Source organism: Procambarus clarkii, chromosome 82 (assembly GCF_040958095.1).
Source record: "Procambarus clarkii isolate CNS0578487 chromosome 82, FALCON_Pclarkii_2.0, whole genome shotgun sequence".
Classification (NCBI taxonomy): domain Eukaryota; kingdom Metazoa; phylum Arthropoda; class Malacostraca; order Decapoda; family Cambaridae; genus Procambarus; species Procambarus clarkii.
Genome location: NC_091231.1, coordinates 256205 through 328293, shown reverse-complemented (window position 1 = coordinate 328293; position 72089 = coordinate 256205). Strand labels below are relative to the sequence as shown.

The 72089-nt window shown below is 43.7% G+C and overlaps 6 protein-coding genes across 6 annotated transcripts in view; 4 read left to right on the top strand and 2 right to left on the bottom strand.

Moving 5' to 3' along the window:
• The window catches only part of LOC123764185 (integumentary mucin A.1-like), a 5234-nt gene extending 2828 nt beyond the window's left edge, over nt 1-2406 (top strand). Inside the window, exon 2 of the mRNA XM_045751720.1 lies at nt 2057-2406. Within this exon, the coding sequence (XP_045607676.1) occupies nt 2057-2406 (350 nt within the window). The remainder of the gene's footprint in view (nt 1-2056) is intronic.
• LOC123764270 (ileal sodium/bile acid cotransporter) overlaps nt 1-10087 on the bottom strand; it is a 36585-nt gene extending 26498 nt beyond the window's left edge. Inside the window, exon 1 of the mRNA XM_045751830.2 lies at nt 9717-10087. The gene's annotated coding sequence lies outside the window, so the exon portion shown is untranslated. The remainder of the gene's footprint in view (nt 1-9716) is intronic.
• A 5175-nt stretch (nt 10088-15262) lies between these two features.
• Nucleotides 15263-17006, bottom strand: LOC123764186 (dickkopf-related protein 3-like). The gene is made up of 2 exons (XM_045751721.2): nt 16211-17006; nt 15263-16020 (listed from the first exon to the last, which is right to left on the bottom strand). Exons 1-2 carry the CDS (start codon nt 16373-16375, stop codon nt 15565-15567), a joined length of 621 nt encoding a protein of 206 aa, XP_045607677.1. The 5' UTR covers nt 16376-17006; the 3' UTR covers nt 15263-15564.
• A 13295-nt stretch (nt 17007-30301) lies between these two features.
• On the top strand, nt 30302-40675 carry LOC123764188 (dynein intermediate chain 2, ciliary-like). The gene is made up of 12 exons (XM_069315714.1): nt 30302-30307; nt 30763-30973; nt 32010-32164; nt 32441-32704; nt 32808-32982; nt 33830-34012; nt 34492-34613; nt 37547-37675; nt 38232-38406; nt 38521-38749; nt 39763-39996; nt 40330-40675. Exons 1-12 carry the CDS (start codon nt 30302-30304, stop codon nt 40475-40477), a joined length of 2031 nt encoding a protein of 676 aa, XP_069171815.1. The 3' UTR covers nt 40478-40675.
• A 9503-nt stretch (nt 40676-50178) lies between these two features.
• On the top strand, nt 50179-64413 carry LOC138358209 (uncharacterized). Its single transcript, XM_069315721.1, has 3 exons — nt 50179-50435; nt 50951-51052; nt 64235-64413. Exons 1-3 carry the CDS (start codon nt 50310-50312, stop codon nt 64313-64315), a joined length of 309 nt encoding a protein of 102 aa, XP_069171822.1. The 5' UTR covers nt 50179-50309; the 3' UTR covers nt 64316-64413.
• Nucleotides 64414-64420: 7 nt separating this feature from the next.
• Nucleotides 64421-69633, top strand: LOC123764189 (glutamate receptor ionotropic, delta-2-like; the record flags this gene model as incomplete). Its single annotated transcript, XM_045751724.2, has 8 exons — nt 64421-64689; nt 65434-65561; nt 65683-65804; nt 66343-66568; nt 66906-67054; nt 67299-67388; nt 68057-68223; nt 68737-69633. Coding segments are annotated over 8 exons (1386 nt in total), but the record flags the coding sequence as incomplete, so codon positions are not given.
• Between the last annotated feature and the right edge of the window lie 2456 nt (nt 69634-72089).

The following is a 72089-nucleotide window of genomic DNA, read 5'->3' as shown; positions in this document are numbered from 1 at the left end:
TAACCTGTCCTCAGTGAGGAGGGAGGGGGGGGGGGGGGAAATCAACCTTCGTGGTAATCACCTCAAAATGCACTACACAATTAGTGCTTTTATGTACCTCTTACCCTTGGTTTGTTAGGGTAGGTTAGGGCAACGTGTTGCGTCCCCAAACATGTTAAATATTAAACGTAGTCGTGCTTGAACATCCCCTTGAATTTGAAATTAAAGTGAGCCTTGGCATTGGGGCTTATCAAGGAAAAGGAGTATACTAGAGAATTAGTCTATATTAAAGCCTGGTTAGTTACCAGGCTTAACTGGTAGTTATTTACCAGATATGAAGTTATATCTGTACAAGGATACAGATATAACTTGAGTTATAACCTGTACCTCAAATACAGCTATATTTGTTTAGGATAAAGTTCAATTGCCAGTTTACCAACAGACTATTATTGGAACCTTAATAAGTGTTCAGAGCATCACAACTTTCTAGATAGGTATCCAGGTGGTGTAACGAGGGAGGAAGTCCACGCAGTATAATAACTTAGGCCTGAGGACAGGCCACAATTAACACATGGGCACTAGGCTTAAGCTTACACCGATACACACTCTTAGTTGATTCACGCAGAACTCAGATACATATCAGCTGTGAATGCTCGTGGCTTGTTGTGGACACTTGTGCGCTGGACGGCAGGCGTAGGGTCGTTGAGGGCGGCTGAAGATAGTGTGAGACAAAAGTACGACTTTTGAATCTGAATTGACAGTGACTTCCAGTTATGCGGGTCTCTTCTCAATATGGCGCGGAGCCAGCCGCTGGGGTGATATTCGCGCCCTCCTCGACGTGGGCTGCACTAGGCTTCCTTCGTCTCGTGTCCAAATGCTTTCTCTAGCTACTTAGGATGAGAACCAATCAGAACTTGTATAGGTTATGGATTCTCACTAGTGATAGGCGGGAGCGTTGAGTACTTGACTTACGGTGGTACTCCTGCTTCCACCAGCAGTCCGTGGTGTAGTGGTAAGACACTCGCCTGGCGTTTCGCGAGCGCTTTGTCCTGGGTTCGTATGCTGGCCGGGGAGGATTTACTGGGGGGTCAATCCTTAACTGTAGACTCTGTTTACCCAACAGTAAAATGGGTACCTGGTCGCCTTTCGCCAAGATGCTCGGGAACCTGTGCACCAGCCGATTGGAGATTGAGAGGCGGGACCAAAGAGCTCAAGCTTTTCCTTCAAAAGTACAATAGTTGTTTACTAGATGAGAACACTATCCACCTCAAATGTGACCCATCACCTCCCCCACTCCACACGTCTCCTCAAGTGACAGACAACAATTTTCCAACCAACATCGATATTTCTTCAAGTATAAACGATTTCCTTAACAACTACCACCTCGACTTCTGCATTTGTAAATAACACCCCTCCTACACCCCTCTTCCCTTTCAAATGTAACTCGCCCCTCCACACACTCACCCCTCAGGTGTAAGTCACCCCCCCTCCCCCCCACACCATACGTCAGCACCAATTTACTGAGAGTCACCTGTCCCAACACGTCGCCCTGTTCTCTCTAGTGAAAGTCCCGCCCAGCATGTGTGTAAGTTATCTCCTCCCTTACCCCACCCGACTCCCAGGAAGTCCACCTGGAGGGCTGCTCACTCTACAAAACTCAAACGTCATTATGTACACACCACTGACGACACTGGCCTACACCAGTGCGCACGCCCGCCCCCCTCCCCTTCCCCCCCCCCCCCTCACACACCTTTTTACACAGGTGGCCTCTGAAGCAGGCGACTTCCAACTCCTTTTAGCAGGCTGAGAGTATTTCCTTCTTATAGCATATGTCAAGCCTTACCATACTAGTTTTCCCCCCTAAAACATTTTGTGTTATGGCTGTTCAGGTAATTTATCACACACGCTAAACTCAGCCTGTGAGAGGCGCTGGAAAAGTTTACAGATGAACATAATGGGCTCAGTTACTGTACACCAAAATGTATTTAATTAAGCAAGTTGACGCTTTGATAAACCAGTAACATAGTTTATTAACATACATGTTATCAGTAGTCATAAACTTATACAATTAACACAGCTGTGATCCCTGGTGGTCCTAACACAGTTGTGACTCCAAGTGGTCCTAACACAGCTGTGATCCCAAGTGGTCCTAACACAGCTGTGATCCCAAGTGGTCCTAACACAGCTGTGATCCCAAGTGGTCCTAACACAGCTGTGATCCCAAGTGGTCCTAACACAGCTGTGATCCCAAGTGGTCCTTACACAGCTGTGATCCCAAGTGGTCCTAACACAGCTGTGATCCCAAGTGGTCCTAACACAGCTGTGATCCCAAGTGGTCCTAACACAGCTGTGATCCCAAGTGGTCCTAACACAGCTGTGATCCCAAGTGATCCTAACACAGGGAGTGGGAGTTCTCGTTTATTATGAGTCCCATCGTGTGATACTATCATTATTTCTTTTCATTTAAGGATGTATACTGGGGAGTGTACTCTGTTAGTATACATGGATAGTATATTTGTCCCTGTGACTAATGTACGTGGTGGCTAAGGTAAACCGTTTACATTTACGGTGTTGTAAATTAGGTTTGTAACGTGGTATCTGTGAGTTAATTACAGCAGCCTTGCTTGTGCTGTTATCTCTGTATTTGTAACTTTGTATCATTGTTTAAATTTTATGTAGTCTGAATCTCGTTTGTTGGCCACTGTAGCTGTTGTTCCGCAGATATAACATTAAGAATTACGTGTTGTATACGGGACTGAGAGGGTTGCCTCCTAGTGTGATAACACCAGCCAATAATAATGGGGGCTTGTCTGTGATCTGAAAACAAAGATCACTGTATGTTTGACCATATTTGTTAATGCCCAGTTTGGTGTTATCTTGTTTGGTCAGTGGTCATTGTTATTTTTTACTTGATTTCTTGTCTTGGATTTTGCTTAAAGCTTTGTAACTGTGTCTTTCAGTGTTGCCATATTTGCCGAATGATGCAACATTGAAATATACGATTATTTCACATTTGCCAAGGTGCCCATCTCTAGTTAAGCTATTTGCCTATGAAAAGTCTAATTTAATTTCACTGGGAAAACATTACGGTTTGAACATTCAGAGGAACATGTCTTAGAAGAAACTTAAATCACATTATGTCTCTAAGACATAATTTCTTTGCTCTTTACACAACTTGACCAAATTTGGATAAGGATTTATTGTCACAATTATTCTCTTATTCTTTTGTCATGCCACAAATTGTGTTAACTATCTCGAAGACATTTTGGAGTAATATATGATTTACATTGATTAGTGCAAGTATGCTGTAGTCTTGAAGACTTGAATTTGAAGGCCCATCAATGCCGGGAGTGTTACCAAGGCCGCCACAACCTTACTGATCAACCAGCAAGTATACTTCAACTCTGGACATAGTTCAAGATTGATTGATTGATTGATAAAGATTAAGCCACCCAAGAGGTGGCACGGGCATGAATAGCCCGTAAGTGGCGGTCCTTTTGAGCCATTACCAGTATCAAGAGATGATACTAGAGATCTGTGGAGGTGCGACTGCACCCTGCGTGACGGGAGATGTCTCCCGGACCAAATGGTGACCAAATGGTGATAGTTCAAGACTAAAGCAAGCTTGATATACTGTTTAAACAACAAGAGGTGTGATACCGCCTTTGGTGTATAAATGATTAGTAATATTTTGGTAACTCACTGTGATAATTTTTCTTGGCAACTAGAATACATTCGACTCAGCGTGATGATGTAGGCGGGTCGTCATTTCATTGGTTGTGTTATGTGTGTGTGCTACTGGTGTTTACAGTGCTCATTGGCGTAGATTATTGGCGAGCGACGGAGTGCTCCTCCCAGTGTTCCCCAAGCTCATTGTTGCCTGTGCTAAGGTTCTAATATTCAACCCGTTCTCGCACTTGCTTATAGTCAATATTGGCTTATTTAATAAGTGCATATGTGACATACTAATTGATTGTGAATATTTTAGTTTACCTTGAAAAGCTTCATAGAAAACACCGACCTCACCTAACCTTCTTAGTATGTTAAGATAAGCATCTTATTGCTTCTTACTTACAATTATTACTTAACCTATACCGTTGATAGATTAAGTAATAATTGTAAATAAGAAGCAATAGGATGCTTATCTTAACATACTAAGAAGGTTAGGTGAGGTCGGTGTTTTCTATGAAGCTTTTCAAGGTAAACTAAAATATTCACAATCAATTAGTATGTCACATATGCACTTATTAAATAAGCCAATATTGACTATAAGCAAGTGCGAGAACGGGTTGAATATTACGATGGATCTCCTGTAGCAGCGTTTAGGGCATTATATTACTGAGGAGAGAGTTACCATTTTTTTATATTATATATTAAACACTATTCTGTGGTTTGGTTACTTTGTGTGATAAGGTGGAGTGGATGATGCCATGCACTGTATCTTTGGACTTACTGATGATTACTGACATTACATAATACAGCGGCAATATCCTCTCAACTTCAGAATTGCTGTCCAGTTTTCAGGTACTACAAATAATAACTGGACCAAAGAGCCAGAGCTCAACCCCCGCAAACACAACTAGGTGAGTACAACTAGGTGAGTACACACACACACACATACACACGATATTGCAATCAAAGCGAAAAAACAGCCTAAGTTACTACACAGTCATATAAGAAGAAAAATGTTGGTGAACGACCAAGTGACAAGACTAAGGAAGACAGAGGGGGGCATATACTGAAAGTGACAAGGTAACCTGCGAGGCACTGAATGCCAGTTTCCACGGAGTGTTCACTACCGAGCCTGAGCAGCTCCCATTGTTGGAAGGGGTTACCCTAGATGAAAGACTATCAGATATAGAGGTGACAGCAGAGGAGGTAATGAAACAGTTGACAACTCTAGATGCAACTAAAGCAGTTGGACCAGACAAAGTATCACCGTGGATACTAAAAGAAGCAGCGCAGGCCCTCAGCGTGCCTCTGGCAATGATCTTTAATGAGTCACTTATGTCGGGAGAATTGCCCAGTTGCTGGAAGAAGGCAAATGTCGTGCCGATCTTCAAGAAAGGCGATAGGGAGGAGGCACTTAACTATAGACCTGTATCACTGACAAGCATCCCCTGTAAAATACTGGAAAGAATAATTAGGCTACGACTGGTTGCACACCTGGAGAACATTAGGTTTGTGAACAAACATCAACATGGGTTCTGGACAGGGAAATCGTGCCTAACAAACCTTCTGGAATTCTATGATAAAATAACGAGGATAAGACAGGACAGAGATGGTTGGGCAGACTGCATATTTCTGGACTGCCAAAAAGCCTTTGATACAGTACCGCACATGAGACTGCTGTTCAAACTCGAGAGGCAGGCGGGGGTGGGGGGAAAGGTCCTAGCATGGATAAGCAACTACCTAACAGGAAGGAGCCAAAGAGTTACGGTAAGGGGCGAGAAGTCGGACTGGTGAACAGTAATAAGTGGAGTACCACAAGGATCGGTGCTGGGACCAATTCTATTTCTTGTATATGTTAACGACATGTTTACAGGCGTAGAGTCCTACATGTCGATGTTTGCGGATGACGCAAAGTTGATGAGAAGAGTTGTGACAGATGAGGATTGCAGGATCCTCCAAGAGGACCTAAACAGGTTGCAGAGATGGTCAGAGAAATGGCTACTGGAATTCAACACGAGCAAATGTAAAGTTATGGAAATGGGACTAGGAGATAGGAGACCAAAGGGACAGTACATAATGAAGGGGAACAGCCTACCTGTGACGATGCGCGAAAGAGACCTGAGTGTGGACGTAACACCCAAGCTATCTCCTGAGGCACATATAAATAGGATAACGACAGCAGCGTACTCTACACTGGCAAAAGTTAGAACATCATTCAGAAACCTAAGTAAGGAGGCATTTAGGGCGCTTTACACTGCCTACGTGAGGCCAGTCTTAGAGTATGCCGCCTCATCATGGAGTCCCCATCTGAAGAAGCATATAATGAAACTGAAAAAGGTTCAGAGGTTTGCAACGAGACTCGTCCCAGAGCTACGAGGGATGGGGTATGAGGAGCGCCTGAGGGAACTGTGCCTTACGACACTAGAAAGAAGAAGGAAGAGGCGGGGGGGACATGATAGGAACGTATAAAATACTCAGAGGGATTGACAGAGTGGACATAGACGAAATGTTCACACGGAATAGTAACAGAACGAGGGGACATGGATGGAAGCTGGAAACTCAGATGAGTTACAGAGATGTTAGGAAGTTTTCTTTTAGCGTGAGAGTAGTGGGGAAATGGAATGCACTTCAGGAACAGGTTGTGGAAGCAAATACTATTCATAATTTTAAAAGCAGGTATGATAGGGAAATGGGACAGGAGTCATTGCTGTAAACAACCGATGCTCGAAAGGCGGGATCCAAGAGTCAATGCTCGATCCTGCAGACACAACTAGGTGAGTACACAACTAGTTGAGTACACACACACACACACACTACTGCTTGTAAGTAGTGTATTCCCCTAGTTGTATTTACCTAGTTGTGCTTGCGGGGGTTGAGCTCTGCTCTTTCGGCCCATCTCTCAACTGTTACTAACTACTAGCTAATTTTTTTTTCACACACAAGCCCTAGGAAGCAGCTCGTAACAGCTGTCTAACTCCCAAGCACCTATTTACTGCTAGGCAACAGGGGGCATCAGGATGAAAGAAACTCTGCCCATTTGTTTCCGCTTAGTCCGGGAATCAAACCCGGGCCACATGATTACGAGTCCCGCGCGCTGTCCACTCAGCTTCCAGACTCCTACCCTGTGTGTATGTGTTATTGTTCAACCACAAGTGAGCAGACAAGCGGAGACCAGGACGCCGCAAAGGGAATAAGTTCATCGTTCCGCTGAAGGAAACGGGGAAACGGGTCACTTTGCCGCGGTGGAACAGCAGGTCTAGACAGTAAGTTTTTTTTTTTTTTTTGAGATATATACAAGAGTTGTTACATTCTTGTACAGCCACTAGTACGCGTAGCGTTTCGGGCAAGTCCTTAATCCTATGGTCCCTGGAATACGATCCCCTGCCGCGAAGAATCGTTTTTTCATCCAAGTACACATTTTACTGTTGCGTTAAACAGAGGCTACAGTTAAGGAATTGCGCCCAGTAAATCCTCCCCGGCCAGGATACGAACCCATGACATAGCGCTCGCGGAACGCCAGGCGAGTGTCTTACCACTACACCACGGAGACTGCTAGGAAGTCGAAGGAATCTGCTAGGAAGTGAAGGAATCTTGGCCGAGAGAACCATGTAAAGTACCTTCAGCGGCCTTCAAGAAGTCCCTCAACATATTTACTGTTTGATGGCCATTTGTGAGTACAGGAACAAGTATAGTCGGTGGTGACTTGGAGTGGAGGGTACCGTCACTAGACTGGCTGGCGCCCAGGTGGTACCTCCGGCTCAGCCATTTACAGTGTGTTGACCCACTGACCAGACACGCGTCTTACAATTTCCGGGTTGGGTTCCGGGAATACCGAGGGGAGAGCTCTCCTTGACGGGACTGGCATTGAGTAACGCAAGATCATCATTAATTCCAATTCTTGTCTTATGAAACTTTCAGCGTCTCCTGGAGCCTCCAGAACTCTCAGAAAGCTCTGCATTCTTCGAAGAATGCAGAGCTGGATTCTGACTAAATAATGCACGAAGTCGAAATTGAGACTGATTTCGAAAATGAATGCACAAAGTGGAGCCTGCATCAGGTATGACCGAGCCGCCCGGGCGTGGGGCGGGCTCCCACACCCGCTATACCCTAACTGCTCTTAAAACCAAACTGCCTCAGACATCTCCACTACCACAGTGTGATAAAATCGTGAAAAGGCGGGTCAGGCTTCAGGCTCCTGTAGTCTGCAACTCTACAAATAATATAAATATATAAGCTCTGAGCAACTGCTGGAGTGTTATGACTGACTGGCCTCCTCTTAAAGCTTGGCGTCACGTGAACATTGTAGATTGTTTCAAGTTTTGTCTTCAAAGTAGGAAATTCAAAATGATATAATTTGTAAATAACTGTCATTTGTAGAACACAGCATACAACACGGGGCATTTGTTGACACAGACACAACACTTGTGTTGCATAGTAACAAAGATTAAGACTTGTATTGCATACCTGAGCAGCTGCTGTTCAACTTAACACTCTGGTCTAAATAACATCTACAAGTGAGCTTTGCCATTTGGGAAGTTTTACGATTGTATTTGTGTTCTGTGAGGTAAGAAGACTTAAATGGTTGCTTGCATTGGTTTTAGTGCTCCTGTTCTAACGTTAAAGCGCTTTGGGCTCCAGAGTGTGGCCAGGCTTGACGAAACGACCAAAAGATGTATATATAATTATTATACCCTTTATTTGACGCCTCGCCGGACGTATGGGTCATGGTTAAGGTTCGAAACTTAAAAACAAAACACTGTTAATATACGAGCTGAGCTTAAGTAAAGTTTCAATTTCTGTAGCTCTCTCCCCCTCCCCCCTGTCTGTCTGTCTGTCTGTCTCTCTCTCTCTCTCTCTCTCTCTCTCTCTCTCTCTCTCTCTCTCTCTCTCTCTTTCACCCACACCCACACACGTTAGAAAGACGACGTTAGACAGAATTTTTTCAGTGTCAGAGTAGTAGACAAATGGAATACATTAGGAAGTGATGTGGAGGAGGCTGACTCCATACACAGCTTCAAGTGTAGATAAGATAGAGCCCAGTAGGCTCAGGAACCTGTACACCAGGTGATTGACAGTTGAGAGGCGGGACCAAAGAGCCAGAACTCAACCCCCACAAGCACAACTAGGCGAGTACGCACACAGATGAGGCATCACTGAATTTTTAGGGGAAATTTGTGTGTGGAAGGTGGCCAGGCTAGGCTGCTCGGGGTCAGCCACACTGGCTTTCTTTAAGGAACATCGCCCCCTACAGCCACCACTACTGATTGTCATGAAGTCTGAAATCTGGGCTTTGTGTTCCCAAGAGGTTTTGAATAATTTTCTTATATAAATGCATAACATGTTAATAATAATAATAATAATACTAATACTAATAATAATAATACTAATAGTAATGATAATAATAATTGTTATTTATATAAAGTACATTTTATGAATGATACAGTGAAGTAACCATAGGTACACATGGTGATGTATATAAAGTCACTTATGTGCAGGGAAGAAGAGGGGGTAGATGGGTAGGGAAAGACAGGTAGAAAGACCCATGCACGGCAGCTACCCATACTGCTGTATCTCCCACCATGGAGGAACATTACACAGGTGTACTGTATTCCTCCACCATACCTGGCTGTATCTCCCACCATGGAGGAACATTACACAGGTGTACTGTATTCCTCCACCACACCTGGCTGTATCTCCCACCATGGAGGAACATTACACAGGTGTACTGTATTCCTCCACCACACCTGGCTGTATCTCCCACCATGGAGGAACATTACACAGGTGTACTGTATTCCTCCACCACACCTGGCTGTATCTCCCACCATGGAGGAACATTACACAGGTGTACTGTATTCCTCCACTACACCTGGCTGTATCTCCCACCATGGAGGAACATTACACAGGTGTACTGTATTCCTCCACCACACCTGGCTGTATCTCCCACCCTAGAGGAAGTCTCGTGACTTCTCTAAAAACAATGGGTTTACGAGGCCCAAAGTGGAAATCCTAACAATTCATCAACAACAGTTTTACTACGAATCTCGTATTCAGAAGCAACGACTTACATTAAATTCCAGGGTTAGGTTCCCGAAGCTGAAGGACGAGAAAGCGGTCCCTTCCCCCACAAGTGAAAATCACGTACTGGATGGTCATCCTGCCTGCCGCCTCTTATATGACTTTCCTGCCCTGTCGTGACGTCACGGCCTTCAGCTGGGCACACTGTTCTTGGTACGCCTTCATGTTTGCGGTTACTCAGCAGGTTGTGTCCTGGTCGACCTGGAGAGCCGCCGCTGCTGAACTCACATCTGGAAGCCCTGCTATCTGGTTCCATGGGGCCAAACAACCATTTATAATTTCGAGATTAGTTTGCAGATGAATTAAGAACACAGGCACACACACGCGCGCGCGCACACACACACAACTTTTTTAGTGTCAGAGTGGTTGACAAATGGAATGCATTAGGAAGTGATGTGGTGGAGGCTGACTCCATACACAGTTTCAAGTGTAGATATGATAGAGCCCAATAGGCTCAGGAATCTGTACACCTGTTGATTGACGGTTGAGAGGCGGGACCAAAGAGCCAGAGCTCAACCCCCGCAAACACAACTAGGTGAGTACACACACACACACACCACCTGTTGATTGACGGTTGAGAGGCGGAACCAAAGAGCAAGAGCTCAACCCCCGCAAGCACAAATAGGTGAGTACACACACACACACATTGACTCCATACACAGTTTCAAATGTAGATATGAAAGAGCCCAGTAGGCTCAGGAACCTGTACACCTGTTGATTGACAGTTGAGAGGCGGGACCAAGGATCCAGAGCTCAACCCCCGCAAGCACAACTAGGCAAGTACACACACACACACACACACACACACATTTAAGCATACAACCCAAGTATGGAATCGTCATATAAATTTTAATTTTAAATAACACTAGAGAAATTAGAGACAAATTAGAAAGAGAGCGCAACAGTGCAAGGGGAGGTTTTGAAATAAATTGAAAAGGCACATGAATCACAGACACGCCAGATATAACCTTTTTCACATTAATGTTATGATTTCAATTTCTTTCTTTATTATGCACCCCATACCCATCCCGTGGGCGTTGGTGGCACGTAATAAGTTCAGGGACTGAACCCCATAGTTCCTTTAGCTAAACAAGTGACAATCTTTTTGAAGCTAGTTACACAATTGTTAATATTATATATATATATATATATATATATATATATATATATATATATATATATATATATATATATATATATATATATATATATATATATATATATATATATATATATATATATATATATATGTATGACAGTGTCAGACCACGGAGGAAGAATTGAAACAGGAATTTCCTTAAGTACTTTCGTATATTAATACATCTTCAGAAGGAATGAAGGATTAATACATCTTCAGAATTATATATTCCTTCTGAAGATGTATTAATATACGAAAGTACTTAAGGAAATTCCTGTTTCAATTCTTCCTCCGTGGTCTGACACTGTCACATTCTTCATCACGTGTAAATTTTCGTGATTTACACACATGTATGTATGTATATATATATATATATATATATATATATATATATATATATATATATATATATATATATATATATATATATATATATATATATATATGTATATATATATATATATATATATATATATATATATATATATATATAACTGAAAACTCATACCCCAGAAGTGACTTGAACCCATACTGCCAGGAGCAACGCAACTGGTATGTTCAGGACGCCCTTAATCCGCTTGGCCTAAGCTATTATCTTATAGCTTCGGCTATCACTTCCTTTTGTCCGGTCGTGATAAACAAGCGGATTAAGGCGTCCTGTACATACCAGTTGCGTTGCTCCTGGCAGTATGGGTTCAAGTCACTTCTGGGGTGTGAGTTTTCAGTTATATATATATATATATATATATATATATATATATATATATATATATATATATATATATATATATATATATATATATATATATATATATTGACGATCACAAAACACTGATCATTTTATGCGGAAAATCTACAGAGAAATATGAAATGAGGTGAACGTTTTGGCTTGTTAAAGCCTTCGTCAACACCAGCCTGACTATATATATATATATATCAGGCTTGTTCGCATATATATATATATATATATATATATATATATATATATATATATATATATATATATATATATATATATATATATATATATATATATATATATATACACACATCGATAATCTTTTGTATCACAAGTAATTCAACAAGAGGCTGAGACAACTTAGTCGAAGTAATTACTAACGAAACTCTACACACAGTTTTAGAAATATTTACAATAAGAAACAGACAGGAACTGAGTCATTGCATTGAACAGTCGATAGCTGGAGAGGCAGGACTTTGAAGCTGAAACTCAACCTTATAAATAGTTTTAGGTACATATACATGTTCGTCTTCTTTATCCATCTTTCTTTTATCTCCTCAAATTGATTATCTTCTCTTCCTCCCATTTATCCTGTCTTTATATCCACACAGTTATTCAGTTCTTCACACAATCCTTTACTCACACAATACGTCAACACATACTGAACACCAGGACTTCCCACTCCACACGTCGGTCACACTCAACGCGTAATCCGAAGGTTAGGCTAGGTAAGGCTAGGTTAGGTTAGGCTAAGTTTGTTTGCAAATGAATTACACGGGTGTACTCTCCCACCCGTACACTTGACATGTGGTCGCACCTATACACTTGACATATGGGTCACACCCGTACACTTGACATGTATATACCGACGTACAACGCAATTAGAAAGTAGAAATCGATACAATTTAATTTGGACAAACCGGAAAAGTATTTTCTACCTGTGTTGCAAAGACAAACTAATCTAACCTAAACCTAATACACACTATCTGAGGCCTAATATAGTACATATATGTGCTATACTAAGCCTAGGAATATTCAAGTTTGTTTTTTAGTTTCATTTTTTCGGACTTAATAAAGTGAATAGTACAAAATTCTACTATCTAATGGTTTAGTACGTCAATATTTGTACTATGGTGCAGATAGTTGCAAAAAGTACTATCTAAACAAGAGGATATGCTGCACTCTCACACATTTGGAAGCTGAAGACTGAAGGGCTCCTTGTAGGGTTAAGAACACAATAAATATTTTAAGATTAGAGAGTCGACGCTGATGTTGCGTTTGTTGAAGTCTCGTGCTTCACTTTGTCTTATGAGTTAGTCTACCACAATCTGAAAATGAAAGGTAAGTCATCTCAGTAAATGTCATCAGACCTGTAGCCTCGTGCGGGCCAGTAGGCATGCAGCCTTGCGAGACCCGGACCTGTAGCCTAGCTCGCGTGAGCCAGTAGGCATGCAGCCATGCGCGACCTAGCAGGCCCGTTCCAGTGTTCTTTTGTAAACATATACTCCTGACATTATCAATATTAACACATGTAGAAGGAATGCAGCCAGCAGGAGGTCAAGTACCGTGGCGACACTTGGGGTCGGGCTGACCTCGTCGCTTCCTACCACATGTGAACAATAAACTGCCTTCCGGTGAAAGTACCTGTGATATAATCCCTCATCCTTCGGGATCTCGCTACCGCAAATACTCCCAGCGCTGAGGGAGGCCGCCGTGGCGGGAGAAAAAGTCAAGACAGTCATCTCTCTTGGTTGACTTTCTACAAACTTTGAGAAAAATACAACGGTTCTCAGGAGAAATGAAATAGAATCTGACCTTACTAGAGCTGTCATATAAGCCTTACCGATAATGGTAAACACCTACAAGCTGAAACCAACGCAATTCTTAAAAAATCTGTAGAGAAATTTCTGTCCCATGGGATATCACCATGTGTACTAAACACTTCTTTCAAATATTGTTAAAATAGTAGCAGTGTATATATTGGCGATTACTTGTTAATGTTACACTTTTCTGTAAATCGTGGAAAATTTGAGATCTGAGAGATCTATTGACGAGTAAAGCGTCGAATGGTCCGAGCACTTTATAATTATTTGTTTCCATGATGGGTGGCCACAGCACGTTCCTGACCTCTCCACCAGCGGGTCTGGGGACCATAACAAACATAATTGCAATTAATAGAGTAATCGTGCATTAAACAAAATTCATTGAGGTCACGTGACCTGTGGCAAGTAACTTCAGGTAACACATCTCTCATTCTTAGCTACGAGGCAGCTCATATTTATACCTAACCAAACTCATTCATAAATTAAGATATTATAACTAGCCTTCCAAAAATCCCACCGTGCATTATGTTTCCCGGTAACTAGCTTCCCAACCCATTTGCAGACATGTTTTCTTGACCTAAACTTATCTAATTAGTATACATTGCTTCATATTCTTATTTATATCCCCTTTGTTATATAGCAATTGGATTATACTTTCTAACAATATATTATGTTCAGTTATTAGAGCCACACGCACTCTACCTAAAGTTTGCTAATGCCGGCGAACAGATTTAATTCCTGCTAAACTTTTAATATAGTTTAGGGTTCCAAATAAATGACTAGGTAGGCCATCATAAATGACCAGGTGGATCTACATTAATGACCAGATAGGCCTACATAAATGACCAGGTGGATCTACATTAACGACCGGATAGGTCTATATAAATGACCAGGTAGGCCTACATAAATAATTAGTAGGCCTACATAATTTTAATATGTAAATAAACAATATAATGCAATGACGATTCAAGTTTATTAAACAAAAAATTCTGGAGCAGATGTATCTATGAACGTAAACAAAATATTGTGGAGCTCACTGTCTAGGCCTACTTGGCCTAGTGAGCAAACGTTTGACTAAGGATCTTAAAATAAATAAGTATATTTTGTAAGGTATAATTGTGTGAGAGGTCAGAGTCGAGTGGCGTCCTGGAGAGCTTAACTGGGGATTACTACGCTTGGCCCGCATAGCGATGTACTCCAGCCATGTAGGGAGGTATTCTTCGTAGCCTGCTAATGCCTCATTACCAACTTTACGACAGTGTGAGACTACGGTCCTGCAGACGACAAGGTGTAGCTCCAACCCTCCCGGTACACACACAAGCCTCACGACAGATATATAACGAGAGATATACCGCTGCTGTTACCACCTAGATCCCAACACCGGTTCTCCGCTACATTATGCGCTAAGTACTGAATGTAGCAGAAGCCGCCAAATAATACAAGTAGCGGTAACAGCCATATACTACAAATGCTACAAAATATTTGTAGCATATACTACAAATAACTAGTATACGATGGTCAAAACAACTTGTAAACATCTCTATTTTTAGAAAGTAATCACATTGTCAAGATTTTTGTGGTCTGTAAGAGATAAAAGTTTAAAATTTCATTGATTTTTCAGTTTCCAAACTGCTACTGAGCGTCTCTCTCACTCCAGTCTACGCGATAGGTAATTGTCAGTTCAGACTACACAGACTCAGTGTAGGATAAAAATAATACTCTTAAGGAATTAAACTAAAGCAGTATTGAATTGTTGGACATCTTTATATAATTATTATTTGTACATATACTTATATATAGTGACTAGAAACAGACTAGGATAAAAAAATCACGCGTGATACATATTTACACACATTCAGACACGCACTCAAGCATGGATATATATACACAAACTGTCATACACACACAAACATGTACATACACACACATGCACATACATAAGGAGCCTGTCAGGGCGCTGATCCCGTGTTGCTTGCAGCGCACCACCACACTCATAGCTCTTAGACACGATTTAATCTAATGTTTGATGCTCTGCTTGCAGTGACCTGCTAGGTGTGTCCTTGAGGGGTCGAGGGTCACGGAATGTGCGAGGTGCGTGAGGGATGGTCACGGGCGTTGCCGGGGTGTGTGAGGGCTGGTCACAGGCGCCTCGGGGTGTGTGAGGGAGGGACGCACAGCATATTCTCATAGGCTGCCCAAAACATTACTGAAGGGTCGGATGGGGGTGGATCAGGGCTCGTATACTTGCAGATGAGACCACTCTCGCAGGGGCAACGCTCGTTGATGGCATAGTCAGGGCCGCCCTCCGGCACGAAGCACTTGTGACCCTGAGGCTGAAGACGCTGACATACTTGCTGACCCTTGCGTCGGGCGCAGCACATGCCCAGGTCACATTCGCGGTCCTTGCGGCACCTGCTGCCCTCTTTACCACGTTCCACGCGCTCCGCACACTCCCCGAACATGCAGTCAAGCCCGCGCTGACACATGTCGTCGCGGCGACACGCCTGGCCAACTGCGAGCCGCTGGCGACACACGCCGTAGTGCACGTCGCAGAACTCCCGCCGGCCACACACACGCTCGTTCGTGCACAAACGCTGCAACACACAAATATATTATTACATTTGATTGATTTTTGTTATGTAAATTTTGTAGCACCGGTTTCAGGCATTATATATTAAGTATACTTTAAAATGTTATTTTTAAGAACTTCCAGATACGCAATATTTTCAAATATTTGTAAACCTAAGGAAGTAAATGGTAGAGATTAAAGGTACGATGACTTACCAGGTCCTTGTACGGGTCATACGGGAGGGCGTCCGGGGAGGCGCTGATGAGGTCACGGGTGTTGTGGCGGGCGGAGTCCTTGTTCTTGGGCGAGAAGAGCCAGGTGAGGCTCTGGCCAGCTGTCACCCCCACCATCACCGTCAGTAGGTGCGCGTACACTTTCATCCTCCCAACCGCTGATGACAGATGTGTCTCCAGTAACGACAGTTTGCCTCAGTCACAGGTCTTGTGCTGGTGCTGCCGACGAGGTCACTGACCTTCCTACACCAAAGCCACACCTTTTATAACGCTGGGCATGTCACGTGACCCACACACCTGCGTCGCACCTGGCTGCCTCTACTTCACCTGTGTGGCGGGTGTGACGGGTGTGGTGGGTGTGGCCAAGCCGCGTCACACCTCCACACGCCAATGACAAACATAAGCACTTTACACAATTTAAGATATATGATATTTGTATTTTTTTTTAATTAGTTAATTATGGACCTCACACGTGCCTATGAAAATAAAATCCACCGTGAGGCGGTTTTCAGTGTTTTTTTAAAGACAAGTCGTGATAACACTATTGAGTAGTATATATATAATCAGCAAAAATACATGTGAATTGTAGATTAAAAATAGAGGCAATGCATCCGTCTATATATGAACGAGTTTGGTCGGAGATAAATAGAAGCTACCTCGTATGGGCCTGTAGACCTTCAGTTTGTTAAGTTCTTATTTTTGAGTTCTTTCTGTCAATACAAAAAATGTTATTATGTAGATTATTACCGAGAGATCTGGGGCCAGATTCACGAAAGCACTTACGCCAGCACTTACGAACGTGTACATCTTTCCTCAATCTTTGACTTCTTTGGTTTCATTTATTAAACAGTTTACTAGCATGAAAACTTGCCATTCAACTGTTGTTATTGTTATAAACAGCCTCCTGGTGCTTCGGAGCACATTAAACTGTTTAATAATTGGAAACAAAGCCGCCAAAGATGGAGAAAAGATGGACGGATTCGTAAGTGTTTGCGTAAGTGCTTTCGTGAATCTGACCCCTGTTTACTAGAACAGATCAAGCCTAAGCAGGCGTCTTCTTCCACAGTACACACTCCAGTCGTCTGATGCAACCTCTCCTCTTACAAAGAACGTCGCATTTCGATCGTATGCGTTACATAAAGCCAACAATTGTCGTACTAGAAAATAATAGCGGCTGGCGAAAGTGACGTACTATAAGACCTCTGGGACACCTCGGGTACCTTTATAGGCACAGGCGCCCGCCGCGAATTTCCGAAGTTCTCTCAGTGAAGTAACAATGGTATTGATCTTTTACCGGAAACCTTATACTCTGGACGCTTCAGGTTATTAATGACCATTGCTCCCGGAGCTTCTCTAGGCCTCAGAGCAGGTTATTAATGACCATTGCTCCCGGAGCTTCTCTAGGCCTCAGAGCAGGTTATTAATGACCATTGCTCCCGGAGCTTCTCTAGGCCTCAGAGCAGGTTATTAATGACCATTGCTCCCGGAGCTTCTCTAGGCCTCAGAGCAGGTTATTAATGACCATTGCTCCCGGAGCTTCTCTAGGCCTCAGAGCATATTAATAACATCCTCGACTTCAGCACACCCCCATCCTCCTCCTCTTAGCTCTGGATATCTCTCTATCCTTATATCAGCAGGCACCATCCATATATAACTAACCCTCTTCTGTCTCTCTCTCTCTTGTCTGTCTCTCTTCTAGCTGTCAGTTTTGCATTTGTCAGTGAGAGAGATCGGGTCTCTGGTCACTGCTGGGCCGCGTCCGTCGACAGCTCAAGTGTGCTGGAACTTTGTGCCCACAGATATTATTCTGGGCTTTGCAATTGCGTTGTAAGACAAAGTTAGCTGAATGTCATGTTACATGGAGCGACAGGAACCTTTTCAACTCCGAGCCTGTCTACCTCAATCTTGCCCTTTCAACGGCGAACATCACCGTTGCTTCACTAGGACTACATCACCGTTGCTTCACCAGGACTACATCACCGTTGCTTCACCAGGACTACATCACCGTTGCTTCACCAGGACTACATCACCGTTGCTTCACCAGGACCACATCACCGTTGCTTCACCAGGACCACAACACCGTTGCTTCACTAGGACTACATCACCGTTGCTTCACCAGGACCACATCACCGTTGCTTCACTAGGACTACATCACCGTTGCTTCACCAGGACTACATCACCGTTGCTTCACCAGGACCACATCACCGTTGCTTCACCAGGACTACATCACCGTCGCTTCACCAGGACTACATCACCGTTGCTTCACCAGGACTACATCACCGTTGCTTCACCAGGACTACATCACCGTTGCTTCACCAGGACTACATCACCGTTGCTTCACCAGGACCACATCACCGTTGCTTCACCAGGACTACATCACCGTTGCTTCACCAGGACCAGATCACCGTTGCTTCACCAGGACCACATCACCGTTGCTTCACCAGGACTACATCACCGTTGCTTCACCAGGACCACATCACCGTTGCTTCACCAGGACCACATCACCGTTGCTTCACCAGGACTACATCACCGTTGCTTCACCAGGACTACATCACCGTCGCTTCACCAGGACTACATCACCGTTGCTTCACCAGGACCACATCACCGTTGCTTCACCAGGACCACATCACCGTTGCTTCACCAGGACTGTGAGCTCTGGGCACCAGCTTCACATACACTCAAGTAATGGTGATCTTAGTCCCACCAAAATCATCACACTTGCCTCACTGGTATTCTTTTATAAACATTAAGTCTCTTAATTAAGATGCCCTCTAGACTCACCTGCATGAATGGGAGGGAGGGAGGGACGTAGGGAGGGGGAAGGAGGGGGGGAGGGAGAGACGTAGGGAGGATAGAGGGATTATCCCTCAAGAAGGCGGAGAAGTCATCATTAGTTGCCCGCCCCTAGTACCTGTTAACAGGTGTCACCTGTCACCCCTTTACACCTGCTATCATGCCCCCACACACACACCTTCACTACCCCACCACCACCACTATACCTGTCACCATCCCCCCCCACCCCAACACCCTCCACCATACACAACCCAACACAACTCCAGTTTGTTTCCCTCGAGACATGCACTTATAACTATAACTAGTCTCAGTGCTACACTCTCATCCAACCATCCAAATCAAGACGTATACACTCGACAATAGGATCAACGAGGTGTGAAAATAGGTGTAGGGAAGTAGAGATGAGGCAAAGGCGCGCGTGGAGCGGGCAAGCAAGCTAAGCCCGCGCACCTGCACCTGGTCAATCACTATTCACACCCACAGGTCACTTTTCACACCCATGCCCCATCCAAGGGAGCCAAGGTATTCATGTTTCTCTTTCTCGCTCTTATCTGAGTCCATAATTACTGGATTAACACACCGTTTTCAAGAGTTAGTCTTTAATTCTATTTCTAATTTACAGTTACTATTGTGGCCTGAATCAAATTCTGTTAAGACCCTTTAGAATACCTCAAGCATCGATACTTAATGCTTCACTTGAGCGGGGAGAGCTGCAGCCATATGCAACATTGCAAATATGCCATTAAAACACGAGAAAGGGAGAAAGAGAGGAAGGACTTGACTATAATGTCAAAGACAAGCATACTATGTTAAGTACTTGAAAGAATAACAAGAATAACATAAGATAGGATAGGATAAGATAGGATAGGATAGGATAGGATAGGATAGGATAATATAATAGGATAGCTAGACGGAATCAGCCTTGTAAACAATCGCCAATTCCAGTTAGATGACAAAATAACGAAAATAAGTCACAACAGAGATGGATGAGCACAATTCTTATTTCTAATAAGAAAAAAATCTTTTGAATTAATTCTGCATAAAAGACGGATACTTTGTAATGTGGTGGTTGTTATGACCCAGTTATTGTGTAGAATCATTAGTAGTTTTCCTTCTTCTGTGGTTATCAATTAATTAAGTATTTAATTACTGGTCATGAATAGGTCCTATATACTGAACGGATTCACTTATAATTAGTATAGTAAATGTATGACTGTATGTTGTTTACGTGTATCTTGTATTGTTGTATGTTAGTATTATACTGGTGATGTGTAAACTAAGTTTATTTATCCCCTATTCCTTAGTTATTTTATTGCACGGTCAGGAGAATTGGGAGGTTGGGGAAACTCAGATAAAATCACGAGCCCTAATCAAGGCATCATAACACTGATGGAGACATGAGACCAGCAGGACGGTACACAATGAGGAGGAACAACTCAAGAAAATGACCAACGAATATGTACACTACAAATTTGAACCGCATTAGGCGCACGTAAATAATATAGCATCAGGGGGCACATTGTCAAGTTTATAAACTGACGAACATAAAAACGCCTTCAGGAACGTCAATTCAGAAACGTTCAGAGCACTGAATGCCACCACATACACTTCTTCTTATCTCTGACAAAACGAATAAATTAATTATTAAAAAATGATTAAACATCCGACGGCTGGAAAGGCGGGGTGCAAGAGCTGAAGTTCAATTGTTCAAGTACAAATAGGTAGGTACATAAGAGGCGAGCGCGCGCACGCCTGGAAAAGGCAGCAACAGTGGCTAATGAGGATGATCCCCAAACACCCCACCTCCCACTGCCCCAAATATTTGACTTCTTCATCTGGAGATCAACTGAATACCACGGGCTTAGGTCAGGTCAGGTCAGGTCAAAGCAGCTACTGGACAACAAAAGGCTACATTTCCCCAAGAAATTGAAAAATAACATTAATTATTTTGTGTATGTATTCGTTGAGGTGTATGTGTGTATTAGGGTGTGCATACAGGTTTACTGCGTGGATGTGTATATCAGTGTTCGCTTGTACATTTATATGAATGCATGTATTTGAAGAAAATACTTGGGCTAGGGATTGGTAATGAAACAAAGGTAATGTTTTTAGGCTACGAGGGAAACTAGGCTTCATCGATAAATCTTTCGAACTTCGATCCGAAAAATTCATCCTCACACTGGAGTTCGTTATTTGATGCTGTTCTGCTTACTATATTTGAGAAAATATATCAGTAATCGGAAGGTGTTCAGTATAGAGCAACAAAGATGATATAAATAATTCGGAGTAGAACACAGGGATCCGGTTCAAGATCTGAATTTTCGCCCGGGAATAACTTTGGCATCTTTCTTTATGGGCTTTCTACAGAATTTATTCCTATTCTGTGTTATAGCAACCAAAACTGAACAGCATAATGTAAATAGGACCTAACAATGGCAAGATAAAGCTGAACTATAACACTAACCGTTCGGTTACCTGATGGACTTGACGGCCGTCAACCTATCAAGGGTTATTAAGGCCGCCGCGATAGCTTAATGACCAATCAGCAAATATACTGTACTTTAGATTAAAGTAAACTTTCGGTGTACATACATCAAGATGCTGAACATACATATGGTGTATGTATTACTTTAACTGTCGTATTGTTAATACTTCTTGGCATAAATCCTACTGCCCAGTTTGCCTTATTTTGAACATTTATAATGATGTTTCTTGTCTTAATTAATAAGATCTTTAAGACTCTCGGCTCTTTTTGATATGGTAATGTCAACATCGCTCAGCTTATAGCGGGCAAATTTATCATTCTATTTCTATTAAAGTTTTATGAACACTACAATTGAATCGAATCTACCAATCTTTCATTCATTTTAATAACCAGTCTTTGTCGTCTTTAGCAAATATACAAATTTTTCTCCAGCCCTTTTTTAACGAGAGAGAGAGAGAGAGAGAGAGAGAGAGAGAGAGAGAGAGAGAGAGAGAGAGAGAGAGAGAGAGAGAGAGAGAGAGAGAGAGAGAGAGAGACAGAGAGACAGAGAGAGAGAGAGACAGAGAGAGAGACAGAGAGAGAGAAGAGAGAGAGAGAGAGAGAGACAGAGAGAGACAGAGAGAGAGAGAGACAGAGAGAGAGAAGAGAGAGAGAGACAGAGAGAGAGAAGAGAGAGAGAGACAGAGAGAGAGAGAGAGAGAGAGACAGAGAGAGAGAGAGAGAGAGAGAGAGAGAGAGAGAGAGAGAGAGAGAGAGAGAGAGAGAGAGAGAGAGAGAGAGAGAGAGAGAGAGAGACAGAGAGAGAGAGAGAGACAGAGAGAGAGAGAGAGAGAGAGAGAGAGAGAGAGAGAGAGAGAGAGAGAGAGAGAGACAGAGAGAGAGAGAGAGAGAGAGAGAGAGAGAGAGAGAGAGAGAGAGAGAGAGAGAGAGACAGAGAGAGAAGAGAGAGAGAGAGAGAGAGAGAGAGAGAGAGAGAGAGAGAGAGAGAGAGAGAGAGAGAGAGAGAGAGAGACAGAGAGAGAGAGAGAGAGAGAGACAGAGAGAGAGAGAGAGAGAGACAGAGAGAGAGAAGAGAGAGAGAGAGACAGAGAGAGAGAAGAGAGAGAGAGAGAGAGAGAGAGAGAGAGAGAGAGAGAGAGAGAGAGAGAGAGAGAGAGAGAGAGAGAGAGAGAGAGAGAGAGAGAGAGAGAGACAGAGAGAGAGAGAGAGAGACAGAGAGAGAGAGAGACAGAGAGAGAGAGAGACAGAGAGAGAGAAGAGAGAGAGAGAGACAGAGAGAGAGAAGAGAGAGAGAGAGAGAGAGAGAGAGAGAGAGAGAGAGAGAGAGAGAGAGAGAGAGAGAGAGAGAGAGAGAGAGAGAGAGAGAGAGACAGACAGAGAGAGAGAGAGAGACAGAGAGAGAGAGAGACAGAGAGAGAGAGAGAGAGAGAGACAGAGAGAGAGAGAGAGAGAGAGACAGACAGAGAGAGAGAGAGACAGAGGAGAGAGAGAGACAGAGAGAGAGAGAGAGAGAGAGAGACAGAGAGAGAGAGAGAGACAGAGAGAGAGAGAGAGAGAGAGAGAGAGAGAGAGAGAGAGAGAGAGAGAGAGAGAGAGAGAGAGAGAGAGAGAGAGAGAGAGAGAGAGAGAGAGACAGACAGAGAGAGAGACAGAGAGAGAGACAGAGAGAGAGAGAGACAGAGAGAGAGAGAGACAGAGAGAGAGAAGAGAGAGAGAGAGAGAGAGAGAGAGAGAGAGAGAGAGAGAGAGAGAGAGAGAGAGAGAGAGAGAGAGAGAGAGAGAGAGAGAGAGAGACAGAGAGAGAGAGAGACAGAGAGAGAGAGAGAGAGAGACAGAGAGAGAGAGAGACAGAGAGAGAGAGAGACAGAGAGAGAGAGAGACAGAGAGAGAGAGAGAGAGAGAGACAGAGAGAGAGAGAGAGAGAGAGAGAGAGAGAGAGAGAGAGAGAGAGAGAGAGAGAGAGAGAGAGAGAGAGAGAGAGAGAGAGAGAGAGAGAGAGAGAGAGAGAGAGAGACAGAGAGAGAGAGAGAGAGAGAGAGAGACAGAGAGAGAGAGAGACAGAGAGAGAGAGAGACAGAGAGAGAGAAGAGACAGAGAGAGAGAAGAGAGAGAGAGAGAGAGAGAGAGAGAGAGAGAGAGAGAGAGAGAGAGAGAGAGAGAGAGAGAGAGAGAGAGAGAGACAGAGAGAGAGAGAGAGAGAGAGAGAGAGAGAGAGACAGAGAGAGAGAGAGAGAGAGAGAGAGACAGAGAGAGAGAGAGAGAGAGAGAGAGAGAGACAGAGAGAGAGAGAGAGAGAGAGAGAGAGAGAGAGAGAGAGAGAGACAGAGAGAGAGAGAGAGAGAGAGAGAGAGAGAGAGAGAGAGAGAGAGAGAGAGAGAGAGAGAGAGAGAGACAGAGAGAGAGAGAGACAGAGAGAGAGAGAGACAGAGAGAGAGAGAGAGAGAGAGAGAGAGAGAGAGAGAGAGAGAGAGAGAGAGAGAGAGAGAGAGAGAGAGACAGAGAGACAGAGAGAGAGAGAGACAGAGAGAGAGAGAGACAGAGAGACAGAGAGAGAGAGAGAGACAGAGAGAGAGAGAGACAGAGAGAGAGAAGAGAGAGAGAGAGAGAGAGAGAGAGAGAGAGAGAGAGAGAGAGAGAGAGAGAGAGAGAGAGAGAGAGAGAGAGAGAGAGAGAGAGAGAGAGATTGTGTAACTGCATGATATATATTGCATAATTGTTGCATTACATAATACATCTTTGTTGCAGTATATCATGATGTGTTTCAGTATGTACAAGGGAAAATACTACATTTTATATAGTTTATATAATTCTCAGTAAACCAATTTTTCATATTATCAAATAGCAGGAGTCGTAAACCCCAAATGTTATACTTGATCCTGCCTCGCAAGGTCTTCAATATTTTGTCTACTGAGTAACCCTCCCGCCTGCCTATCCACACACAAAAAAATTAATCAGAAAGTAGCATACTTATTGTATTCTAAATTTTCTTTCATTTTATGTCAATATGAAACATTAAAAACCTCATTAAATCCACTCTTATGCTTGGTCCACATAAAGCTTTAAGAGTGTCTGTAATCCAGTTTACAAAAACAATTTTCTGCTTATAGAAATAAAATATATGCATATTATTCTCAATTTCAGTACACTGGTGACTCCTATTGTTGTTCCTAATTCCCAACCTCAGCAACCTATCATTAGTAGGGCGGGTCTCATGAATATAGCCATACCATAGTTCACGTTGTTTTGGAGCAATTTAACATGAAGGTTTGCCCGTATTACTCGCCAGTTAAAAAGTGCTTCCCTGTGGGTGTGTCACCTGTTCTCTCCAGGCACACCTGTGATTTTAATTAATAAACCACTAATGAATGAAGTTTGTAAATACATTATTTCAGAGAATGTGTGTTGGGTGGAGGTGGATGCACAGTCAGTTATTGAGTTTTGCGCATGTGAACGCGCACACACTCTGTAATGAGTGTTTGGGGTGAAGGCTGCAGACACAGGCGCGCGTGACCTGGGGCAGTCAGTGGCGAGTTAATCCCCACATGATGCTACAGTACCGCACATAGTTATGACTGTTTTGTTGGGTCAAATGCTTGGTTGGTCATTATCACCACCGATACTGCCTACTCCCACCACTACCACGAGTACCACCGCGTCACCCCCCCCCCCCCTCCATCAACACTACCACCCAAGACACCACCACATCACCACCAGCCCCACCACCACCACCACCACACCACCAGCCCCACCACCAGGGGATATAATTCACCAGGTGCCATGTCCCGTAACTTAGAGCATGTGACGTGGGTCCTGTCGGCACAGAGACCAGGAGACCATCCAGGCCAGTCTATGGTCAGCCAGCTCTCTCACCACCTGGATCACCAGCCACCTCCCTCACCATCTGACTCTCCTCCCTCACACACTCCACATACAAGCGTAGGCTTAGCCACGCCCACCTGAGGGACGTCAGGCCCACACGTGCGAATTACATAGCTGTATTCTGTACAGAGCTTGGCAAGGATATCAACTGTGGACTATAGACGGCGGCACCACCATTCAAAATGTTGTTTCGCTCCCGCCTCAGAAAACGGGAAATTCACGAAACTCAGCAGGTAAGTCCTCAGTTACACTGTTGGGTCCTCAACTACACTGTTGGGTCCTCAGCTACACTGTTGGGACCTCAGCTGAACTGTTGGGTCCTCAGCTACACTGTTGGGTCCTCAGTTACACTGTTGGGTCCTCAGCTACACTGCTAGGTCCTCAGCTACACTGTTGAGTCCTCAGCTATACTGTTGGGTCCTCAGCTACACTGTTGGGTCCTCAACTACACTGTTGGGTCCTCAGCTACACTGTTGGGTCCTCAGCTACACTGTTGGGTCCTCAGCTGAACTGTTGGGTCCTCAGCTACACTGTTGGGTCCTCAGTTACACTGTTGGGTCCTCAGCTACACTGCTAGGTCCTCAGCTACACTGTTGAGTCCTCAGCTATACTGTTGGGTCCTCAGCTACACTGTTGGGTCCTCAGCTATACTGTTGGGTCCTCAGCTATACTGTTGGGTCCTCAGCTACACTGTTGGGTCCTCAGCTATACTGTTGGGTCCTCAGCTATACTGTTGGGTCCTCAGCTACACTGTTGGGTCCTCAGCTACACTGTTGGGTCCTCAGCTACAATGTTGGGCACTCAGCTACACTGTTGGGTCCTCAGCTATACTGTTGGGTCCTCAGCTATACTGTTGGGTCCTCAGCTACACTGTTGGGTCCTCAGCTATACTGTTGGGTCCTCAGCTACACTGTTGGGTCCTCAGCTACACTGTTGGGTCCTCATCTATACTGTTGGGTCCTCAACTACACTGTTGGGTCCTCAGCTACACTGTTGGGCCCTCAGCTACACTGTTGGGTCCTCAGCTACACTGTTGGGTCCTCAGCTACACTGTTGGGCCCTCAGCTACACTGTTGGGCCCTCAGCTACACTGTTGGGTCATCAGCTACACTGTTGGGTCCTCAGCTACACTGTTGGGTCCTCAACTACACTGTTGGGTCCTCAGCTACAATGTTGGGTCCTCAACTACACTGTTGGGCCCTCAGCTATACTGTTGGGTCCTCCGCTACACTGTTGGGTCCTCAGCTATACTGTTGGGTCCTCAGCTATACTGTTGGGTCCTCAGCTACACTGTTGGGTCCTCAGCTATACTGTTGGGTCCTCAGCTATACTGTTGGGTCCTCAGCTACACTGTTGGGTCCTCAGCTACACTGTTGGGTCCTCAGCTACAATGTTGGGTCCTCAGCTACACTGTTGGGTCCTCAGCTACACTGTTGGGTCCTCAGCTATACTGTTGGGTCCTCAACTACACTGTTGGGTCCTCAGCTACACTGTTGGGCCCTCAGCTACACTGTTGGATCCTCAGCTACACTGTTGGGTCCTCAGCTACACTGTTGGGTCCTCAGCTACACTGTTGGGTCCTCAGCTACACTGTTGGGTCCTCAGCTACACTGTTGGGCCCTCAGCTATACTGTTGGGTCCTCAGCTATACTGTTGGGTCCTCAGCTACACTGTTGAGTCCTCAGCTATACTGTTGGGTCCTCCGCTACACTGTTGGGTCCTCAGCTATACTGTTGGGTCCTCAGCTACACTGTTGGGTCCTCAGCTATACTGTTGGGTCCTCAGCTATACTGTTGGGTCCTAAGCTACACTGTTGGGTCCTCAGCTATACTGTTGGGTCCTAAGCTACACTGTTGGGTCCTCAGCTACACTGTTGGGTCCTCAGCTACACTGTTGGGTCCTCAGCTACACTGTTGGGTCCTGAGCTATACTGTTGGGTCCTGAGCTATACTGTTGGGTCCTCAGCTACACTGTTGGGTACTCAACTATACTGTTGGTTCCTCAGCTATACTGTTGGGTCCTAAGCTACACTGTTGAGTCCTCAGCTATACTGTTGGGAAGAACAGTGTTCTTCCAAGCCTTGGAAGAACACACACGCAGAAAACAGAGGGACAGTCAGTAATATTAAGAGTTGTGATCATGTTGACCAGAGAAGATGATCAAGTTCCTGTGTATCCCGCCAAACACACACCGAAACTACGACGTTGCTACAACGTTCGAAGAAGTTTTAACACCACCTAACCAGTTATAACAACCAATATAGCAAGTTGTAACAACGTTCTAATACGTCATAAACACGTTAAGCCAAGATGTAACAACTTTATTACAAGTTGTAACAAGCGGAAAATAGGGTCAATTACGGTTTGTGTTTCCAGGGTACTGCCTCTCATGTTGGGATGTGTGGAAGTAACCGAGCACCTGTGCCAGCTGCCTGGGGGACTGAAGGCCACTGTTCAGTACTTCATATCTAAGACCTCTGATTAATCACAGGAATAATTACACAACAGCACCAGGGTCTCTCCTATTCTGTTTGCTGAACATGCTGGAATGGCGGTATGTTTACTCGCGGGATGAACAACCTCCCGAGTGTTCTTCCAGTTGAGGGGTGTTGAACACGCGGGTATGGCGGCATGTTCCCTCATAGGATAATGGTCACTGTTCAATAAATTCTCCCTTCAGTGGAAAAATAACTAAAGGATAAACTTACAAAGGACATAAGTTAAGAAAGTTCTTATGTTAAGAAAGGACATAAAGGACATTTCCTTCTTACAAAGGAAATAAGATCACACTAAAAATACTCAGGGTAACCGAGAGGGTTGACAGGCAGATTACTGGAAATAAAAGAGGCGTGAGCACGTGGAGGCAGGTGTAAACTAGGTACGACCCCACACACACGCGATAACTTCTTCTGTCATAAAAGTGAATCAATAGACCGAAGTAGAGTAAGATAAGGTAACTACATCAGGTGTAAGGTGAAGGTGCCATCGATACATGAATTAATTGTAGATATGACGGAACCATAAAGAGCTCAGGAATCTGTACGCCAGTCGATTGAAAAAGAGGTTCCCGCCTCTCGCCAGTCGAGAGGCGGGACCCAAGAGCTGAAGTTCAGTCCCCCCTTCAGTACTGCTAGACCAATATAGCTAGGGTACAACCCATTCTCGCGCTTTCTATACCTATAATAGGTTAAGTAATAATTGTAATTACGAAGCAATAAGATGCTTATCTTAACATACTAAGAAGGTTAGGTAAGGTCGGTGTTTTCTATGAAGCTTTTCAATGTAAACTAAAATATTCACAATAAATTAGTATGTCACATATGCACGTATTTAATAAGTCAATATTGACTTAAAGAAAGTGCGAGAACGGGTTGTAGGGTAATACCAGATCACCGTCACCGTGCAGTGAGGTACCATCAGAAGAATGGTCCACGCGGTGCGTGTGTCTCAAGCTCTCGCATTCCCCACATTCTTACCTCATAATTAATGGCCTATTATTACACCTTCCAACCACAGCGTGGCCAGCGGTGGTGTACCTCTTTTAGCATCTCTAAATCAAAACATTATGCGAATTCACTGTTAAATCCGAAAATTATATGTGTGGAACCTGGTATGGCGTTTGACCTCCGTCTTGTGTGTACTTTATGGAGCCAGGGAGGTGACATGTTGGAGGCCAGCAGCTGGATGTCACACCCGCTCACTACCGCAACACTGCGTCCTAAGCTGCTCACTACCGCAACACTGCGTCCTAAGCTGCTCACTACCGCAACACTGCGTCCTAAGCTGCCCACTACCGCAACACTGCGTCCTAAGCTGCCCACTACCGCAACACTGCGTCCTAAGCTGCTCACTACCGCAACACTGCGTCCTAAGCTGCTCACTACCGCAACACTGCGTCCTAAGCTGCCCACTACCGCAACACTGCGTCCTAAGCTGCTCACTACCGCAACACTGCGTCCTAAGCTGCTCACTACCACAACACTGCGTCCTAAGCTGCTCACTACCGCAACACTGCGTCCTAAGCTGCCCACTACCGCAACACTGCGTCCTAAGCTGCTCACTACCGCAACACTGCGTCCTAAGCTGCTCACTACCGCAACACTGCGTCCTAAGCTGCTCACTACCGCAACACTGCGTCCTAAGCTGCCCACTACCGCAACACTGCGTCCTAAGCTGCTCACTACCGCAACACTGCGTCCTAAGCTGCTCACTACCACAACACTGCGTCCTAAGCTGCTCACTACCGCAACACTGCGTCCTAAGCTGCTCACTACCGCAACACTGCGTCCTAAGCTGCCCACTACCGCAACACTGCGTCCTAAGCTGCTCACTACCACAACACTGCGTCCTAAGCTGCTCACTACCGCAACACTGCGTCCTAAGCTGCCCACTACCGCAACACTGCGTCCTAAGCTGCCCACTACCGCAACACTGCGTCCTAAGCTGCTCACTACCGCAACACTGCGTCCTAAGCTGCTCACTACCACAACACTGCGTCCTAAGCTGCTCACTACCGCAACACTGCGTCCTAAGCTGCTCACTACCGCAACACTGCGTCCTAAGCTGCTCACTACCGCAACACTGCGTCCTAAGCTGCTCACTACCGCAACACTGCGTCCTAAGCTGCCCACTACCGCAACACTGCGTCCTAAGCTGCCCACTACCACAACACTGCGTCCTAAGCTGCCCACTCCCGCAACACTGCGTCCTAAGCTGCCCACTACCAAGCAATCTACAAGATGCTGAAGCAATCTACAAGATGCTTCAGTGTATCTTGTTGACGACTGGAGTGAGCCGTCAGTGTAATCATAAGGATCTGATACACATCAGACACTGTAGTCTCGCGTATTTGATATTGATATCAAAATTCCTACCACTAAGTGATTTCATGGGAATAAATCTTTCTTTGAGCTTACGATGCAAGTACTTTACATTGTTACTTACACTGTTAATACCTACACCGAGGAATTGTGTTGCCAACAGGTTTCAATGTTTTGATGAATGTAATGGAGGTAGTGAGACCCTTACCCGGGGCGCATCCGATCCCACGATCGTCGTCGCCCCTAAATCAACACAACAACAGACCCTTATCCAACGTTTTTTGAAACGATATATTGGTTTATTTTATTGATAATTGGACGTTGACTAATATACAAAAGAATATATCCTAGGCCTGTTTTGACACACTTTACTATTGATGAATTAAATGTTGGGAGCATCAGAGATGACTCCGTCTATCCAGACTCGCGGACGGACATCAGGTATGCGCTATGCGCTTCCCCTGATAATTATGCTAGTGTGGCAAAATATATTGTTAGATAATCAGAGAAAAAAAACACAGATCTCTTAGTAAAGGGAAGTTTGTGTGTCTGTTAAAGTTGCTGGTGACGGAGGAGCCCGAGGTGAGGATCCCACTGAGCACCAGCAGCGCCCGCCCACGGAGGGAGGTGCGGGTCAACCACATGATAGGACGCTACGAACCGGTGCGTGGAGGAGACTGTCTCATCCACCTGCTGACCCTACCGTCCAGGATCACGTCCGTGGGGGACCGCCTTCACCACAGCCACCACACTGCCACCCACACCCTCGGTAATGTTATCACTCATCAACCTGAACCCCACAAAGAAACTAATCACAAACGACCCTCATTCTTAGCTTGCTGCTAAATTAAACACCATAGAATACATTCACAATATGCAAACTAAAAACAGCATCACACACACCATATATACACTGACGGATCATTCAATTCAGCTACAGGAAGTGCTGTTCATGCTCATCAGCAGCCCGATGGCAGCACAATTCAAAGGAATATAAGTAATTAGTGAGTTGGAAGCAATACTGGTAATACTAAATTATTGACAGCACTGAAATAGGCAGCTTAATTATCTCTGACTCCCTTCCCTCACTACGAGCAATAAACAGTTTGCAATCAAGTAACAACGTGCTTGTCTCAGAAGCCAGACATAGATATATAACCATACTTAGCAATGGGTAAATATAAAAATGTTGTGGACTCCTTGTCACATTGGCCTGCAGGAACATGACAAAGTTGACGCCCTTGCTAAGGTTGCAGGAAATAAAGACAGTATTGAACGGAATCTTGAGTTATCAAATAGGTCCCTTAAAAGTGTCATTAGACGAGAACTCCTGGATGAATTTGAAGAAAGTAGAACAGTGAAAACTGGAATTAGCAGGTCCACTGTTCATCACAATGAAATGTGTGAAGTAAAACATGTGTATGAGTAAGTAACAAAGTCAGTAGACTAACAGACGTTGTCACAACTAGAATAAGACTTGGATACAAATATCTCTGACAGTTCGGCTTGTATAGAGATCTAGATGAAGTAAAGTGTAAAGCGTGTGGACAAAGACAGAGACACACTCAAACAACATATCTTGGATTGTAGTAAAATTGAGCCATTTGGAGATAAATCTAAACTCACGTTGTATGACATGGCAACCTATTTTATTACTAAAGATAAAATACCCGAAATCCTTGCACTGTATCCACTTAACGTTTCTATCATTTAATTTCTAACCTCAGCTGATGACCCCAACAATGACCCCAACAACGGTCCATGACCTCCCACTAACTCTCTCCGTGTCCCCCCACGGGGTACAGCGCCGCCCCAGGAGCAAGATGCTACCATCCTGCAGGAGCTGGAAGACCTGTACGGAGGGCTCATATCACCCCAGCAACTGGCACTCCTGGACCATCAGGCCAACCCCTTCAACTTCAGCGAGCGTGTCTCACAGACCCTGCGGCCACACACTGCGGTAATGCTGGGGAGGAGTGGGTGAAGTTAGTGGGTGTTGAAGAGCGGGGTGATTGAAGCTGAAGGATGGCGCAAAGTGAGGAGCAGAATGGAAGGGAGGGGGAGGGGGAGGAGAAGAACGTAGATATCCGTCAATCCAGTCAACCGACTATGTGAAGGCTCTAATCTACTATTCACGACTTATCCACCAACATGACTGTAACTTAGCATTAAATGAAGTTTATTCCTAATGGAAACTAATAGTAAGTTCCTGAAGTAAATAGGTTTCTAAGGTCAGGTGAACACTGAGCATATGTGCCGAGGTACTGAACTGTACGTGTGTGTAGGGAGCGTAGTGCAACATATGTCCAAATGCCTCTCATCCCTGCTACAGGAGGTGGGCATACAGACGGAGCCACGTCCGAGCACCACCTTCGGAGCCACCGTCGGGTTCTCAAACGTTCATGACGCTTACCGCCTTCACCAGCAGGCGCTGGCGGCCTCCAGGAAACAACAGAAGCTCTTCCCGCACAAGAAAGACAACAAAGATGGCGGCAAGCAGGTGAGTCTCACAGAGCTGAGGTCAGTGGTGGCAGCAGTGAAGAGAAATTAAAGATCATTCACCCCCATTAACAAACATTATTCCTTCCTGCAACATACACAAGGCAGCGGTGGTGGTGTTGCAGAGTGAGGCTGGTCCAGCGGGGCGCAGAGTGGGGTCGGCCAGCCCGCAGCTGACTACCCGGGCCAGGCGGGAGGGAAGTCTGGCCACCATCTTGCCTCTGGTCAAAGTCATCGAGCGCATGATCAGCCAGAACATTTACCACGACGTTATCCAAGGTGACCCTCGCCTACTGCGCCTTGTGTTTCACTCAGGGGCAGTTGGTCAGCCCTGCCCCCTACCCCTCTACAGTACTAGTAGCGTGTGGGCACGCTGCTGGTACTGTAGCGGTCAACCACCACGTGGCTCGAGTTTACGTTTATTATGCACTCCATATTCACCTCGTGGGCGATAGAGGAAGCGTTTGCAAGACGGTTGGTTAGCCATTACATGGTAGGCTGCAGAAGTCATCCAGCGCATGTCAGCATACAGCGGTCAACTACTGCTCGGGTGTTTAGGTCAGTCAGCACATGTTCTAAACACGGTGCTGACTTTCTTGTTTCATCTGTTCAACTGTCTTCTTCCGTGCCATGGAATGCTTCCAAATGTGTTCACCTGTTCTTACTTGCTTGTTCTTCCACTGTCTTGCTCTTCCTGTCATCTGTTCTTGCTCTTTTTCTCTCCCACTGTCATTTGTTCTTACTAGCAAATATATATAGCGTGTATACAGCATGTATGAAACATATATACAGTATGTATACATTACTTTTATTTCACACATTCAACTTTCAATTTATAAGATCCATAGACACATTAATGAGCTTAATAATTTGTGACGATCAGGTATAGTCAAAGTCAACACCCGAGATGTGTGTGTAGGCTGGTGCGCGCAGGCGGGAAGAGAATGGTCAAATGTACACACGCGTTTCGACACAGCTCATTTTCTACTTGTCAAACCATTATATATATATATATATATCGCTAGATTAGGTTAGGCTCTGTTCGGTTGGGCTAGGTTAGGTCGGGTAGGGTTAGTTAGGTTTTCAAATCGGTTGATGAACGCTCTTTGTTTACGTTTTTGTTCAGACTTCCAGTACTGGGAGGACTGGAGCGACGACTACCGCTCCGTGGAGGGCTCCCTCCTGCCGCTCTGGAGGTTCAACTACCACAAGGCTCGCACTCTCACCGTCGCTGATGTCTGCTGGAGCCCTGCCTACCCAGACCTCTTTGTCGCCGCCTACACCAACGGTGAGGAGCGGCCAGAGATTGGTAGTTATTGATGAGGACAGATAACAGTAGAGGGGGAAAACCTAGCCCTGTGGCCGGGTTGAGCAGCCCGTTCTCCTAAAAGTTTCCCAACGGCAAGAAACTGTGGTACTAAAGTGCCCTAACCTAACCTACCACATGACCCAAAACAGAAATGGGGGACAGTATGTCAATTTCATATGACCCAAAACAGAAATGGGGGACAGTATGTCAATTTCATATGACCCAAAACAGAAATGGGGGACAGTATGTCAATTTCATATGACCCAAAACAGAAATGGGAGACAGTATGTCAATTTCGCGAACAGCCACCATTTTCTAGTACGACGACTGTTGGCTTTACGTAGAGTATGCTTCAAGATGCGACGCTCTATTAGGAGGACGGGATGGAGTAACGTATTAAGTTTGCCTGTATGACTGGTATCGCAAGCATGCCCCCCCCCCTGGTGTAGGTGTGTGACACGGTGTTCCTGGTGTTGCAGGGAGGGAAGGTGTAGATGGCGAGGCAGGTGTGGTGTGTGTGTACACCCTCAAGAACCCGGTCTTCCCTGAGCGGGTCATCCATACACCCACCAACGTCACCTCTGTTCACTTCCACCCCACGGTGAGTGTTCTTCTCTGTGAGTGTTCCACACGGTGAGTGTTCTTCTCTGTGAGTGTTCCACACGGTGAGTGTTCTTCTCTGTGAGTGTTACACACGGTGAGTGTTCTTCTCTGTGAGTGTTCCACACGGTGAGTGTTCTTCTCTATGAGTGTTCCACACGGTGAGTGTTCTTCTCTGTGAGTGTTCCACACGGTGAGTGTTCTTCTCTGTGAGTGTTCCACACGGTGAGTGTTCTTCTCTGTGAGTGTTCCACACGGTGAATGTTCTTCTCTGTGAGTGTTCCACACGGTGAGTGTTCTTCTCTGTGAGTGTTCCACACGGTGAGTGTTCTTCTCTGTGAGTGTTCCACACGGTGAGTGTTCTTCTCTGTGAGTGTTCCACACGGTGAGTGTTCTTCTCTGTGAGTGTTCCACACAGTGAGTGTTCTTCTCTGTGAGTGTTCCACACGGTGAGTGTTCTTCTCTGTGAGTGTTCCACACAGTGAGTGTTCTTCTCTGTGAGTGTTCTTCACGGTGAGTGTTCTTCTCTGTAAGTGTTCCACACAGTGAGTGTTCTTCTCTGTGAGTGTTCCACACGGTGAGTGTTCTTCTCTGTGAGTGTTCCACACGGTGAGTGTTCTTCTCTGTGAGTGTTCTTCACGGTGAGTGTTCTTCTCTGTAAGTGTTCCACACAGTGAGTGTTCTTCACGGTGAGTGTTCTTCTCTGTGAGTGTTCTTCTCTGTGAGTGTTCTTCACGGTGAGTGTTCTTCTCTGTAAGTGTTCCACACGGTGAGTGTTCATCTCTGTGAGTGTTCCACACGGTGAGTGTTCTTCTCTGTAAGTGTTCCACACGGTGAGTGTTCTTCTCTGTGAGTGTTCTTCTCTGTGAGTGTTCTTCACGGTGAGTGTTCTTCTCTGTAAGTGTTCCACACAGTGAGTGTTCTTCACGGTGAGTGTTCTTCTCTGTAAGTGTTCCACACAGTGAGTGTTCTTCACGGTGAGTGTTCTTCTCTGTGAGTGTTCTTCTCTGTGAGTGTTCTTCACGGTGAGTGTTCTTCTCTGTAAGTGTTCCACACGGTGAGTGTTCATCTCTGTGAGTGTTCCACACGGTGAGTGTTCTTCTCTGTAAGTGTTCCACACGGTGAGTGTTCTTCTCTGTGAGTGTTCTTCTCTGTGAGTGTTCTTCACGGTGAGTGTTCTTCTCTGTAAGTGTTCCACGCAGTGAGTGTTCTTCACGGTGAGTGTTCTTCTCTGTAAGTGTTCCACACGGTGAGTGTTCTTCTCTGTGAGTGTTCCACACGGTGAGTGTTCTTCTCTGTGAGTGTTCCACACGGTGAGTGTTCTTCTCTGTAAGTGTTCCACACGGTGAGTGTTCTTCTCTGTGAGTGTTCCACACGGTGAGTGTTCTTCTCTGTAAGTGTTCCACACGGTGAGTGTTCTTCTCTGTGAGTGTTCCACACGGTGAGTGTTCTTCTCTGTAAGTGTTCCACACAGTGAGTGTTCTTCTCTGTGAGTGTTCCACACGGTGAGTGTTCTTCTCTGTAAGTGTTCCACACGGTGAGTGTTCTTCTCTGTGAGTGTTCCACACGGTGAGTGTTCTTCTCTGTAAGTGTTCTTCTCTGTGAGTGTTCCACACAGTGAGTGTTCCACACGGTGAGTGTTCCACACGGTGAGTGTTCTTCTCTGTGAGTGTTCTCTATGGCGAGAGCTTTTCACGGTGGGTGTTCCCCATGCCACGCCAGGAAGGTAAAGTTGGGTGAAGAAATTATAGAAAGTCTGAAACTATAAGTCTATTTAGCACTTGGAAGGGGTAGTTTTATCACTCCATGGACGTGGGCAGGAAGCCTGTTTGGCTTATTAATATTCCCCAGGATGCAGCCCACAACAGTTGCTTAACTCCCCGGTACCTATTGACTGCTAGGTGGACAGAGGCATCAGGGGAAAGGAAAATGTCCAAATTATTTTGAACTTGGGATCCTTGATTATGATTCGAGGACAGACTAACACAGTGTTTCCCCATCTTTTATTTCTTATTACCATCCACCTGTGGACCTTCTAATAAACATTTTCAATATATTGACCCGACCACACACTAGAAGGTGAAGGGACGACGACGTTTCGGTCCGTCCTGGACCATTCATAATCGACTTGAGAATGGTCCAGGACGGACCGAAACGTCGTCGTCCCTTCACCTACTAGTGTGTGGTCTGGTCAACATACTTTAGCCACGTTATTGTGACTCATCGCCTGCATTTTCAATATATGTTAAATGTTAGGGAGATGTGACATGCTGTACATTGTAGGGGAGCTCCAGTGTTTGAACGTCCTCTCTTCAGGACTGTATAGTATGAACTTGATACCGGAACACATTTCTCATAATTTCAGTAACTTGGAATGTAAAACTAAATAGAATTTTCATGGACCAACCGGTTGGTAACCACTGGACTGAGAGCTATGAAATGAGGACGAAATGAAGGAAAGGTGCCCAACAAATTGGATCATCGGGGATCGAACATCGAACCTGCAAGAAATGAGGCCGTCGTGTACCGACTTGTCTAAGTGGATGGAGCTGTTCATCAGGAAGTATTGCGCAATATGAATGGAAAGTTCCATTACTATCATTAACTCCAATGTGTAGAACATAAACTCTGTTAAACTCAAGTCTTGTCCTAAGTCGCGCTAAGTAATCACGAACTTAATTTCTTTTTCAAAGCTAAATTTCACTACTAAACTGTACAGGGCGTTGGTATCATGTGCCAAGTGCGTAGCGTGATGTACTCTCGTGTTCTTGAGGATATTCTCATAATACATCTACAGTTTACCAGTGCAGGCTTTGATTATCCTGAGAGATGGGGCCAGCTTTTGACACAAACTGTGCAGACCTTCACGTAGTCTAGCGTAGTCGCATTAATCCGGTTGTTCCTATGTTAATCAAAACACTGATTCCCCCACAGCGGGAGTGTGTGCTGGCGAGTGGCCTTGTTGATGGAACTGTCATGTATATTGATGGGCGTCTGTCTCAAGCTCCCCAGGTCCTCACCTCAGTCGCTACTGACGGCAAGCACCTCCTTCCCGTCTCTCAGGTACGTCTCATTATATACCATTTCCTCTCTCCTCGTACTGTTAATTAATCCTGGGTCTCAGCTGTACCTCCGGGGGAGACTTCTCCCGTCACGCAGGGTGCAATCCACAGTATCTCTTGATACTGGTAATGGCTCAAAAGGGCCACCACTTACGGGCTATTCATGCCCGTGCCACCTCATGGGTGGCTTAATCTTTATCAATCAATCAGCTGTACCTCATTATACCATGCCTCTCGTAGACTTAATCCAATTCTTTTATGATTGTCGCACCACGCTCATTTAAACCATTACAATAACAAAAGTCACTACACATTCTTTGACGGTTTGTATACTCTGGTCTACGAGAGTTGAACGTGTCGTTCATTGACACGTTCCTTATTATGGGGCTTTAATTGACTGACCCCATACTATATACATAGCAAATGTATCATAATTAACTGCTCTATCATACAACTGATTGATTGATGAAGATTAAGCCACCCAAGAGGTGGCACGGGCATGAATAGCCCCGTAAATCATACAACTGCTAGTGAAGCCACTAAAAACGTGTCCACAGGTGAGATGGGGGCCGGCCGAGGCCGGACGGATGCCTTACTTCTACTCTGCGTCAGCGGACGGTCGAGTGTCGGAGTGGGCGGTGCGACCGTCGACCCTCGACCATACAGACATACTCGACTTCTACCACTGTCCTCCACACCGCTCCAGGCACTTCACCACCGCCACTCTCCGCGGTCAGCAGCGCCGTGACAGCTGTCAAATTTGACAATCTTGTCTTTTGTATTCACACATGGTGTATATGTAACCCAGTGGCGGGCGTGTGCCACTCATCCTTGACTCCCCGACAGGCACCGCCACCTGCCTAGCGGTCAACCCGCGAGAGGGCAGCGTGGTGCTGGTGGGCGTGGACACGGGGGTGGTCCTCCAGCTGAACACAACCACCACCCTGCACCACCTCACCCAGTACCCCGCCCACACCGCCCCCGTCAGAGCAGTCGCCTGGAACACCTTCCACCACCGAGTGTTCGCCACTTGCTCTCTGGACTGGATGATCAAGATCTGGCTCCAGTACCACACGTAAGCCTCCAGCTTGTATAACAATTTCGCTTGTAAACGCGAAATGATATGAACAAAAAAGTAGTCCACTACTCCGCAGATCTTCCCAAGTTCCTCTGAAAATGTATTGATTACAGTTATCTGAATGTATTCTCGCTCAAAACAATATATGTAATAATGTTAATTGGCAGATCTACTTCGACCTGTCCATACATCGAAGTACAATCATACATACGGACATGTATGATTCAGCTGAAGTAAGTTGCTTATTAAACCAATAAATTTAATGCCATTGTTTCGTTATATGATTGGTTGCTAGTATTATTACTGCAATTATAATGATTAAATAATGGTTTCCTGTTGTCGAAGATAAGAATCCTGATTGGCTTATCGAGGTCCCCATTGACCAACTATTGACTTTACCCAGGGATACAAACCACAACAGTCTGCTAAATCACGGGAAGTTACACACACAGGGGCCTTTTGAGGGGCCTCGTAGCCTGGTGGATAGCGCGCAGGACTCGTAATTCTGTGGCGCGGGTTCGATTCCCGCACGAGGCAGAAACAAATGGGCAAAGTTTCTTTCACCCTATGTGCCCCTGTTACCTAGCAGTAAATAGGTACCTGGGAGTTAGTCAGCTGTCACGGGCTGCTTCCTGGGGTGTGTGTGTGTGTGTGGTGTGGGGAAAAAAAAAAGTAGTTAGTAAACAGTTGATTGACAGTTGAGAGGCGGGCCGAAAGAGCAAAGCTCAACCCCCGCAAAAACACAACTAGTAAACACACAGGTATATGAGGAAACACTTCTTTCGTGTAAGGGCAGTAAGAAAGTGGAACGTACTTTTACGATCAGATTTGGGGAGACAGTAAATGGCCAGGAGTCATTGCATTAGACAACCGATAGCTGGAAAGGCGGGATCCAGGAGATAGAGTTTAGTTCTGAAGTATCTGTTAGGCAAGAACTGTTGAGAAAGAAGAGTCTCCGCGGGTTGTGACTACGGTGGCTTAGTCTCTCACAGCAACATTCTTTGTCTCAGGTCTCCTCTCATAGTCCTGGACTTGGGAGCTCCTGTGACCGGCCTGGCCTGGTCCTCCTCCAGCAGCACCGTCGTCGTCGGGGTGACGGACGAAGGGCGTGTCCATGTGTATGACCTTTTCGTGCGCAGGTGTCGCCCTGCCTGTGTCCAGAGTGTTCTTCAGAGGCGTCGTTCAGCACTCTCCTGCGTCGCCTTCAGTCCCTTCCACCACATCATTGTAGTGGGCGGGGAGAGGTGGGTCCCGACGGGCGGGGAGAGGTGGGTCCCGACGGGCGGGGAGAGGTGGGTCCCGACGGGCGGGGAGAGGTGGGTCCCGACGGGCGGGGAGAGGTGGGTCCCGACGGGCGGGGAGAGGTGGGTCCCGACGGGCGGGGAGAGGTGGGTTTTGGTGGTAGATGGGATGTAGTGTAGTAATTAATATAGGTTCCGAGAACCATGTGAGCCAAAGAACGCGTAACTACTAGATAAATACATAGAGATTATGACAGTCATACATATATATATATACAACAATAAAAACAAAAAATACACATGTATACACAGGTAAAGAAGTGTATTCTTCGGCAGAGGGTACCTGCTGACGCTCAAGTTGTCGCCCAACCTGAGGAGAGTTCACAGGACGAGCGGGGAGCAGACCCCGAGGGAAGCGCAAGTACACCTCTTGGACAGCATCATAGCCACCACCAGGGGTCCACATGCTCCACCTCGCCCATAGGCTTCTCGGATGTTTATCGTTTATATGCTCCATTAAGGGGCCGCTACACTCTCCACGGGAGACATCTCCCGTCACGCAGGGTGCAGTCGCATCTCCACAGATCTCCAGTATCATCTATTGATACTGGTAATGGCTCAAAAGGGCCTCCACTTACGGGCTATTCATGCCCGTGCCACCTTTTGGGTGGCTTAATCTTCATCAATCGCTACACTCCTCCACCATTTACCCCATTATCTGGGAATATACTGCACTATAGGTACCCATTAACGAGGTATACTGATCCTGCAGCATTTATGGGAGCTTATTTTATTAATTGAGTGTTTATTTGGCGTTAGGTTTAATGAAGACTACTTTGTGTTGAGTTGGATGTTGTATACCTTGTGTTGAGTTTTGATGAAGGTTCATCATATCAAGTTAATGACGAATGGCTTGTTTTAAGTTTTAATGACATATAACTTAAGTCGAGTTTACATAACGAATATCATGTTAGTTTTTACATATTACTAAATGCAGAGTACCCCTCACATGTTCACGCAAATTGGTTATCATCTTCAAAGTCACACAAGGATAACGAAGATAAATATAGAAGATGGAGGAAGCGGCCTTTTCTTATGCTGAATCACAATCCTAAAGACACACACAGGTCCTCGCGGCCGAGCGAACAGCGCTCAGGGGTAGTAACCCTACAGGCCTCGGTTCGAATCCAGGCCAAGGCAGTAAAAATGGTCAGTTTTCACTTAATGCTCCTGTTCACCTAGCAGTAAATACTGTAGGTACCTGGGAGTTAGATATCTGCTACAGGCTGCATTTATTTATTTATTTATTTATTTATTTATTTATTTATTTATTTATTTATTTATTTATGCATATACTAAAAGGTACATTGGGAATGTGAGGATACATAATATGGTAATTACAGTCTTGTAAAGCCACTAGTACGCGCAGCGTTTCGGGCAGAAATCTTGAGGATGTGTGTGTGTGTGTGCTAGAGAAATATATGTAGTATATATGAAATAGATATTTGGGCGGGAGTCATTACATTTGAAAACCAACGGTTAAAATACGGGGTCCAAGAGCTAACAGTTCGATCCAGCAGGCACAACTAAGAAATACAAATACTAAATACACACACACACACACACACATCAACACCTCTTACATTTTGTTCAATGAAATTCTCCAAGACACATCGAGCGGCCACCTAAATATATCATAGTGTCGCCTCTTGCTCTACTACGGGGACGATGACCATTAATTAAACCACACTGAACAGTGTTGATGTCTGTGCAGCACTGTACAGTGTTGATGTCTGTGCAGCACTGTACAGTGTTGATGTCACCGTGTGTCACCACATCACCGACACCGTTGATGTCACCACACAGCCTCACAAAACACTACCGTAACATGAACAAATCCACGAGGCCCGGGACGAGGATTCGAACCTGCGTCCGGGAGCATCCCAGACACTGCCTTAATCGACTGAGCTACGACAGGGTAAAACATGCTTGAGAACACTCAAATACAGTTTACATCTGCCATTAAACGATAATCTCGTGCTCGGTTAACTTGTCCGGAATTAAGAATGATACAATTTGTGTCCTCTCTCTCGGCGACAGTTTTGACGCAGATAAACATTACGCGAATGGTTATAAAAATAATGGAGGGAAAAGTGATTGTGGTAATTATGGCCAAAGTGGTGAAGGTAATGAAGGTAATGAAGATAATAATAGTGAGTGCTGGCAATATTGGTAGTATTGGTAGTAGATAGTAGTAATGGTGACAATAACAAGGGTAGTAATGGTTATGTTGTTAATGACTGTAGTGATAATGGTCATGTCGAAAATAATAATAATAATAATAATGGGAGTAATATTGTGACTCAGATTGTAGTCATTTTTCAGACCGTAACGACACGTGGTGCTGGGGTTTCTTAACTATGAGAGAGAGAGAGAGAGAGAGAGAGAGAGAGAGAGAGAGAGAGAGAGAGAAGAGAGAGAAGAGAGAGAGAGAGAGAGAGAGAGAAGAGAGAGAAGAGAGAGAAGAGAGAGAAGAGAGAGAAGAGAGAGAAGAGAGAGAAGAGAGAGAGAGAGAGAGAGAGAGAGAGAGAGAGAGAGAGAGAGAGAGAGAGAGAGAGAGAGAGAGAGAGAGAGAGAGAGAGAGAGAGAGAGAGAGAGAGAGAGAAGAGGAGAGAGAGAGAGAGAGAGAGAGAGAGAGAGAGAGAGAGAGAGAGAGAGAGAGAGAGAGAGAGAGAGAGAGAGAGAGAGAGAGAGAGAGAGAGAAACAACACGAGAATGACTCTAGACGTGTCAGACTCAAACTGGATATTAAAGATAAAATCTTCCACTTCTTTACACAAAATATTTATTGTTGCATCTGGAAATGTATGGAAATTAAAATCAGAAGAATTTAAAGAATTAAAATCAATTAGACAAATTACTGATATTCTAAATGAACTGATATTTCGAACTAAATTTTAACAAGTGGATATTATGAAATTCTGGATTCCAATCGTGCTTTGAAAAATCTCAGGTTTTCAACACCATAACGAGCTAAAATTTTATTTATACGGAAGGAAGACACAAATATAGAAATATAGAAATAAAGAAATATAAATATAGAAATACAAATATAGAAATAAAGATGATCATCACTTGCAACTTACAAAAAATATACCAGCTATTGAGCACCTGTGCAAGGAAACTCAATCATATCCAAACAAATAAACATATTTTTGCCCAAATACAGTATTACATTCTTTTATTCATTGTAAATTTTGTGCAATTCGCACCATTTTACAATATGTAATGGAAAAAATATCAAATCTTTACATTATTATTTATTAAACATAATTATTTTATGTGATTATCCAGTCAGTATATACGATACAATTAATAAATTATGTAAATATAAATTATAATTCATATATAATGTTTTATTTCCATTTGCGTCAAAATGTTTTAAGGCCTTGACCCAGTGTGTTACAGAAGAGAGGAAACAGAGTATTTAGAGCCACGGTTGGGGCTCCATGGAGCAGTAGTCTACTAGGCTGAGGACAGAGACAAAGTCAAACACTGTAACCTAGCTCCTTGCTAAGATATATGGATTGACCAGGACGAGAGGTCATCCAGGCGTTTGTGATTTTCCTCTTCACCAGACACCTACACCAGGGACACTTAAACCATACACTAGGGACACCTACACCATGCACCAGGGACACCATACATCACGGACACCTACACCATACACCAGGGGAACCATACACCACACACCAGGGACACCTACATCCGCGTTTTCAGGATCTTCCGCATCAAATTCTTTGAGCCGAATTGATATCTTGAAGCTGAAAATCTAAATGCTGTGTTTGTGTTGAAATTAACTTCAAGTGGAATTAACATAAAGTGAGACTACCCTCAGATGAGATTAACCTCAGGTGAGACTAACCTCAGGTGAGACTACCCTCAGATGAGACTAACCTCAGATGAGACTAACCTCAGATGAGACTAACCTCTGATGAGACTAACCTCAGATAAGACAACCTCGGGTGAGACATAGCCTCAGATGTGACTAAATGTTAATACGTAAAAATATTTGACAATAGATCAAGAAATCGTAAAATTACCACTATATGTTTCTTGTCATGTTCATAAATCAAAGGAAATTCTGATATTGGTTGCCAGCAGGACCCCGGGAAACGGAACATCACGCAGGGTGTTGAAACCTTGGACACCAGTGTTGGGGGGACCGTGCCCTACCTGGAGCCTTAAGAGATGTACAAGCCAAGATAAGAGGAGAGTTGATAGAACGTCTTTATTGATGTTTCAGGTGGGGAGGGCTATGGTACACCCATTAGGGGGAGGGGGGCGTGTCAGAGTGATGGTAAACTCGGTAAGGCAGCTCGCTTACTCACGGGGGAGTTAGAATGGGGTGGGGAGGGAGGTCGGGGGGAGGTGAGTGCCAGAGAGGAAGAGATCATGAGCTCACTTGCTCCTCAGCTTCATCACAGGTAACTGCCTCATCCTCAATCATCAAAACAAACAGGTATCTTTTGTCTAAGTATTTGGCTACACGAACACAATCAACCAATGCATTTGCATCCAGGTCCACACAGAAGCGAGTAGGGGCAATTTTCTTAGGTCTGGCGCACAATGAAATGTGTTACAACAACATGGTAAACGGAGCTGAAATGCTCTACAGGTACCCACAACAGAGGGGACGGTAGTAACGACGGACGGGGGACGATATACGATGCTCTGGAAATGGTGCCTTCGTGTCCTTACAGAGGATGTAGAAAAATGCGTTCAGCTATACGGAAACTTTAATTTAAATTATTCCCCGTGTGCACTAAAGTGACGCGCTCGACCAGTCAGGTTAAACACAGTTTGGTCTAGCCAGTAACTAAATGGGTAAGCGCATGGATGGACACAGTCTAACCGTTGTCTAGGATATATCGATAGACAATGTATTGCAGTCTTAGCCTCGGATGGGTGCACTCATTCCCAGGGGCTCCGCGATTGCGAGAAGGAAATGAATGTGGGGAAGGGAAGTACTGTCCTGTAATTTTATGTAATTGTATTGATGGATATAAACTGTAAAATCTCATATACTCATTGGCTAGGCTTTTGTCCTAATTATTACCAATGTGATAGGCTTTACATTGAATATTTATAGACAACTGCGGTAATCTGCCTAATGAATAGTTCCCGCTCGACGTTGTGTATCCAAACACGTTCTTGGGAGTAAATTGCAAAAGAATGTAAACTGGTTTACCTTTTTTATGCCCGGCTGATCCGCATCCTAAATTACGGATGCGGTCCTGTCAAAATAACCATTAACGTGAGTATTTAGTTATATAATGTATATGTGTTTTGTATGTACCTCTTTTACTTACGGACGTAAATGACCATAGATAATAATTGATGTAGGTGTGAGGTGTGGGTCAGGTGAGCGAGACAGCAGGGAGCACTAGGCTGTGTGGAGCGGTTGTAGGCTGCCAGCCACATGCGGATCATGGCTATCATTCTCGTCTCCTTGATGCCTCTATTCAGTAAGTTGTTTCTTACACACAACTTCCGATATTAAATTCATATGTATAAACACCCATCTTAATTTCCTCCAGTCTAACTAAACCATAATTACTAAGGATAATCGAATTTGTTCTGCCTCTCCACACGTGTCTGCATGATGTCTGGCATACAAGTAGTGCTTATATCTTTTTCCGTGTAACGGCAGCCGAGCAGACGAAAGGTAGCCGCCAATCGCCCGTGGTGAGAGTCGTCTTGAACCACCTGGGGTACCACCCACGCCCCTCTGACGATCTACCGGGGTAAGCATACTACTCACACCCATTTGACAACCGAGAACCAGCTGCTTTTCCCAGAATGTTGGTGTATATTATTAGCAGTATCTACTGCAGTCCTGTTCCTGAGATACACACCACATATTACCTCTCCCCAGAACTTTCACGAATATGAGATAAGAACTGATCACAATACATCCCTTTGGTGGGACTCCAATTCTTATTTGTCCTCAACCTTACCTCTCTTCTCTTTCCAACTACATTTTTTATTTTCTATGATAGGAACTCTTGTATACAGGGCAGTGCTTTCCCCAACATACCATGCTGCATTCCAATTTGTAGATTGACCCCCATGTAAGCAAGGCACTGTGTCTGAGATCTATGTTTAAAATATCCAGTTTCTTGTGTGTATTATGCTGATGTGCCCTAATGTAGTGAGATAGTGTTACGGGAACTAGTGTAGGTGTGTGTAGGTGGACATGGATCATGTTAGTATATACTTCAGTCGGCAGAATTTGCTACAATTAGGTAATAAGAATTTGTAAAGAAAGTAATTTGTTAATAGTGTTTCATTCAAGGACGGAATTGTTAATACCACTGGGAAATTACCTGTTTTGGTTGAATTTACTGTTCTTAAGGCGGTGTGTTCAGTAACACTGCTAAGTTAAGTGCAAAAAACATGCTAACCTGATGGTCGTGTTGGTATATAAACATCTGTTGCAAATGCTTTACACAATACTTTCCACAACTTACACTACATATTGTTGTCCTCCACGACTCCTGACAAGAACACTGAGTGAGCAGGGGACCCAGCAGGCGATGACGGCACTGTTGACCTTCCTGGGGGAGTCTGGACCAGGTCAACACCTCCACCTCGTTCTTGACGACACAGCACCGGGTAAGTCCAGGCTCCTTCCACCACCCTCCACCAAAACAGGGATATACACCGAGAGGTGTATACACCGAGAGGTGTATCCTGTTTCTCAAATGTATATTGTGATGTACGTTTCCCCCTTTTTTTGGCACCGAGGCCACAAGAGGGAGCCTAGTCACAATCACAGAGGAACCACTAATTACGGCCTCCCCCGTGAGGAATGGGGAAGCTAAACCACAAACAAGGTCGCCAATTTGGGTCTCCTTTAGCCGCCAAATACCTGTGGGGCTAGGCTATGTATCCCTACTCATATCTTACCAAATAAAGATACCCTGGCCTTGCCTCGCGTCATTGGCCTTGCTGCGAGAGTAGTTTCACGCTCAGGCAACACCTCACCCCCCTGGACACACTGACAGACGTTCAGGCAATTGACAAAAATAAATAATATATTAACTCAAAGCCAGGATAACTGTGAAATGCTAGCAAAACATAATTACGTTACACAGTTCCATACATATATATATATATATATATATATATATATATATATATATATATATATATATATATATATATATATATATATATATATATATGTCGTACCTAGTAGCCAGAACTCACTTCTCAGCCTACTATGCAAGGCCCGATTTGCCTAATAAGCCAAGTTTTCATGAATTAATGTTTTTTCGTCTACCTAACCTACCTAACCTAACCTAACCTAGCTTTTTTTGGCTACCTAACCTAACCTTACCTATATATATAGGTTAGGTTAGGTTAGGTAGGGTTGGTTAGGTTCGGTCATATATCTACGTTAATTTTAACTCCAATAAAAAAAATTGACCTCATACATAGTAAAAAGGGTAGCTTTATCATTTCATAAGAAAAAAATTATAGTAAATATATTAATTCAGGAAAACTTGGCTTATTAGGCAAATCGGGCCTTGAATAGTAGGCTGAGAAGTGAGTTCTGGCTACTAGGTACGACATATATATATATATATATATATATATATATATATATATATATATATATATATATATATACAGCTACTGCTACAGCTTTGTTCCGATCGGCTCGGAGACCCTCGGTTCGTGGGGAAAATGTGCATTGAAGTTCCTGAAGGAATTGGGGGACAAATTGATCAGCGCTACAAAAGACCAGAGAGCAAAAAGTTTCTTGTTCCAGCGCCTCAGTGTTGCGATTCAGAGGGGAAATGCCTGTTGCGTCTTGGGCACTAGTCCAACTTCAGAGGAATTCGAAGAAGTGTTTGACTTGCAACAATGATCGAACCCGTCTGTGACATTCATCAATGTTTCCCATTGTTGTGTTTTTCAAGAGATCCATAACCTTTAAGCACCTTTTTGCATTATTATTTTTGTATCAACCCATGTATATCTTGTAACCATCAAATGCACAATAAAGCACAAAAAATAAAAAAGGAAGGGGGTGGTAGGAGAAAAGCACACAGAAACTGTATTGGAGGGGATCTAAACATTCCCTCTAATGCGTTATGCGTGGTTTCCTCCGAGGCTATGGGTCCCCCTTCTTCCAGCTAGAGGTGGTACTTCCTTCTATATATATATATATATATATATATATATATATATATATATATATATATATATATATATATATATATATATATATATATATATATATATATATATATATATATATATATATATATATATATATATATATATATATATATATATATATATTCACGCGTGGAATATATAAATCAGTTCAATAATAATAGGCTCTTCCTTAGAACGGGAGTGAAATTTTATCTACCTTAATGTGGTCGATGACGTTGTCTGCCTCGTGACGGGTGATCCTTGTCTCCTCGCTCGTATAGTCTTCACATTGCGTCTTTTCTGAAACTTATTGCAGTCCTCGTACTCACACACTCTTCCTTGCGTTGCTACTCCAGGCGACCGAGTAATTGAAAGGACTAACTGCAAACAGTTCTCGATCCTCCTAAGCATGAGGTTACCGTCGAAATTGTTCTAATGCAGTGAAAATCCTAATCGTGTTCTCTGACAACTGTGGTTCACCCTTCTATCACCATCACTCAGATTCCCTTCTGGTATGTAGTGGCCATTTACACAGGCTCTCTAGGCTCCTGCGTCCGCACCATACTGCTCACTGTCCCTGATAGTTCCTTCCCTTCCACCGCGTGAGTAAAACCATCACTGTCTCTAAAGATTTGGCTGCAATGCACTCGGGCTCTTCACTTCTTACTGATCACAAGAGTAGTATGTATTCCTCACTCTTCACTCCCTTAATATCTTTGATGGACCGCAGAATCACTCAGGCAACAGCACTAGACTTTGTTTTCTATTTATTTATTTATATACAAGAAGGTACATTGGGTTTGTGAGGATACATAGCATGGTATTTACAATCTTGTAAAGCCACTAGTACGCACAGAATTTCGGGCAGGTCCTTAATTTAACAGATAATTTTAAGTAGCTTACCTTAATCTTGTCACTGATGGCTCTCACTTGCCAGGAAACACATTGATCACCTCAGAAACACCATACGGTTACAGAAGGCTAGGCTGCTGAGACCCCACAGTGGATCTCCCTGTAATTTCTGCCTTGCATTGGAACCTTTGCTCTTGCAACTAGCCAAGCTTCGCCTAGCAATCTCCTCCAGAGATTCACTAGATTGCTCCATGTGTACGCCTTCGTTTCTTAACCTGTAGACACGTCAATCACGCAAAATTCCCGGAACTTCGGGAGTTAAGGTAACTTATGACCTCCGTGTCAGAGTTCCTGTGACACAGTGACACCTTGGCGGGTAGAGAAGACCACTAGCGTGCTGCCCGCCGGTCACGTGACACCATGTCACTTTTTCGATTGGTCAAGCATGTCTGTAAGCAGCCAATCATCTACCTTTATCACATCCGGGATATCTGGAGTCCTGGCGTGTCTCCGTTGGCGCCAAACTCGCTCCACTGTGACAACTTTTCACCACCGCCATGCTAGGAATTTCGGATTAGGCTTCCCCTCCCAAATTGACATTTTCCAATTATATATATATATATATATATATATATATATATATATATATATATATATATATATATATATATATATATATATATATATATATATATATATATATATATATATATTCCGCAAATAACAAATCCTTTCCGACACACTAACCCATTTGTATATATATATATATATATATATATATATATATATATATATATATATATATATATATATATATATATATATATATATATATATATATATATATATATACAAATGGGTTAGTGTGTCGGAAAGGATTTGTTATTTGCGGAAAAGATTTGTTAAGCACACGGAAGCCGTAACAATATACACGGAGAGTTTAGTTCTGAATTATGTTCAGGATTAAAGTATACTTGTTGGTTGATCAGTAATCTAGTGTCAAGGGATAATAATTCTCCGGATATTGATATGAGGTCTTGAGCCCAACAGCAATTATCCAGCGACCTTCCCTCCCTCTCTCCCAGCTGTATCATCACCAATAAGGACCGTGTGGTGACAAGGATGGTGGTGAATGTAAATGGTGATATTTGCAGTAGGTAACAGTGGTTGTGGTGGTGACAGAGGTGAAGGCGGCGGTACGGGAGTGGCAGCAGCAGTGGGTGGAGGTGACCATGGTGGGGAACACATCAGACGTGACGCTCCTGCAGACGGTCCTCACTTCTGCCCAACTGGGCCGCCGTCAGCGTCGCCTGCTGCTCCTGTGTTCTCCTCAGAACACCCTCCGCGTCTTCGATGCTGTGAGAAGTTATCTAAGAGTTCTTTCTCAGTATTATTAATATAATGATTTCGGAAAGAAATCACATTAATGTGATTACACTGAGAAAATTAGTAGGAGCCGCGAGGAGGATTCAAATATCTGTTTGAGTACTTTCTAGCAAACGCCTACAGCACAACATGGTAAAAAAAAATGCAACTTTGGATTGGACTGAATCCTCTAGGGTTCACGAGGCTTCCACTGAAATGAATGTAGCTTCAAACTGACTTCATGTTTAAGTCTTAGTCATCTCATTGTTCGAATCCGCCTCACGGCTCCTATTGTTTTCTCTATATAATTATTGAGAAAAAATATTAATATCTTTATTAGCTACATAAGCACGAGCTGTGCTGGCAAGGGTTTGTGTTGGGTACATGAATGTTCGTGCGTCCACCCACTATGCTGTGTGTTTAACCAATTGTATGTATACAGTGTTGAAAACTTCAGTGGAACTCACTGAACTTCAGTTATGAAACATGTCTGTAATGTCATTCTCAGGTTAAAGAGAAGAACTTGGAATCATCAGCGGTTTACTGGTACGTGATCCTTCAGAGTGACTTTACAGAGGAACTGATAAGCCACCTTAGGGAAGGTACACAGGTGAGTTGCCTGAGGGAGAATACACACACACACACACACACACACACACACACACACACACACACACACACACACACACACACACACACACACACACACAGTAGCCTGGTAGCCTGGTGGATAGCGCGCAGGACTCGTAATTCTGCGGTGCGTGTTCGATTCCCGCACCAGGCAGAAACAAATGGGGAAAGTTTCTTTAACCCTGAATGCCCCTGTTACTTAGCAGTAAATAGGTATCTGGGAGTTAGTCAGCTGTCACGGGCTGCTTCCTGGGGTGTGTGTATGTGTGTGTGTCGGAGAGAGAGAGAGATAAATAAAAAGTAGTTAGTAAATAGTTGATTGACAGTTGAGAGGCGGGCAAAAGAGCAAAGCTCAACCCCCGCAAAACACAACTAGGTGAATACACACAAACACAGGTGAATACACACATATAAGGCCTCGCGGCTGAGTGGACAGCGCTCGGGGGTCGTAGTTCTAAGGGCCCGGGTTCAATTCCCAGCCGAGGCAAAACAAATGAGCAAAGTTTCTTTCACCCTGATGCCCTGTTTACCTAGCAGTAAATAGGTACCTGGGAGTTAAAAAGCTACTACGTGCTGCTTCCTGAGGATGAATATATGTGAGTGTAAGAGAAAAACATATGCAGCAAATATTAGAGAAAAATTAAGTCGGAAGTCATTACATTAGACAACCGACTGTTAGAAAGGCGAGGTCCAAGAGCTGACAGCTCGATCCTGCAGGCAGGAATAGAAAAAATATAAATACATATAACTACACGCTTGCAGATATGCACGAGAGTATATATATATATATATATATATATATATATATATAACTGAAAACTCACACCCCAGAAGTGACTCGAACCCATACTCCCAGATGCCACGCAACTGGTATGTACAAGACGCCTTAATCCACTTGACCATCACGACCGGACATAATGAGGTGATAGCCGAGGCTATTTGAACCACCCCACCGCCGGCACTCGGATAGTAATCTTGGGCATAGCATTTTACCAAATCACCTCATTCTTTGGGGCACACGTGAGGAACACAAATGCGAACAAGCCTGAATGGTCCCCAGGACAATATGCAACTGAAAACTCACACCCCAGAAGTGACTCGAACCCATACTCCCAGATGCCACGCAACTGGTATGTACAAGACGCCTTAATCCACTTGACCATCACGACCGGACATAATGAGGTGATAGCCGAGGCTATTTGAACCACCCCACCGCCGGCACTCGGATAGTAATCTTGGGCATAGCATTTTACCAAATCACCTCATTCTTTGGGGCACACGTGAGGAACACAAATGCGAACAAGCCTGAATGGTCCCCAGGACAATATGCAACTGAAAACTCACACCCCAGAAGTGACTCGAACCCATACTCCCAGATGCCACGCAACTGGTATGTACAAGACGCCTTAATCCACTTGACCATCACGACCGGACATAATGAGGTGATAGCCGAGGCTATTTGAACCACCCCACCGCCGGCACTCGGATAGTAATCTTGGGCATAGCATTTTACCAAATCACCTCATTCTTTGGGGCACACGTGAGGAACACAAATGCGAACAAGCCTGAATGGTCCCCAGGACAATATGCAACTGAAAACTCACACCCCAGAAGTGACTCGAACCCATACTCCCAGATGCCACGCAACTGGTATGTACAAGACGCCTTAATCCACTTGACCATCACGACCGGACATAATGAGGTGATAGCCGAGGCTATTTGAACCACCCCACCGCCGGCACTCGGATAGTAATCTTGGGCATAGCATTTTACCAAATCACCTCATTCTTTGGGGCACACGTGAGGAACACAAATGCGAACAAGCCTGAATGGTCCCCAGGACAATATGCAACTGAAAACTCACACCCCAGAAGTGACTCGAACCCATACTCCCAGATGCCACGCAACTGGTATGTACAAGACGCCTTAATCCACTTGACCATTGTTACCTATCGTACGTTACGGCTCGTGATCCTACAGCAGCCAAACTTTAATAAGTCTAGGGATACGACACAACTGCTGTTCTCAATAGCGAATCACCAGTATAACCCCTTAATGGGTAATGAGCATAAAATAGAATCTTCATAGGACTGAAGAATAAAGATACTAAGTATATATATATAATTTATATTAAATAAATCTCAAAGGCAAACAGATGATTATATGGTCACAATATATCACATTAAAAAAATATCACTGTAACTTCCAGACATTAAATCAATACTAAGAATAATTATATGGCTAGAATAAAAGAATGACTTAACTCCAACAAGTGTTATCTCCCCGGTTTCTGCTCAGCTACTGAACTCCAATATGAGAGTCAAAAAACACATTGCCTTGCCCCGCGAATAAATTGCCAAAGTTACAATATTTATTATTTCAACAATGGAGCACTATATTGTGACAAGAGTAATCTTAAACTAACTTAATGAATAATTAGTACATATTGATATAGACAACAAAAGTACGTGTTTCTTTACATAGTAATTAAAATATGCATACAGAATAGCATAATGGCATGCACACCCCAGCAACGGACGATCCCACGACAATTTGCCAGATACAGTTCACTCAATTATTATTTCACTCTGTTACCCACTGATGATCACATATAAATCATTAGTTCCCGTGGGAAAACTGATCACACAAAGAAATAAACAATCATTCCCACGATACGCTGGGCCTAACGCCAACACTGTAACATGAATGTGCATTTGCATAGAACATATAAGTATAACAATATACATGCTTGTAATTTACATACAATTATAAATGTACATATTAATATATTCACTTACGTATCTTATAAGGGTACGTAACACTTCCACCTCCAAGAAAAAAAATGCAATGGATTGAAGATCAATGGCATTTTTTCAGAAGTAAAAATGTTAGGTAAAAAGAAACATTTCATTTATGGTACATCAAAACTTCTTGACAAAGCATCAGCAATAACATTTTGTCTGCCTGGAATATGTTTGATTTCTACATTAAATTCCTGCAAAAACAATGACCATCGCAGAATTCGTTGGTTCTTGACTTTCATCATATTGATAAAGATAAGGGGGTTGTGGTCTGTAAATACTAACACTTTATTTCCTGATAAGTAAATCTCAAACTTCTTGATTGACAATATAAGACCCAACGCCTCCTTTTCTACCACGGAATAATTTCTCTGAGCTGCATTAAATTTTCTGGAATAGTAATACACAGGATGCTCAATCTGGTCTAAACCAACTTGAATAAGCACAGCACCTATCCCAACATCTGACGCATCAATGTGTAATATAAATGGTTTATCAAATTGGGGACTAGCAAGAATAGGTGAGGTGGACAATATGCCCTTTAGGTTCTGAAAAGCATTCTGACAATCTTGTGTCCACTGAAACTTTACTTGCTTGCGTAACAAGTTTGTCAAAGGAGCAGCTACTGTTGAAAAATTTCTACAATAACGCCTATAGTATGCACACATACCAATAAACCGTTGGACTCCTTTCTTATTGGTCAACACTGGGTAGTCCACAATGGCTTGAATCTTATCTTGTAAGGGGATAATCTTACCTTGGCCTACCTCGTGGCCAAGATAAGTTATCGTACCTCTTGCCCAACTACACTTATTCATATTTATGGTTAACTTTGCGTTTTCTAACACTGTAAACAAGTTCTTAAGGCCTAAGAGATGATCGGCCCAATTCTTACTGTACAAAACAATGTCATCAAGGTAGGCCCTACAATCTGGCACATCCTTGAGTAAGAAATTCATAAGTCTTTGAAAAGTAGCAGGTGCATTTCTCAAACCGAATGGCATGACATTAAATTCATACGCACCATCAGGTGTAACAAAAGCAGTAACCTCTCTAGCATACTCTGTTAATGGAATTTGATAATACCCTTTTGACAAATCAAGCTTACTTACATATTCGGCATGACCTATGGACTCTATACATTCTTCCAACAAGGGTAAAGGAAAAACGTCCACTGTAGTGTTCTTGTTCAGTTTCCTGTAATCCACGCACAATCTCCAGGTTCCATCTGGTTTTGGCACTAACAAACACGGAGAGCTCCAAGTACTTTGACTTGGCCGAATGAAATCATGCTGGAGCAGATATTCCACTTCTGCTTGCATAATTTTCCTCTTTTCGGGATTCACTCGGTACGGATGTTGTCGAATGGGGGTGCTGTCCAGGAGCTGAATGTCGTGTGTGATGAGGTGGGTCTGGGTAGGAACCTCCCCAAACAGAGATGTATGGTTGTCCAGCAGAACCTGGAACTCATCACGTTGTTCCTCCTGTAAATGACATAGCATCTCCCTGCCATTGGAACTGGAACTGAGAAGTGGGATATTAACAACATGTCCCTCACTACAATTATCCTCAGGTGGTAACTCTTCCCGACTAAAACAAGCTACTACACCAGGTCCAACATAAGCTTTTAATCTGTTAATGTGCACAGTCATTTGGGGTTCTGAAAGATTAGGGTTAATTAGTTTATAAGTTAGGTCTCCCACCTTGTCTACCACTTGGTAGGGTCCTGCGAACTTATGGGACATGGAAGTCCCCATACGAGGTTTCAACACCAACACCAAATCTCCGACATCAAACGACCTTAGCTTAGCCTTGAACTTCTTGTCATATCGTACTTTCATGGCTTGTTGAGTCCTTCCCAGATGTTCTTTCGCCAACTCACGAGCCCGACACAACTTAGCCTTGACCTCACTCAAGTACAATCCGCTCTGATGAACAGAGACATCTCCCAACAACTTTTCTTGTAGCATTTTAAGAGGACCTCTTACTTGGTGACCAAACACTAGTTCAAAGGGTGAACAGCCCAATGACTCTTGTAGCCCTTCTCTAGCAGCAAACAACACAAAGGGGAGATTCTCATCCCAATTACGTGGATGAGTTTCTCCTGTTGTCTTCAGCATTTGTTTCAAAGTCTGGTGGAAACGTTCAAGTCCACCTTGGCTTTGTGGATGATATGGACTGGACAATTTGTGCCGAATCCCTCGGGATTCGCAAAAAGTTCTGAAAACTTTAGAAACAAAATTTCCCCCATTATCACTCTGAATAACTCTAGGCATTCCAAACAACGAAAAGAATCTTTCAAGACACTTGATGAGATTATGAGCCTTGGTATTCCGTAGAGCATAAGCTTCAGGAAATCTAGTAGTCATACACATGAGAGTGAACAAAAACATGTTACCCGATTTAGTCTTAGGTAAAGGACCCACACAATCAATTACAACATGAGTAAATGGTTCATCAGGAACTACAATAGGTTGCAATGGTGCTCTAGGTACAGATTGATTTGGTTTACCAACAATTTGACAGGGTATACAGTTATGACAATATCTGACCACGTCTTTCTTTAACTTTGGCCAGAAAAAATATTTACTTATCTTATGGTACATATTCGTGATACCTTGATGACCTCCCATGGGGTCATCATGTGCAGCCTGCAGGACCTGCCTACGATAATCATTGGGGACAACGAGTTGGGTTCTAATCTCACAATCCTCTGAAGAGGGAGTTCCCTTGGGTCTCCACCTTCTCATCAGAAGTCGATCCTTGAAGAAGAAACCCGTCCCTTCCTCCAATGCATCAATATTATCAGGAGCCTCAGACATACACTTACTTAAACTAGGATCAGTAGTCTGTACAACACTTAAGGGCAATGACTCAGACTCAGCAGCGAGCGGGCAAGAACCTAGTAGCTTGATCTCTTTTCCCGATTGATCAGAATAAAATGGAGTCATAGCTACTTCGGCCTCACTCTCGACAACTGGCGCACTAGAGACAAGCGGGCAAGGTACAGATAGTTCAGCCTCCTCACCTTCACTTTCCTTGTGATTTAGGTTCGGCGGGGCTTCTACTACGGCCTCACTCTCATCATCCAGTCGAGTCATAAAAGAATCCTCAAGATCCACCTCCCACTCCTTTACTGAAGGGGTCCTGGTCTTGGGATCAGCAACCTTAGTGAAGACAGGATTACTCTCACCTGTTTTTCCCATTGATCTAGTAACAACACAAGCAGGGTAAATAATATCATCATCTGCTTCCGGTTGAGCTAATACATTATGGGGTTTAGTTAACATGATGGGACACTTGGGCCCTACAACCATTTGGTTGCCAAAATCATTACCTAGAATAATGTCTACCCCAGGAATGGGCAGTTGTTTACTTACACCAACATTACACCATCCTGAAGTATATTTAGAATCAAGGTTAACTTGCAATAAGGACACTGGTTGCACACTACCGGCAATACCCTGGAGAAGCACAACTTCACCCAGATCTCGGGTGTCAACATCATCAAGTACCTTCTGGGTAATAAGAGACTGTGAAGCTCCAGTATCACGGAGTAATTGAACAGTCTTATGTCTACCATTAGTACATAATAAGGTACCTGTGGACATATAGGGTTTGAATTCAGCCATCCAATTGGGACTGACTGTAATACATGAAGAATTAATAGGTTGCACTCCTTTACTCATAATAAGACCAGTTGGTCGGAGTTCAGGATGCAAACTAAAACATGAAGAAATCACATGCCCCCTTCTCTTACAATGGGTACAATGTTTGACAGTGGACACACTGGTATAACCAACTGCCGGTTTAGAATTAGCATTACTAGGCTTAGATGATCCTGGCAATGGAGTAACCATCTTAGGGTTAGTAAGAGAAGAGTTCACGGGAGTAACTGTCGCACCAGGAGGAGACTTATACTGATAAGGAGTACGGTGAGCATTGAAATTTACTCTACGACTAGACTTAGGTGAAGTGGCCATAAACGGGGCCTTAGTCAGCAACTCATGCTCATCCGCGAGCTTTGACAGCTCATCAATATCGGTTACATTCTTTTGTTCTGCCATAAAAGTAGACAACTGGTCTGGAAGACAGGACAATACTTCTTCCATTATGAGAAGATTCTTTAGAGCATCAAAATCAGTGACTGCAAGTGACTTTAACCATCTGTTGCAAAAATTCGTCTTCTGACGAGTAAAATCGGCTATTGTCTGATCCTTGATTCTCCTTAGGTTCCTGAACTTTTGCCTGTGTGCCTCTGGATTTAGTTGGTATGCATTGAGGATGCTTTTCTTTACAAAGTCATAATCAAAACTATGAGCGTCAGGGAGGGATGTGAAAACCTCCTGACTACGCCCCTTGAATTGAGACTGCATAATGGCTACCCACTGATCCCTTGGCCAGTTCATACTGATGGCAATTTTATTAAAATGTGCAAAGAAAACCTCAGGATCTTCCTCATTGAACTTGGGCAACTCTATATACTTATTCATCCTGATGGGATTATTATCACTATTTGTTGAAACATTACTAGTATTTCCATGCCCAGCTGCCATACGCTGTGATTCAAGCCTGAAGTTAGTGTCAGCCATTTGTTGTTGAATCTCTAATTGCCTAGTTTGTTCCTCGGCTTGTTGCTTCTTTGTGGCTTCTATTTGCAACTGTACCGCAATTTCTAAACGCCTAGTCTCTAGCTCCCTTTGCTGAGCTTCAGCCTCTAATATTTGCTGTTGCTGTTGAGCTTCAATCTCTCTTTGACGAGCTTCAGCCTCTAATATTTTCTGTTCTTTTTGAGCTTCAAGCTCTAATTGGCGAGCTTCTAACTCAAGACGCTTTAACGTCATCTGATCACTCGACTCCTCTCTTAACTCCTCTAGAATTTCTTCACCTAACTCCCCATTCTCAACAAAATGCGTCACAATGACTTTCAATATTTGGGCTTTAACCATTCTATTGCTGGCGGTCAAATCCAAATGATTTGCCATTTGTATTAACTCAGTCTTTTTAAGGTTCTGAATCCCTTCAAAGTCTGGGTGAGCCACCAACGCTGCAACTTTCTCCTCCATCGTTACTAACACTTGGCACTTAATTCACAAAAATTAATTAACACAATGGCACTGCACTACACTTCACTGTAAAATTGTCACCACACTGAAAATTCGCTTGGCCTCACTGCACAAACAAAATATATAGGATGACTTACCTCAAAATCGTGAAACGTTGTTACTTGACACACAGGAAGGCTTGCTTGGCACATGGAATAGTTCTTAAGAAACACACTGAGACACTTGACACTGGTACCTAGGAAGGCAAGGTTAGATTAGCATAGTTAAGTTAAAAATGGGACAATATTTCCCGGCACAGGCCCCCATAACTCTTTGTTACCTATCGTACGTTACGGCTCGTGATCCTACAGCAGCCAAACTTTAATAAGTCTAGGGATACGACACAACTGCTGTTCTCAATAGCGAATCACCAGTATAACCCCTTAATGGGTAATGAGCATAAAATAGAATCTTCATAGGACTGAAGAATAAAGATACTAAGTATATATATATAATTTATATTAAATAAATCTCAAAGGCAAACAGATGATTATATGGTCACAATATATCACATTAAAAAAATATCACTGTAACTTCCAGACATTAAATCAATACTAAGAATAATTATATGGCTAGAATAAAAGAATGACTTAACTCCAACAAGTGTTATCTCCCCGGTTTCTGCTCAGCTACTGAACTCCAATATGAGAGTCAAAAAACACATTGCCTTGCCCCGCGAATAAATTGCCAAAGTTACAATATTTATTATTTCAACAATGGAGCACTATATTGTGACAAGAGTAATCTTAAACTAACTTAATGAATAATTAGTACATATTGATATAGACAACAAAAGTACGTGTTTCTTTACATAGTAATTAAAATATGCATACAGAATAGCATAATGGCATGCACACCCCAGCAACGGACGATCCCACGACAATTTGCCAGATACAGTTCACTCAATTATTATTTCACTCTGTTACCCACTGATGATCACATATAAATCATTAGTTCCCGTGGGAAAACTGATCACACAAAGAAATAAACAATCATTCCCACGATACGCTGGGCCTAACGCCAACACTGTAACATGAATGTGCATTTGCATAGAACATATAAGTATAACAATATACATGCTTGTAATTTACATACAATTATAAATGTACATATTAATATATTCACTTACGTATCTTATAAGGGTACGTAACAACCATCACGACCGGACATAATGAGGTGATAGCCGAGGCTATTTGAACCACCCCACCGCCGGCACTCGGATAGTAATCTTGGGCATAGCATTTTACCAAATCACCTCATTCTTTGGGGCACACGTGAGGAACACAAATGCGAACAAGCCTGAATGGTCCCCAGGACAATATGCAACTGAAAACTCACACCCCAGAAGTGACTCGAACCCATACTCCCAGATGCCACGCAACTGGTATGTACAAGACGCCTTAATCCACTTGACCATCACGACCGGACATAATGAGGTGATAGCCGAGGCTATTTGAACCACCCCACCGCCGGCACTCGGATAGTAATCTTGGGCATAGCATTTTACCAAATCACCTCATTCTTTGGGGCACACGTGAGGAACACAAATGCGAACAAGCCTGAATGGTCCCCAGGACAATATGCAACTGAAAACTCACACCCCAGAAGTGACTCGAACCCATACTCCCAGATGCCACGCAACTGGTATGTACAAGACGCCTTAATCCACTTGACCATCACGACCGGACATAATGAGGTGATAGCCGAGGCTATTTGAACCACCCCACCGCCGGCACTCGGATAGTAATCTTGGGCATAGCATTTTACCAAATCACCTCATTCTTTGGGGCACACGTGAGGAACACAAATGCGAACAAGCCTGAATGGTCCCCAGGACAATATGCAACTGAAAACTCACACCCCAGAAGTGACTCGAACCCATACTCCCAGATGCCACGCAACTGGTATGTACAAGACGCCTTAATCCACTTGACCATCACGACCGGACATAATGAGGTGATAGCCGAGGCTATTTGAACCACCCCACCGCCGGCACTCGGATAGTAATCTTGGGCATAGCATTTTACCAAATCACCTCATTCTTTGGGGCACACGTGAGGAACACAAATGCGAACAAGCCTGAATGGTCCCCAGGACAATATGCAACTGAAAACTCACACCCCAGAAGTGACTCGAACCCATACTCCCAGATGCCACGCAACTGGTATGTACAAGACGCCTTAATCCACTTGACCATCACGACCGGACATAATGAGGTGATAGCCGAGGCTATTTGAACCACCCCACCGCCGGCACTCGGATAGTAATCTTGGGCATAGCATTTTACCAAATCACCTCATTCTTTGGGGCACACGTGAGGAACACAAATGCGAACAAGCCTGAATGGTCCCCAGGACAATATGCAACTGAAAACTCACACCCCAGAAGTGACTCGAACCCATACTCCCAGATGCCACGCAACTGGTATGTACAAGACGCCTTAATCCACTTGACCATCACGACCGGACATAATGAGGTGATAGCCGAGGCTATTTGAACCACCCCACCGCCGGCACTCGGATAGTAATCTTGGGCATAGCATTTTACCAAATCACCTCATTCTTTGGGGCACACGTGAGGAACACAAATGCGAACAAGCCTGAATGGTCCCCAGGACAATATGCAACTGAAAACTCACACCCCAGAAGTGACTCGAACCCATACTCCCAGATGCCACGCAACTGGTATGTACAAGACGCCTTAATCCACTTGACCATCACGACCGGACATAATGAGGTGATAGCCGAGGCTATTTGAACCACCCCACCGCCGGCACTCGGATAGTAATCTTGGGCATAGCATTTTACCAAATCACCTCATTCTTTGGGGCACACGTGAGGAACACAAATGCGAACAAGCCTGAATGGTCCCCAGGACAATATGCAACTGAAAACTCACACCCCAGAAGTGACTCGAACCCATACTCCCAGATGCCACGCAACTGGTATGTACAAGACGCCTTAATCCACTTGACCATCACGACCGGACATAATGAGGTGATAGCCGAGGCTATTTGAACCACCCCACCGCCGGCACTCGGATAGTAATCTTGGGCATAGCATTTTACCAAATCACCTCATTCTTTGGGGCACACGTGAGGAACACAAATGCGAACAAGCCTGAATGGGGTGTGAGTTTTCAGTTGCATATTGTCCTGGGGACCATTCAGGCTTGTTCGCATTTGTGTTCCTCACGTGTGCCCCAAAGAATGAGGTGATTTGGTAAAATGCTATGCCCAAGATTACTATCCGAGTGCCGGCGGTGGGGTGGTTCAAATAGCCTCGGCTATCACCTCATTATGTCCGGTCGTGATGGTCAAGTGGATTAAGGCGTCTTGTACATACCAGTTGCGTGGCATCTGGGAGTATGGGTTCGAGTCACTTCTGGGGTGTGAGTTTTCAGTTGCATATTGTCCTGGGGACCATTCAGGCTTGTTCGCATTTGTGTTCCTCACGTGTGCCCCAAAGAATGAGGTGATTTGGTAAAATGCTATGCCCAAGATTACTATCCGAGTGCCGGCGGTGGGGTGGTTCAAATAGCCTCGGCTATCACCTCATTATGTCCGGTCGTGATGGTCAAGTGGATTAAGGCGTCTTGTACATACCAGTTGCGTGGCATCTGGGAGTATGGGTTCGAGTCACTTCTGGGGTGTGAGTTTTCAGTTGCATATTGTCCTGGGGACCATTCAGGCTTGTTCGCATTTGTGTTCCTCACGTGTGCCCCAAAGAATGAGGTGATTTGGTAAAATGCTATGCCCAAGATTACTATCCGAGTGCCGGCGGTGGGGTGGTTCAAATAGCCTCGGCTATCACCTCATTATGTCCGGTCGTGATGGTCAAGTGGATTAAGGCGTCTTGTACATACCAGTTGCGTGGCATCTGGGAGTATGGGTTCGAGTCACTTCTGGGGTGTGAGTTTTCAGTTGCATATTGTCCTGGGGACCATTCAGGCTTGTTCGCATTTGTGTTCCTCACGTGTGCCCCAAAGAATGAGGTGATTTGGTAAAATGCTATGCCCAAGATTACTATCCGAGTGCCGGCGGTGGGGTGGTTCAAATAGCCTCGGCTATCACCTCATTATGTCCGGTCGTGATGGTCAAGTGGATTAAGGCGTCTTGTACATACCAGTTGCGTGGCATCTGGGAGTATGGGTTCGAGTCACTTCTGGGGTGTGAGTTTTCAGTTGCATATTGTCCTGGGGACCATTCAGGCTTGTTCGCATTTGTGTTCCTCACGTGTGCCCCAAAGAATGAGGTGATTTGGTAAAATGCTATGCCCAAGATTACTATCCGAGTGCCGGCGGTGGGGTGGTTCAAATAGCCTCGGCTATCACCTCATTATGTCCGGTCGTGATGGTCAAGTGGATTAAGGCGTCTTGTACATACCAGTTGCGTGGCATCTGGGAGTATGGGTTCGAGTCACTTCTGGGGTGTGAGTTTTCAGTTGCATATTGTCCTGGGGACCATTCAGGCTTGTTCGCATTTGTGTTCCTCACGTGTGCCCCAAAGAATGAGGTGATTTGGTAAAATGCTATGCCCAAGATTACTATCCGAGTGCCGGCGGTGGGGTGGTTCAAATAGCCTCGGCTATCACCTCATTATGTCCGGTCGTGATGGTCAAGTGGATTAAGGCGTCTTGTACATACCAGTTGCGTGGCATCTGGGAGTATGGGTTCGAGTCACTTCTGGGGTGTGAGTTTTCAGTTGCATATTGTCCTGGGGACCATTCAGGCTTGTTCGCATTTGTGTTCCTCACGTGTGCCCCAAAGAATGAGGTGATTTGGTAAAATGCTATGCCCAAGATTACTATCCGAGTGCCGGCGGTGGGGTGGTTCAAATAGCCTCGGCTATCACCTCATTATGTCCGGTCGTGATGGTCAAGTGGATTAAGGCGTCTTGTACATACCAGTTGCGTGGCATCTGGGAGTATGGGTTCGAGTCACTTCTGGGGTGTGAGTTTTCAGTTGCATATTGTCCTGGGGACCATTCAGGCTTGTTCGCATATATATATATATATATATATATATATATATATATATATATATATATATATATATATATATATATATATATATATATATATATATATATATATATAGTGTATCTAAGAGGATTTTAGAAAATAGTTTTTATAATATATATTCCAGTCATCAACGACATCAACTTGCTTCCCTTAGTGTAAAACGAATCTTTTTGTTATTTTTTTATAATTACTTACTTCTGTCTCTGTTAACTGGTATAACTTCCCTCTGATGCAGATGACGGCTGCTGTGAGAACGGCAGACATGAGGTACCGGCTGCTTACTTCTTATGTCGACATTCACAACCAAGTGAGGTGAGTCGCTGCTCACAGGTGAGGTGAGTCGCTGCTCACAGGTGCGTTAACTGGCTTCTTATGGTTGGTTAGTTGTTAATGGGGCAGATTATTGGCTGGTTTTGTGTAGGATGACAAAGTAACGTGTGTGTGCAGGCTGAAGGCGGTGGGGTGGTGGTGGTGGAGCAGAGACTCTGGAGGTCGTCACGTCGCCAGCAGTTCCCTCACTCCGGACCTTCAGCAAGTCTACAGAGACTTCGGCGGGAGGACCCTGACGGCGGCCGTGGTGGACGACTGGCCCTTCTTCAAGGTGACGCCAGTCTCCACCACCCACGCAATCCCTGACTCTGGCATTGACTATCAGGTCCTCACCAGTTTGGCACTCAAACTCAACTTTACGTGAGTAAACAAATGTAAACTTGTAAGTTTATTACCAGTAACATCAAACACAAACGTATTTGAGTTTTCATTCGTGTTTTGTGTACAGTAACTGTTGCTTAAAACTCTCCTTCCTGTTTTACCACAAAATATTCAGTACTTGGACTGGACGGTAGAGCGACGGCCTCGCTTCTTGCAGGTCGAAGTTTAATCTCCGACCGTCCAAGTGATCCTTTCCTTCATCCTATATAAATCCTTTTCTCCATATCCCTTCCAAGTGCTATATAGTAGTAAGGCTTAATGCTTTCTCCTGACCTTACCTTACCCCATCAAACGCAAATACCTTGTGTTAGTGCCGAGGATCAATGTGCCCGCGGCCTGGTCTCTGACCTGGCCGCTTCGTTAGCGGTCTGGTACATCATCAACTAGACCACTAGCGGATGACCACTAGTGGTGTAGTCACCAGTGAGTCACCATTGTGTTCATGACTCACTGGTGAGTCACAATTGTTCCTGAGCCACTAATGAGTCACCATCACTGCTGCAGGATAATTACAGAACTAGAAATGATTTTTGTTACTCTTGATATAACGGTGATTCTTCAAGGGAAAAATTCAAGCATTTTAATTCATTACAATAATAATTTTTTTAATAAAGGATGTAATTAGTTGAAAAGTTTAATTTTTTCAATACGTAATGGTATTGATGTAATGGTTGTATGATTAATGTAATGGTAAAAACATTTGACGTAATGGTATTGATGCAGGTACAAAGTGAAGCTGGATCCCAAGGGTCAGTGGGGGGGCCCTCAGCCAGACGGTTCTGTCATCGGCATGATTGGTATGGTGGCCCGGCGGGAGGCCGACCTCGCCATCAACGAGATCACCATCACAGGTCAGCTGCTTCTCTCACCTAGGACCATAGTTACTGTGTGCACACCTGCTTCTGCCTTCAAGGAGCGTGCTCCAACTCTACAATGGATTCTGTATTAACCTTGTGTATGTGTGTGTACCAGGACCGAGGGAAACTGTGGTGGACTTCACGGTGCCTTACTTCATGGAGTCCACAACCATCGTCACTCCTGCTCCTAAGGAGAAGAGTAAAGCTGGGGCCATCTTCTCGCCCTTCACCCCCTTGGTAGGTTTATTGTAAGGGTAAATGGTTTACAATGCAATTCTCCCATCACCCCCTTGATAGGTTTAGGGTACGAAGAATTATTGTTTATTCCATGTTAAATGAGCTATCCTCATATGTGTAAACCAGACGCCCTCTAATGTCGAAGCTATTGTCCTTAGAGACGAAACATCGTACCTCCAGGCGAATAACACATAAGATAGAGATCACAAAGTAGTGTGCGCTGGACTCGAATTTATTCTGTGAACTATTTTAAATTCAATAGCCTATTGTAAGTTATAAGTAGAGAAGGTGTTCTCAGCTGTGTTGAGTATCCTAGCCCCAGATTTGGAAGTCAAATTTACTGAGGCTTGCGAGTGTGGAGTTTCCAGGTGTGTAGCAGCAAGACTCGCATGTATAAATTACCTAATTGCTTGAATATATGTAAATCCAAGAGCCCCCAGGTGTGTAAACCCAAGAGTTCCCGAGGTGTGTAAATGTAAGACCCACTAGGTGTGTAAGTCCAAGAGTCCCCAGGTGTGTAAAACCAAAAGTCCCGCAGGTGTGGCTGCTGTTGGTGGCGGCAACCCTGGCGATAGGTCCAGTACTGTCCAGTGTCAGCTGGGTGATGGAACTCTACACGGGCAAGAAGTGGGACCGGTCCATTCAGCAGTACACCTTCAACATGTTCAGAAACATGGTGGTACAAGGCAACCTCATTGTGTCAGGCTACTGGCCTCACCGCATCATATTCTTGTCCTGGTACCTCTTCACCTTCTACGTCTTCGGTGAGTTTCCTCCTTATCTTCCTCCGTTATTTACCATCCTGACTGGTACATATTTAAAAATTTATCAACAAATTACTGAATCAACACTGTTTACTACTCTCAGCAACATATTATAATTACATCAACTTTAAGTTCTGTGGATCAAATTCGTAGTTTCCATTTATGTACGTAAACTATGCTTTTGGTGTGATTTCGGCTAAGCAACCGTTCCATATGAGTGAATAATAATTTAATAAGTTACAGTACTATTACGCAAAAACAACTTGGATTAATATTATAATTATAATAAGTTAGCATGCTTAAGTGCAAGACTGAAGAGTGAATATTATCTTAACAGCGCTGTACTCTGGCACTCTGACGGCTGTGTTAGCGATCCCGTCATTTGAGAAGCCAATAGACTCCCTGGTGGACCTGCTGAACGCTATCAAGAAAGATGGCTTCATTCCTATGGTTGCTTATGGCACAAGTAACGAGTTCTTATTCAAGGTAAGTTTCTTTTACCATCAAAGATGATGAAAATAAATGTAAATAATATATAAATCAAAGAGTGCTATTTTTTTCTGAAGCAGAGGGTCCCATTACTTGGGACAAAATCTGAAATTGAGCAGGCGATGTAAATACTTATCTGAATATAATACATTTACAAGTAATTTATTCATCTCTGATTTAATAAAAATATCTTTCTATCTCCCAGCATCAATAGCGACAAATGTTATAAATCTTGCCACAGGAGGCGACTTCGGGGATATATAGAGACATCTGGCACATGTTCACCCCAAGCCTCGGCTACGCCAGGTCGTTCGACGAGGGCGTAGAGAAGGTAATGCCTCATGGGCTTCTGAGAGTGCATAATTTTTAACTAAACCTACACGAATATTCCAACATGCGATAGCATAACTGAATGCTTGAAATTACTGGAATACATTGATCCTACGATGACCACGACACTCGTGCTAGTATTTTAAGAGTTTAACATTATATTTTAACAGATACCCCCATATTGAAGCAAACTACAACAGACTCGTCTCAAGCAAAGGAACTCAAAAGTGTATTAAACTCGGGACAGTCCCATAATTTGTTACAGTAATTCTTCAATATTTGACAAAGTTAGGAAGACAACACTATTTTAAAAGCCTAGTGTTCTTGTATAAACATTACCTTCCGGACTTACGGTCGGCAGGCGATGTTTGTCATCATGAATTATTATAACTGAAGTAGGCTAACATCTGAGATCTGTAGGTCTATCTCTTTCACTGAGAACTTTCATGTGGAATTTCTTTGATATTATTCTATGATCTGAAACGCACTCCGGCGAGTCCAAATCCTGTAGGTTCACCACATATGGTTCTTCAGATTATTTTGGACTATTTTTAACACCAAATGTGATAAAATTTATATTTTAACTATGGTAGTTATACTTGTTCGTTAGTGTTAGCATGTCTCTGCTGTTCGTTAGAGTCTAGGCAGCTAATGTCAATGTTCTTGCAGGTTCCTACAGGAAAGTACGCATTCGTGAATGCCTGGCTTGCTTGCGAGATCCGCATCAGAAAGATTGGCAGCAGTAAATTCTACATGGCTCGACAGACATTCTACCCTCAGGGCTATGGCATGGCGCTCGTCAGCGGAGCACCCTACAAAAATGTTTTTGATCAGACGTAAGTGTCAACAAAACTTACCGAGATGTACAAAAGATGTTACCGAGATAAACTGCATGTTTTTTATTTTTTGTTTTAAATATCACCTCTGCAATAACATGGTCTGTATTCGATAGGAATAGCTCTGGACATCCTAGTGTCCAAACCTCCTAATAACATAATACAACTGTATTATGTGCTGGAGTGCGAAAAGATACGTGAATTCAGAGACAACTCTATAACAAATGTTGACAAACATCCATTGTATTTCTTAGCTGTATCAGAATTCATACATGTATGGTGTTAGCTATTTTGCTGTTAATATTATTATTGCTACATCAGTCTTATTATGATGTACTCACCTAATTGTGCTTGTGGGGGTTGAGCTCTGGCTCTTTGGTCCCGCCTCTCAACCGTCAATCAACAGGTGTACAGGTTCCTGAGCCTATTAGGCTCTATCATGTCTACACTTGAAACTGTGTATGGAGTCAGCCTCCACCACATCACTTCCTAATGCATTCCATGTTGGGTCAGGTTGCTGCAGCTGCGAGAGTCTGGTCTGGTGGACAAGTGGACTAAGGACGAGGTGTCGAAGCTGAAGAGACAGGACAAGTCTGGCAGGAGCAGCAGCCTGCCAGGTGCCATCACTCTCCTGCACCTACAGGCTGCCTTCTTCCTCCTCCTCTCCGGCTTTTCTCTTGCTTCAGCTGTTTTAATCACCGAAATATTTATCTTTGCTCCCCACGAGAAAAAACATCATAGAATGTAAACTATGGATTTAGCCATGGAGATTTTCGACACTGATGGGTAGCTGGCCTATATATGAATTAGAATACTTGACTGTATAAAATAAGATTACACCCATCTACGCATTTATTCCATGTACGTATTTGATTTAAATTTTAATGTACTTGTGCACATTTCGAATAAGTTTGAATTTTGATTAATAAACTGCATATGCGTGGGCCTACTTTATCTTCAAGTCAAGACTATCATATATATTATTATGCACTTTAATAGGAATCCTGTCTGAATGTGAAGTTAAAATATAAATTATCATAAAATCAGTACATTACAACATATTATCATATTTACAAGATCTCCAATGTTCTTGGTCTAGTATAATGTACTTGGCCATTTCCAATAAAATTTATATAGTATAATTAGCACTTTGCATTAAATACTTTCACTAACAGTTTCCAGACAAATCCCCCACTTATATTAGTATCGTTATTATCATTGTTATTAAAAAGTACTTATAATTTCCAAATATATCCGTGTTCACTTGGTAATATTGTATATCAATATTTTCATTCTAAACCAAGAAAATACCTTCCTCCCCTATAATATGAATAGCTTGCTTAATTTTATATATCATTAGGAATTAATATAATTAGTTAATTTAAGCATGACTTCCTCATTGAAGCTCGAATAAAATATTAACGCATGCAAAAAAATCCATTATTACTCCAATCTACAGTTTGTTTACTAAACTATTAATATTATCATGGTCTAACAGTCATTCACAAGATGTTTGTAAGTTTAATCATTGTATGAAATTTCTCCGACTTACATAAATAATTGTATATTAAATTTATTATAATCTATAGCTATGAGGATTCGTCTTCTGTTAATTAAGGGGCTGGGAGTTAAAAACATATTCGAATTATATGAAAATTACTTGAAAATATTAAACAAAACTCCAATTATTTTGCATCAACGTCGTGAAAGTTTCATCCCAATATGTTAAGAAATGGATTTTATGTGAATATTAAAAAAAAAATGCGATTGTTTATTTCTCTACTTTTGATGACCAACAGCGTAGTTCATTATATCAGCCGCTGCCAGAAATTATCACGTCTGTTCCTGAGAAGACCAGCTATTTCCGGCTCACACAATTTAAGTATAACCTTAAGGGCCATTATTCTGATTAGGTGCACCTCCAAACAATACCCGATTAACCAGCCTGTGATTCATACGTCAGGCTGCGGGCAGCCGGGTCCAACAGCTTGGTTGACCAGACCACCAACAGGGAGGCCTGGTTGGAGACCGGGCCGGGGGGCCGTTGATCCCCGGGAACTACGATAAGGTAGGTATGTACAAGCGATACCGGTTATATGGAGCGATAACAACTAAGCAACGAAAGTTAAATTCAAACCTAGATAGGTTATAATTGAAACGAGTTACAATTTTTATTAAATCCAGAGTAAAATGTGCTGTCTTCGTCTTCCCGCCGAGCAGGTGACTGGTAAATTATGCCAAATATTAATTTATTATGTGAAGTTTGTTTTATTTCTAGAAATGTGGAGTCGATATTTTTAAAGGTTAGAGCAGTTTTTAATATTGGTTTTAAGCATAATTTGTGACTCGTCACCAACGTCGTTGTTTGTATTGACAGTTGTAAATATCAGAGAACAGCAGCCTCTACCTGGCCCTCTATATATATATTTTTTTTTTGAGATATATACAAGAGTTGTTACATTCTTGTACAGCCACTAGTACGCGTAGCGTTTCGGGCAAGTCCTTAATCCTATGGTCCCTGGAATACGATCCCCTGCCGCGAAGAATCGTTTTTTCATCCAAGTACACATTTTACTGTTGCGTTAAACAGAGGCTACAGTTAAGGAATTGCGCCAAGTAAATCCTCCCCGGCCAGGATACGAACCCATGACATAGCGCTCGCGGAACGCCAGGCGAGTGTCTTACCACTACACCACGGAGACTGCTATTACAGAAGAGGTAGCACCTAGGCTCTAATGCTACGGGACTTGGACAACTGTTGGTTTAAATAGCTAGGGATACTGTTTAAACACCCAGAAGCTCCTGATTAACACACCCAGAGGCTCCTTGCTTATACACCCGGTGGACACTTGGCTTACACACCTGTAAATGCCTGGTTTACACATCCGGGGGCGCCTAGTTTACATACCCATGGACACCTGGCTTAAACACCCAGTTGAAACCTGGCTTACAAACCCCGGGCGCCTGGTTTACACACAACCACTTCTCCTCGAAGATAAATATTCATAGGGATGAGTAAGCTTTTCAGACTGGGGTAACTTAGACCCAAGTTCGAATTCCACATCTCCAAGGAATTCATGTTGTTTGACTCGCTAAACGTCCGTTTATTGATAAGCCGAGATTTGTCTATCCATTCCAAGGAACCATTATGAGATGGACGATGGCAGAAGCAATAATTTATGATCTTTGAACTTACAAAGCTTAGCTTTATATTCGGACACTGAAGCACATACTAATGATAATGCTAATATTATACACTTTTCGACAAACCTACACTACACACCAACTACATTTACACTAGCCATCCCAACATATGCTTTCAGATTTTTTCCATCAAAATCGGAAGTTCCTGACCTTAGGAAAACTCTAGTCCCAGGCAGGATTAACTATTACATATAAAAACTAGTTTTTCATACAATATTAATAATATAAATAATACTTACTAGTAATATTGATAATGAAAATTATAATTATTTTCATATTTTCATAAATCAAGGAAAATACTGCTTTGGGTTACCAATATCCCTCAGTACGCAGTTGGTTGCAACACATCACATAAATAATGGATCGCAAGGGACGTTACTTATCCAGGTTCAGAGACTCGCCAGTGAATTAAAAAACCGTGCTTATAAATGACAGCTGGAGAGCCAGGCCCGGTATGGTCCCCTCACTTGGTCCTCGGACTCAGCACGGATAGCAGCCACAGCCTTACCCCTTGTCGCTCATGCACAGGTCAGACTATAATTAGGCTCACTGACGAGCAATAATAGTTTGATTATCATCTAATGATATGACGGTTACAACAAATTCTTCCTACAGTTCTGTTTTAAATGTTCTTTTAATTTTTTAAAAATTTCCCCGAAAAA

Excerpts from the sequence above, each read along its gene's own strand:
- LOC123764188 (XM_069315714.1), top strand. Across the intron at positions 38,407-38,520 it reads CACCACCGCCACTCTCCGCG|GCACCGCCACCTGCCTAGCG; the intron begins GTCAGCAGCGCC and ends ACTCCCCGACAG. Across the intron at positions 39,997-40,329 it reads ATTGTAGTGGGCGGGGAGAG|AGGGTACCTGCTGACGCTCA; the intron begins GTGGGTCCCGAC and ends ATTCTTCGGCAG.
- LOC123764186 (XM_045751721.2), bottom strand. The coding sequence starts at position 16,375 with ATGAAAGTGTACGCGCACCTACTGACGGTGATGGTGGGGGTGACAGCT. Across the intron at positions 16,021-16,210 it reads ATGACCCGTACAAGGACCTG|CGTTTGTGCACGAACGAGCG; the intron begins GTAAGTCATCGT and ends TGTGTGTTGCAG.
- LOC138358209 (XM_069315721.1), top strand. The coding sequence starts at position 50,310 with ATGGTGGGGAACACATCAGACGTGACGCTCCTGCAGACGGTCCTCACT. Across the intron at positions 50,436-50,950 it reads CCCTCCGCGTCTTCGATGCT|GTTAAAGAGAAGAACTTGGA; the intron begins GTGAGAAGTTAT and ends TGTCATTCTCAG. Across the intron at positions 51,053-64,234 it reads ACCTTAGGGAAGGTACACAG|ATGACGGCTGCTGTGAGAAC; the intron begins GTGAGTTGCCTG and ends CCTCTGATGCAG.